Here is a 72,089-nt window from a genome sequence, read left to right as displayed (position 1 = left end):
CCTTAACTGTATGACTGCATGGTAGGGCCTGAGTAAAAGGATGAATGTAAGAGTAAGGTAGGATCATTGGATGAGTGCATATGCAGTGCCTAACAAAATGGATCACTAAATAGCTACTGCCTAAGTCAAAGGTTCAGTGCTAGAGTAGTGCCTGGATAATTCAATGAGTGCAGCAATACTGCCTGGCTGAGTGCATCAGTGCATGAAAAATACCTGAGAGAACCTATGAGTACAAGCCTAAAGCATGGTTTATTGCATTAGTGTATGAGTAGAGCTTTAGATAATGTATGAGTTCACGCATACTGTCTGTATGATTCTTTCATTGCAGAGGTACTACCCGGATAAATTTATGAATGTATGGGAAATACCTCTGAGATAGTATCAGGATTAAGGTAATGCTTGGACCATTGCATAAGTGTATCAGTAGTGTCTCAGTGAGTGCATAGATATTGGCTAAGTAAATGTTTGAATGGAATATTAGTTTCTAGGTGATTATATGAATATATTGTTAATGTCTAAGTGATTAAAACTGTGTATCAGTAGTGCCTCCTTGATTGCATAACTGAATAAGAATGCCTAAGTCAATGCATGAGTCAAAGAGAGATATGAGTATCTTTTCAACAGTGCACACCTAGTGCGTGAGTCTATAGATGTAATTCTCACTATATTCCTAAAACCTAGCATTAATATGTATATTCCTTTTCCTAGTGATATCATATATAAAATAAACATACAAATACATATATACCAGTGTTTTGTAGCTCAACCATCTCTTCTAGAAATAACACATGTAAGAAAATATGTGCAAGGTGACACATACTTGTGTCATAAGACTGCAAAGTCCCTTAACCTTGACGGACTCCACTTTCTATTTTAAAGAGACACCGAACATATGAGACCTATTTGAAGTATGCGTTTCCATAGACCAATAAGAACTAACCTAATCACTAATCCTTCTATCAACAACTCTTAAACCTCACTTTTGGGCTGCAGCTTCACTCTTCAGCAACTACTCAGAGTGTTGGGCCTAGCCAAATACAAAGCAGAAAGTTCTTCAATGTGTCTGTGAAAAGACTCACAATATTCCAGAAAGCACGCATGCATGTGTCTGTAACTTTTAAAAGTGGCATCATATATCAAAGAAACATACAAAAAGATGGGTAGTGGGTAGTGCCTGAGAGAATGCATGACTAGTTGAGTAGTGCTTCAGTGAAAAGTTCAGTACTGCCTGGATAGTTTCCGAAAGCCAACACTAATCCTTCTACCATTTTACAAACTATTTGAAAACTCTTTCATTACAATAATACAAAGTACATTAGAAGGCTGTACATTTCATAACATATTTCATACAACACATTTGTCTTACTAGTTCAACACTTTTTTTTTAAAGTAAAAACATCACTGGAAACAATAAAGCAGTACTGAATAATGTATAATACACCTTACAAATGGATTACTCATGATTGAGGTAGTATTGCAGAATACCAAATATCAGTAACTCTTAAAAGATTTTCTTTTCCACACAAGAAATATAATGCGGCCATCTCAGAAAGGTGAAACTAGAAATGGCAAACGTTCCCTCTCTTTTTGCACTCAAATAAATGTAAGTATCAAATCGCATTACTTCCATCATTATTTCAAATTGTAAAACACATTTCTATTGGTGAGACATACTAACCCTTTCTAACTGTCTTCAAATAGTGCCCAAACTGCTTCTGTAAATTTTTGGAGTCGTGACTCCACCGCGGTGGAGCCGCAAATCCACACAGGAGTTCAAGAACCTATTTTTAATAATAGTAGTATAGTTTTTCAGCAACACACTACTTTTACACATACTACTGTCTTAGAAAACCTTAATTTACTAACTTTTCACTTATATTTAAGTATCCATTTCACATTTTAAGTCCACAGTTAAGTTTCAACCCTTCCCCCATTCTACTTAATGCCAGTTTCCTTAGTAACAGTTCATGGAACTTTCAACTGTACTGGCAGGTCACAAGTTCATCGTAGTTTCAAGTTCACCAACCAAGCTTACTAATGCAAACACCAGGTGTGGTTAACTTTTACAAAAAAGTACCTTATGATATCTACTGTACTTTTAACACATTTTTAAATTCTTTTCTTTAGCCTTGAGGTTCTTGTAGGACCCCCTGACCAGGCCTAGGGGGTGAGGGTGTTTCCGCCCTGCCCCCTTTTATTGATTTTCACCTTTTTTTACTGTTTTCTTGTGACTTGGTTACCGAGTCACAAGATGGCTGCCAACACTTCCTGGTTTTGGAGTCGTAACTCCTCCTTGGTGCTCAGATATATGCATTTTTATTTTTTTAATTTCTCTGGAACTGCTGAACGGATTTACACCATTTAAAAAAAGATTTTGTGTAATTCTGTTCAGCAGTTGGGCTATAGCCGTGTCTAAAGTTCCTATGGAAATGAACATAGGGAAAACGCGTTTTGAAACCCCCCTTTTTTCTCGGCCCCTGCTTGACGAATCACCCCAAAACTTTTAAGATAGGAGGTGACCGGAGCCGGCCATTAGTTTTGAAAACATTACTGAGATTTATACACACAACATCAATAAAACACAATCTTCTTAGTCTGTTTCTTTTTGTTGTCATTTATTTTTCTTAAGCAGTCAGTGAAAATCTAACACGTGTTTTGCGCTCCAATGCGCCTCTTCAGGGCTTGTGTAATCTCTTGATTCTTGTTATTGTTGTTTCTTCCTGTATTAACAGGTCATACATTTCCATCAAATACAAGCTTTCTTATAACGGTCTCTTATCTCTAAGTTTTAACTTCATCACTGTCCATAGTACTTTGTATTGTTTTGACAGGTTTATTTTAGGTTCTTCTCCTTGATAAGATCTGTGAAAATAAATGAAACATTTTTGGAGTTCACCCTGCATGTTTATTTATATTCTTAAAAAGCGTCTTTATTCATGGCCCAGATGTTTTTTAAACTTAATCCACTAGCCACTCTGCACTCTCCATTATTACCCTTCATTATTTTATCAGGGAGCATACCCATTAGTCACAGCTTTCGTATCCCTTAAGGCCCAGTTTCCATCACCCCTGGGAATTAAGTTAAATGTATGTATGTGTATATATATAGGTAGTTTACTGGAACATCTTTCTGTGTATATCGATTACTTTTTATCTGATTTTGTATTGTCTCTTAAGTCATGCATTAACCCCTTCGAAACTCATGACGAATTGGACTCGTCATGGCACACAGTGGTCGTATGCTCATGACAAATCCAACTCGTCATGACACATCGCCCTGGGGATTCCCTTTATGCCAAAAAAGCCTCAGGAGCTGGGGAAGAGCTTCCCCATCTTTTCCTAGGCCCCCCCTGGTTTCCCTGAAATGACGATCGGCGCGCACGTCGCGCTGATGTCATTTCAGTGAAACCGAAACTGAAATGAGCCAAGAGGCTCATTTCAGTTTCCCTTTCTACGCGCTCAGGGGGCTTTCTCAGCCCCCGAGCATGTAGAGAGATGGGAGAGGTATCGTTGGCAAGCAGGGATCCACCCACTAGACACCAGGGAGGGGGGAGTGGCCCCTTGGGCAAGGGCCTTTGCTCCCCCTAATTTAATTTGGCACCATTTAGTCTTTTTGCCCCCCTGGAGGGCAGATGGGGGCAGTAGCCCCCAATCTGCCCCCCGCGGGGGCAAAAAGCCCACTAGACACCAGGGATTTTTTTAGAAAGTAAAAATGAGGGTTGAGACATTGGCGTGCCCATTTTGGGCAGCCCCCACCCTTACAGCCTTTCTGCCCCCCCCGGGATTTTTTATTGCACCATTTATATTAGGGAGGGGGCTGCCCAAAATGGGCACGCCAATGCCTCCACCCCCGCCACCCTTACAGCCTTTCTGCCCCCCGGGGGCAGATGAGGCAGTAGCCCCCAATCTGCCCCCCCCGGGGGGGCAGAAAACTCACTAAATGCCAGAGATTTTATTTTGCACAATTTGTTTTAGGGTGGGGGCTGCCCAAAGTGATTATGCCAATGCCCCCCACCCCGCCACCATTACAGCCTTTCCGCTCCCCCTGGGGGGCAGATGGGGACAGTAGCCACCCACACGAGTGAGGCACCATTTTTATTGGGAGACCCGGGGGAAAGCTGGGTGGTAGGAAATTTGTGTCAGCCCGGTGATGCATCAACTTTCCCACACATTTATGTGTGAAAAAAGTGATTTTTTCAGCTAAAATTGAGGTTTGCAGGGGATTCTTGGTAAGGAAGCTATACCTCCCTAAAAGCCCCCATGTGTCTAGTTTTCAGAAATGTGTGCATTTGGTAGGTTTCCCTAGATGGCCATCGAGCAAGGGGCCAAAAACCCAGATGACCCCCCTTGCAAAACAAGGTTGTTTTTGTGATAGGCAATTTTGATGTCGCCTCTCTACGTTTTGTGCCCTTGCCTGTCGCTGGTAGTTGGGCCTCCCACATGTGTGATACCAATTTTATTGGGAGATGCGTGGGAATGCTGGGTGGTAGGAAATTTCTGTCAGCCCGGTGATGCCACAAATTTCCCACACAAAAATGTGTGAAAAAAGTGATTTTTGCAGCTAAAATTGAGGTTTGCAGGGGATTCTGGGTAAGGAAACTTTGGGGGATCCACACAAGCCATACCTCCCTGGAATCCCCCGGGTGTGTAATTTTCAGAAATGTGTGGGTTTGGTAGGTTTCCCTAGATGGCCATCGAGCACGGGGCCAAAAACCCAGGTGACCCCCCCTTGCAAAATGAGGTTGTTTTGTGATAGGCAATTTTGATGTTGCCTCACTACGTTTTGTGCCTTTGCCTGTCGTGGGTAGTTGGACCTCAAACACGAGTGAGGCACCGTTTTTATAGGAAGACCCGGGGGAACGCTGGATGGTAGGAAATTTGTGTCAGCCCGGGGATGCCACAACTTTCCCACCCAAAAATGTGTGAAAAAAGTGAATTTTTTGTCAGCTAAAATTGAGGTTTGCAGGTTATTCTGGGTAAGGAAACATTGGGGGATCCATGCAAGCCATACCTCCCTAGAATCCCCTGGGTGTCTAGTTTTTAGAAAGGTGTGGGTTTGGTAGGTTTCCCTAGGTGCCGGCAGAGCTAGGGTTAAAAAACTACAGCTAGGCACTTTACTAAAAAAGGGTCATTTTTCACTGAGAAATTGAGGAGTGTCTACGTTGTGCTTTGCTACGTTTCCTGTCGCGGGCACTAGGCCGACCCACACAAGTTAGGTACCATTTTTCTCGGAAGACTTGGGGGAATGTGGGGTGAGTGGAAATTTGTGGATCCACACAGATTCCAGAACTTTCCACAACAGAAATGTGGGGGAAATGTTGTTTTGTTGTCAATTTATTTGGTGTGCAAGGTATTCTGGGTAACAGCACCTGGTGGGAGGCAGTCAAGTCACCCCATCCTGGATTTCCCTGGGTGTCTAGCTTTCAAAAATGCATAGGTTTGCTAGGTTCCCCTAGCAACCAGCAGAGCTATGGTTCATAAACTACAGCTAGGCACTTTGCCAAAAAAGGGTCATTTTTCACTGTGAAATTGAGGTGTGACCACTTTGCTTTTTGCTCCGTTTCCTGTTGCGGGAACTAGGCCGAACCACACAAGTGAGGTACCATTTTTATTGGGAGACTGAGGGTAATGCAGATTTGTAAAGCAACTGTTATTACCTATTGACTTTTGATGCATTTCTGCCTTCCAAATGAAAGACATTGTGTAAAAAAGAAGTCATTTCGAAAAATGACTGATAATTCTCATGCTAGTATGAGTATTCCCAATTTCGAAAATGTGCAAATATCTACTGTTTCTAAACTCTATAATTTGTTCCCTTTTCAGAAATACATAGGTGTCTTTCATATGGATTTTTCCATGTATACATTTATACCCGGTACATAATAAAAAGCCATTGCAAATTGCTGCTCAGTTTTTGACTCTGTGTTTGTTGGGCTCTAAGTGAACCTACAAGTCCTATATATCCCCACAACCAAAAAGTTCCAGTGGATGTAACAGTATATTTCAAAGAGCTGTCATAATTAGAAGAAGTTACAAGTGAAAACGTTGACGCAAAAGGCTGTTTTTTTCAACTAATTTTCAATTTTTCCTATTTTTAACTGTTAGTTTCTATAAAGAAACCTTGACGGATATAAACAAATGACCCCTTGCTGAATTTAGAATATTGTCTACTTTTCTAAAATGTATGGCCTTCCAGGATCCATTATTGCTTTCATACCCATTTCTCCCATTAACTGGAAGGAGGTTGAAAGCACAAAAAAATAGCAAAAATATGCTATGTTCCAGAAAAATGCCAAAACTGTGTAAAAAATGTTGGGTTTCTGACAAAAGTCTTTCATTCCCTAAAATCTGGGAAAATTGTGATTTCAGCCCCACAAATGCTTTTTTGATACCATTTGCAGGGAAAAACCCAGACGCTTTCATTTGCAGCCCCTTTTTACCATTTTTCCCACAAAAAACAAAATTTAGCTATATTTTCGCTAATTTCTGGGACACCTCTAGGGGAATCCACAAACCCTGGGTACCTTTACAATCCCCATGATGTTGGAAGAAAAGGGCGCAAATTTGGCATGGATACCCTATGTGGTCAAAAAGTTACAGGGGCCTAAGCGCGCACTACCCCAAATAGCCAAAAAACGGCTTAGCACGGGGAAAAGGCCTAGCAGCGAAGGGGTTAAGGACACAAAGGATTTCCTAACACATGTTGAACAAGTGAACTGGCAGGATGGAGACTGTATGATAGTCATGGATTTAGCTAGTTTGTACATGTGTATAGCACATAAAGATGGGGTTAATGCAGCCCAATTTGTTCTGAATAATCAGCAGTTGAAACTGGGGGAATATAGCAATATTCTGTTGGAACTTTGACAGTTCTGTCTCACAAAAAATATCTTTCTGTACCAGGACCAATACTACAAACAGATAATGGGTTCGGCAATGGGCACCTGCTTCGCCCCCAGCTATGCGAACCTGTTCATTGGCTGGTAGGAGGAGCAGGTGGCCTAGTCGCATACGAATGATATAGGTATGGAGAAAGTAATAGCCTGGTACAGGTATATATATGACCTCTTTCTGGTATGGAGGGGGTCTAAAGAGACAGCACTAGCATTTGTAGATGTTCTGAACCACAATGATAACAACTTGAGATTCAGTGTAGATATCAGTACTACTGCAGTAAGTTTTGGGGATTTGGAGGTGTTTGCATTGGATCAAAGATTGTGTACATGGCTATACCGCAAATCCACCGCAGGAAACTCAGTACTCCATGCCTCTAGCAGCCACCCCCCCAAATTGATCAGCAGCATTCCCTATGGGGAGCTGCTTAGGATCAAAAGGAACAACAATAGGGAGTTAGATTTTAAAATATTTGCAGAAGAATGCCTACTAAGAATGATTTCGGGCTTGTGGTTACAGAGAACAAACTTTAAGAGAAGCACTTGAGAGAGTGAATCTAGTGTCTAGACAGGAACTGTTGAAAGACAAAATAGGAAAACCACAGAAAGATCATACATTTAGAATGGTCACAACTTTTTCCAATGTGCTGATGAGTTAAGAACTATATTAAGGAGAAATTGGAATTTATTGAAAGCGATCCAATTATTGGAAATGATATTCCAGAGCGCCCGATGATAACTTAAAAAGCCAGGGATCTTAGAGAATCCTTTACCAGTAGCCACTTCAATAAACCAATACCCAAACCCTTTGGCACAGACTTACAAGGGTTCTCCCCGTGGGGAAGATGCAAGGCCTGTGCCAGTAGCAAAAGGGTTTTATCATATCTGGTACCGGGTTTCGATAAACCTAGATGGATCAGGAAATTCATCACGTGTAGCACACCATACACAGTATATTGTTTGACTTGTCCTTGTGGGCTTAGATATATTGGGGCACCATCAACCAAACTAAGAAGCATATCTTGGAACACACAAGGGCAATCAAAAACTGCGATGCAAAATATCCTGTGGCGAGGCACTTTTTGGCAGAACACAAGAGCAATAGCAACCTTATGACATACTTTGCTTTGGATCATGTGCCATTACATACAAATGGGGGAGAAAGAATAACAAGGCTGAGAAGACGAGAGTCTAGATACATCATTGACCTACGTACAAAGACCCCCAATGGCTTGAATACCAATGAAGAATTGACAGTACATTTAGGGGAATAAACTCTTAGAATGTTCTGATCTGAATGGTTCTTTAATTAGGGAAACTTAACAAACTGTTATAAAATTTTCTAAAAAATGGTTTGTTAGCTCTGGTTAATGATAAATCAAATGTTGGACATTATGTGACATTGAGATACTGATTTTCTTTTGAGGTTAGATGAATTGGAATATGTGGTGCTAATTACTATTACCTTTGTTTTATGACAACACGAGGATAACCTACACAGAGATTATCTTTAAGGGGTGAACGATTGTAAAGTATATTGGAGATAACATGTACACAGCCTTGAAAGTATGTGGGTAGTAGTCAAGTTAATAATGCCCATCCAGGGCTTGATATTGGAATTTAAAAATGTGATTGCTGCAATGTCATGCCATTATACAATTGTCAATACTGGTACAAAGTCGAAAATTGGGAATTGGTATACCGTTTCATTGTGAATAATTTGCGCAAAATATTGAATTTTACGAAACCAAAAAAGAAATGTAATGGTACATAGTACATTGATGACATTTTGTACTCCAAATGATGTGTAGTAACATGTTACAAAATGGCGATACCTTTATAGTAGGACATTAGTCCTCCCTCTGTGTCGGTACCCGGAACGGGATGTGATGCCTGTTGTAAATCAATAAAAATGACCGTTTCTGGCGCGCCCATTCACCATCGTGAAAGGTGACTGTCGAAACGCGTCTGGTGTTTTGAGTCAGAAAATAAACTGGAACTTGACTCATCCCCTGTGAGTGCTTGGTTTTGTATGAAAAGGTACGAGGCTTGCAGCGTTCATATATATCTGGGAAGAAGAAATGAGAGAAGACGCTAACCTTATTCCATATTTGGAGAATGTCGTAGTGTGGCTTCATTTCATAGACAACCTTTTCTTAATATGGAAAGGGAGTACAGAAGAAGCACTTGAGTTTATTGATGCTTTAAATAAAAATCCCTACAACATTGCACTTACACACATTATGAGCAAGAATCAGATAGATTATTAGATGTCAGGGTTTCAGTACAACAAAGTACCATTGAAACCAGTTTTTTCCACAAGGATACAGCAGGAAACAGTCTCCTTCATGCCCTCAGTGGCCACCCAGATGCTCTCAAGTAGAGCATTCCCTATGGGGAGCTACTGAGGGCAAGAAGAAACTGTAGTAGTGATGAATCACACCACAGAGAAGAAAAGGTTATGATAACAAGATTTAAAGAAAGAGGCTATCCGGATTGGGTTTTGGAACGGGCCCTGTCTAAAATCAGAATCACGAATAGAAAAGAACTTCTTAAACCTAAAGAACCAATTCAGGAGTCCCAAGAAACCAGAGTGATTCTCACATACAAAAGAGACTCCCATAAAATACAGAAAATCCTTGTAGACAATTGGGGCATTCTCAAAAGTGACAGAACGGTAGGTCAAAATATCAGTGACCGACCAAGAATAACATATAGAAAAAGCCTGAGACTGAAGGACATGCTCGTACATGGGGATATCACTGAAACACGCAATACCAATATACATAATCTGAAAGGCTTTTATCCCTGTGGACACTGTAAGGCATGCAGGTCTAGCCACATGGTCTAGGAATTCAGTAGACCTGAACCTGATCAAAACTTTGTTATCAATCAATTTCTTACATGCAGCTCATCCTATGTGATTTACATCATAGAGTGTCCTTGCTCCAAAAGATATGTAGGAAGCACCACACTGATGGCTAAAAAGCGTGTTCTAGAACATCTCAGAGCAATAAACAATAATGATCCACACTACCCTGTGGCGAGACATTTTCAAAATGACCATCTTTACAACAGTTCTCTACTGCTCTACTTCACTGAGGAAGAAGAAATCTAGATGGATCATCGATTTAGAGACAAGGTACCCCGGCGGGCATAACCTTGATGAAGAACTGGCAACACACCTAATTGAAGAATCAATTATTTAGTTAAGATTTAGGTGGTGTTCTATGTCCATTGTTTATGTTTATGTCCACATAATGCACTATGTAAAGTACCTATGTTTGTTACTCAGTGTGTGATCAAGACTTTGGTCGAAACGCGTAACTACTGAAGATTAAACGCTACACTGCTACATATCTCTGAGAGCGCGTTGTGATTTGAACTATTTGGAGAATGTTTCTGCCGGGCTTTGCTCTGCCGGCATTTGCATGCCACCGGGTTGCTTTTACTCATTTCAGGTTGGCTTGGTTGGTATTTTACCAATTCAAAGATGTAATACTGTGCCTGGAATGATAAATGGCTTTTGTCATTTTACAGCTTAGCATGGACAGCACTTGCTAGTCCTATGCTTAAAGACTTTGCTGTAGAAATGGCAAAGTACTTTGTCCTTTTCTATATCTGCATGGATGACACTGTGCTAATCATATGCTTAAAAACTTTGATAGAAAAGCAGACAGTTGAGGTGAGCAGATTTAGAGTGTCGCTGGTGTTGAGAGTGCTCTAACAGGAACTGCTTTCCACCTAAACTTCTCTGCTTCTTTTTTTGCATCATTTATTTGCCACTCTATGCCTGAAAGGGTATTGTTTTGACTCATACTGGGTGCTCCCTTGTTTCTGGACAAAGCTATCCCTCTCTGAAGAGCTCTAATTAGAGCAAAACACGGTGTCAGGGGTTGCTCTTACTCATTTCAGGTTGGCTTGGTTGGTATTTTAGCAATTCAAAGCTGTAATACTGTGCCTGGAGTGGTAAATGGCTTATGTCATATTACAGCTCAGCATGGATTGCACTTACTAGTCCTATGCTTAAAGATTTTGCTGTAGAAATGGCAAAATACTTTGGGGCATATTAACAAGGGCCTTATCTCCACTTTATTGGCTTTAAAAGCCAAAAAAGCGGAGATAATATTATCGCTCTATCTACAAGGGGGTGCTAACATGCATTAGTGCATGGCAACAGCCTTTTCCCCGATACCGCACTCTGCATCTCAAATGAGATGCAATGTGGGCGTCACTGGGCGTACCTCACACAGGGGGACTTATTGCTAAGTGCACCTCGCGATATTAACAAGGCGGCACACAGCATTTTAGCAGACGTTAGTTTTCGCCAAAAACTAACGTCTGCTAAAATACTGACTAATGTATGTGTAACATGGGAGGTGGATTATTGTGTCACGACCACAGGGTCGTATCATCAAGCATATCGCCGTTTTGCAGGGAACATTGCTGAAAAACCAGCGATCTTCCCTGCAAAACAGCGATTTCCCCACTATCGCTGGAATTTATATCGCCATTGCGTTATGCGTTGTTAATACAGCGCAAGCATGGCGATAAATTCCAGCGATAGCCGGCGTTGACAAAAACTGCACTTAGCGCAGTCAGCGGTAATTAACGCTGACTTTTGTTGATATGCCCCTTTGTCCTTTTCTATCTTGACATGGATGGCACTGTGCTAATCCTATGCTTAAATACTTTGATAGAAAAGCAGACATTTGAGGTGAGCAGATCTAGAGTATTGCTGGTGTTGAGAGAGCTCAAACAGCAGCTGCTTTCCACCTAAACTTGAGAAATACCCAGAGTTCTCTGCTTCTTTTTTTGCATAATTTATTTGTCACTCTATGCCTGAAAGGGTATTGTTTTGAGATATATATATATATTCACTGAAAAAACCATAGGTTTCAGGGAGGTTATAGTTAGAAATTAGCATTTAAAAAACCTTAGAAATTCACTGAAAAAAACATAGGTTTCAGAGACGTTATAGTTAGTTGGACATTTGACTCAAGAAATTCGCCTGTTATAGTTAGTTGAGCTGAAAGAAGAATTGTTATTCCTTGATGCTCGATTTTATCAATAGCTTCAATGTGAACTATTTCTTCATTTTCCAATTTCGTAAGCTCTCTATTAAATGCATAACACTCTCCCACTGTAGGCATTAAGCAAAATATAGACTTTTTTTCTTTCATTTCCTTGTACATTACTTCTGCTGGTGTGTTTTCATTTGTAAACAAGTTCTTTAGTAGATGACTTTGAAAAGCTTCTTTACCATGTTTGCTTAGAACACCAATTCTTACATCCTTTACAATATTTCCATAATCTTCATTTCTTGCTTTTCGCATATTCTGAGTGAGTTCTTCATATTCAAAATGTAACCACAGATTCACATTTCCAATACTTCCCAGAGATCTCTTTGTGTCTTCATGTAGGAGATCTCCAAATACAATTAAATGTTTTCCCCCAAAGAGAACATCATATTCTGTTTTTAATATCTGTTGCAATCTTAAGTGTACAAAAGCAAGCTCACCTCCTCAATAATTAATAGTTTCGTTTTCTTCAGCACTTTTGACACTTCATGGGAAGCTTCTCCAGACAACTTCTGATATTGTAATTTAATATCATGCTCAACTGGCAACATCAGTAATCTATGCAAAGTAACTCCCTTAACATTGTGTGCAGCTAATCCAGTTGGAGCTGTTACCACAGAACATAAATGTGAACCAGTAGTTTTTCGAAGATAACTGGTCAAAACTTTAATTAAAAAACTTTTAGCTGTCCCAGCTTGACCACTGATGTACATCAGAAGAGGTTTAAAAGATGAACACACACATTCTTTTTTTTAATGCAACAAACCATGTTCTATCTGTTCTCTTACTTGTACATATATTTCTTTCTGTTCAACATTTAGTTGTTCATCTAACTTTTCCAATGTAATATTCTCCTTGTGGGCTTGTTGCATTGCAATTTCGACTTCATGCATAGCAATCGCTGCTTCATTTTCCAGTATTGGTTGTCCAAGAGGATCTTGACTACATTTACCACTACTTTGACAATCTTGAGAACTCTCATTAGCTATTTCAGCTGTAATAGACTTTTCCTGTTCAACTTCATCTTTCAACATTTTTAAATATGTAGGGACAGTTGTACATGCAATGCTATCTTTACATGCATTAACCCCGTGGGTGCGGGTTTATTTCCCGCGCTGTGCGGGAGAAATAAATGGTAGGTGGGATTACGACGGCTCCTGGCCGTCATGCGCACACGCCCACCGTGATGCATGACGGCCGGGAGCCGTCATGCACATACAAGGGGTTAAAAGAATCTTCATAGCAGTCAAAGTCTCCAAGTAATTCACTTTCGCTACGCCATGGTTTAAAGAGTTGGAGAAGTGCTAAATAGCTAAATTCTCACTTATCTGGAGTTTCACAACTGAGTTTCTTGTTGTTTTAAAAGATTACCCTTTGCATGTTTTACTAAACAACCATGACATCCAAGTACTGCATATTTTCCTTCTTATAAATTCTGTTTAACATTTCTTTTGAAGCTGTAATGTTGAAGTACTTCATACAGACATAGCTGTTCCAAATATCGACTCCTTTTTGGATAGTATGTGTCCAACATATTAGTTTTAAGAATGTCTGTACTGTCTGGTTCATTTTCTGCTAAGTATTCAATTTCTTCTAATGATTTCAACACTCTATTCCGTGAGCAGACCTAAACTTACCCAAATGATTCCTCAAGACTTTGAATATAGACTTGAAGAGCACAAGCGGTCTGAACATTCATAGGATCCAATTTCTCGGTGGGAAAGCATTTTCAAAGTAAAGCTGTAAAAAATTTTACTAACGCTTTTCTCTTGCGCAATTTCTTACAACATTTGTTTCATCTCTGTTTTTTCTGATTTTGTTATGTACGATGTAACATAACGGGCAACAGCAATTGAGTTATCTGCAACATACTGGATGTCTATGTTCGCATTCCACATTTTTAAAATGACTGAATTGTAATCATTGATATACTTTGACTCTTCTGTTCTTTTTAAGTTGTAGGTATTCTTTGGAGATTTCCGAGTTATTGTGTGCCTTACAGAAGAAAAAAAAGATTTTACTCTTCCTTTATAAATGACTGGACGTGGAAAACCAAACCGACATTTGGTGTAAAATTTTCCTTTAGACTTGTATTTTCTTCTGCAGTACTTTCCACAACGGTGACTTTGGAAATGTAAAACTTGCTGTCTCTAGGCCTGGGCTAAAATTCCGTTCCGCTCGCGGACATTGTGATAATTTGACATATTTGCGTTCCGCAGAGAGAACGAAAATGTCAAAATTTCCGCAATCCGCATTTTACCGGAAATTTTTTGCTTGATCGCGCTGTAAAATAATACATTCTCGCGTGCGCGCGATTGCCTTACCTGAATCCCCGCATTCGCTGACAAGTTTTCCCCATCCGGTTGCGTTCTCCACGAGATGTTGGATTGTTGGTAGCCATTTGTGCTGTCTCGCGACAGTTCGCACCCGCAGTAACGTCATTCGTCGCGCGATCACGTCTTTCTTCTCGCTATCATGCACTGCGAGACAAGTGAAAACAAGATGGCCGTGCCCGCGAGCAACCGCATGGGTAAGTTGGCGAGCCGCGACCACGCAGAAAATACTGCGAACGGACGGGAAAAAAACTTCCGCAGCTTCGCAATATTTCCGCGTTTTTGCGTAGATTTTTAACATTTTCGCGATAATTTGCGATAGGGAATTTCGCAAATTCCGCCCACCCCTAGCTGTCTCAAGCTTCTATCTCCTTCTTCTCTTGGAATCGCACATGTCACATACTGTTCGATGAAGGATAACACTGTTTCATCAGAATCAGTTCCAAATTTAGGTGAATCCTTGACCCATAGTAGCATATATATAAGAGGTGCACCTCTTGCTTGGTACTCCTTTCTCCAAAAGAAATCGGTAACTTCTCCAAGAGGTGGATTCCTTTTATTGCAGATAAAAGACATCATAGCTTGAAACCTATGATTAAAATATCTGCACACATTTGCAGGATCCAATGAACACAGTTCACCAGGAGCCTTTATTTCAACATTTTCAATACTGGAATTGACTTCTCTTAGAAACTCAAGCAAATCTTCCCCTGCATACTCTGCACAGCTAAGTGTGACAAACCATGTTGGTGTACCTAAGTTCCGTAACATACACTTGAGTTCTCCATGACGACGATACCAATACTCATTTGTTCCACGTTGACATGCCATCAAATTGATTAACTGTGCTTCTAAATTTTCATCTGTTTTTTCAACTTTCTCCACAAATTCTTTCGCAGAAAGAAGTGATCGATGAACTCCAGTTTTACATATGTGGTTCACTGCATACGACAGAGAAGATAAATCCCTTTCAAACAAAAGGTGAAATATGTATGGAATGCACTGTTGAAATCTAGGATCTTCAGAATATAGTCTTGTTGACCGATATTCTGAAGGTGGAATACGTACAGGTCGGTCATCATATCGTCCACCTTCTCCAATGGGAAACAGCTGTGGTAAACAACGAGCTTCCAGGCTCTTCTCCCATACACTCATTGGAGTTCCCTGGGCTTTTTTCATTTGAAATAACTCAATGCTTCTTCCTATTACTTCTTTTGAATGCAAAGGACATATTGTGTAATGTTCATAAATCTCTTCAGTCCTTGACTTGTCCACTTTCTCTATTTGACCACTTGAAATTTCACATTCATCTTCTAAACTTATTACCTGTTCATCCACATTTACAGTTTTATAATAAATATTGTTCTCTATACGATATAAGGTAGACTTTTCAACTTTATTAACATCCACAAATTCTTGCCATATTTTCCAACTCTTTGTTGATACACCATTTACTAGAATCACTACTGCCTCATTTTCCTCTTTCTCTCCAGCAATAGTTTCAATATTTTTCTTAGAATCCAAAGGTAAGTGCACCACTCTTCCTTTCAGCCCTCTTTGCAAGTCTGTTGGTGGCAGTTTACCTGTTTTAGGCTTCATCCGAATTATAGTTTGAAAAGGATGAACAGATTGAATTAGAACCGACTCATATTTATTCAATTCTGCCAGTTCCTCTGGAATAGCTACTAATTCTAAGTTATTATGTACTGCTCTAGCAGGCATTTTGTTCTCTTCTAATTTGTTGTAACAATATTTACATATACGTTGATCACTACCTAACTCAAATCGACCTTCCACCAACAAGTAAGTTGAGCATTCTTCCCACTTACTATTGTTCTCCTTTTCACTTTTCAAATACAAATCAACATTCCTAGTTTGACTTTTATAATGAGTACGTCGACAACAAACACAAACATAGGTTGGTATTTCAGAGCACACTACATTAAACCTTCCAATTTCTTCATCAAACTGATCAGTGCTAATCACTTTCCCATCTCCTTCAACATCTGTAATTGTCAAACTTTCACTTTCTATTGACTGCTTTTCTGAACCAAAATGTCGCATTTCAATATCATCACACTTTTTTTGAACATCTAATAAAGAACCATGTACAAGAGCTGTATTCAGTTCACTTAAACATAATGCAAGTCTTTTTACATAGTACAGTTTCCTTACAACCTTCTGCATTTCTGAATGGTGTACTGCTAACATCCTCAAGTGATGAAAAACACTTTTACCCACTTTTCTTGAAAGCCAGAGAATGCCCATGTTTCTCAGTACATTTTCTTACATTACTTGGATCTTGTCCTTGCAACAACTTAATCTTCTGTTTAATACTTTTCTGAATATATTCTCCTAGCAAATTTCGCAATTATATCAATAGATTCCTGTTGAATACTACAAATACTGCTAAAACCCCACTTATACGCAGTAGCTTGTGTACGTTTCCCTTGCACTTCTTCAACTATTAACTCTTCTGCACTTTTACCAACCAATTCCTCTTTTGGAAGGGGACAACCATCCTGAACTTCGTAGCAACGACCTCCAGTATCAACTGCAAATGGTAAACTATTTTCCTGGAAGTAACTTTCCTCATTAAAAAAAGGCTCACTACTAGAAGTATGTTTCCAATGTCCACTAAAGATTTTGCAAAAGTTGGATCTGTTCACAAGTCTTTTTCTTCTACTTTTCTCTTTCAACACTTTGATTACTTTATCTAATACTTTGATCCTCGTCAAAATCACAATGAATAACTTCTGTTTTAAAGTAAAAGCAGTATCCACTATACTTTCGATATGTTGCTTCTGTTTGAATTGCAGCACTTTCTTTTTATATTTGCAGCATGTTCTCATTAAATTCTGACGAATTTCTTGAAATTGTTTTTGTCTCCGGGTAACAGATACTGTTTCTTTATCATGTTTTATTTTCCTTGTATTTGAAATTGAAGTCTCCTTCTCCTTACTTGAAAAATTCTTCTTTTTCCTTTGTGTGATGTTATTTTCATTAAATGTTCGTAATATTTTTTTCAGAAATTGTCTAGTGATTTTACCAGAAGAAACTGTTTGTGTAGTGCTCTCATTTTTTTGTAATTGAAAATCTTTTCGTTTCTGCAAATATAAATGCTTCTTTTCTTATCTTTTGTTTCAGTTCTTCTAGGCATTTTCTAATTTTTATCCAAACAAAATAATTTTCTGAAAAAAAAATAGATTCAATTATTTTTTACATCAGTTCAATATATTATAATAATAACATACAATTACATAAATTCTACTGATGGCTTCCAGAGGCAGTGCTGCAACATGATGGAGCACACCAGGGGAGCAGTAGGATGACTGGTAGTGCCATAGAACATACAACAAGTATTTAGTTAATTATTTATATACACCTTTACAATTTGCATGTAACTGCACTACCTCGCACTTTTCATCTCTCCACCGCACCCCACCACCCCACACACTCCCTCTGCAACCCACCGCAGACAACTTTATAGATAATATTTTTAAAAATTGTAATCTACATACTTAGGATGCTATTATCAACCAAACGGCACACAGAAAAATTACCATTTTAGCCTAACAATTTTATCTACAACTTTGCAAACATAACACTGCACCCAAAGCTTTAATTGGAGGGGAGGGAGTCTGAGCACCGGCAGATTATTTTTGGGGGCCTCGAAACGGATCTCTATGGGGCTCTATTTTTGGGCCTCGCAAAGGTAGTCCGTTGTTTTTTTTTTATTGGGCTGTAGTGAGACAGTGAGACCATGCACATTGCTCACTACTAAAAAGTGGAGACATCATGCCAGGTGAGTCGCGTTGTAGGAGATAAGAAATCCTTTAAAGAAAGTCATTTTCTCTCACGATTTCCCTTCTCTTTTTGCAGCACAGGAGCAACATCATCGTGGCGTGATTAGCAGAGACTACCAGGCGCACAATGCCCATTGCCCAAGACTCCCTGAGACAGCTCCCAATAGCACACACAGAGCCGCACCGAGTACTTCACAGGTCTTCAAAAGACCATTTGCTTGTAAATGATGCTCTCTTTTTTCCACCCCTTTTTAGAGCCCCTACATCCCTACTCTGCCTATTGCTGAAAGAACTAGCCTCCCCCGGAATTTTGCTCTGGTTGCACCTTTGTAGACAACTACACGCAGCAAACTCCAACACAACCCTGCTCTCACCTTTCACAGGGTGTTGTTGTAGTGCTACGAAAACACACGCTTTGCCTGGCTCACTTAGGGGCATATTATCAAGAACAGCGTTAAAAATATCGCCACTTTAGCGGCAATAATGAGCTTGATAATATGCCCTTGTGAATTCCCATAGAAGCCCAGCTTCACACCACAACCTGGCCGGTTATGGGAATTGACAAGGGCATATTATCAAACCCATTATCACCGTTTCAGCGGCAGTTTCCTGCTGCTAAAGCGGTAATAATTTCAACGATGTTCTTGATAACATGCCCCATTATCTTTCTAAATTAACGTCTTACACTGAAAAACTGCTTTACATTTCTTTCCCTACATCAACCTTTGTTTAAAACACCACCGGAGAAGGGTGGTGGTCCACAAAGAGCAGCTCAAAGCTTTCTTGTTCTTTATCAGAAACTTCACCTGCCTCTCAATGATTATCGCCAGCGTTTTCGGCCTCTTAAGAGGCTGGGTGGATGAGTATAATACGCAGTATGTAGGATCGGCGGCAGAGAGTGCACGAAAATAAGGATGGATAGTTGAATAAAGGGCGACTGGATGGATGGCCAGTTGGATGAATGGATAGCTAGATGGATGGATGGATGGATATTTGGATGAATGGAAGGATAAATGGATGCATGGACCAGTACTTAGGATACACGGGTGGGCTGATAGATGCATAGGATTGGTTCTGGGACAGATGTATGTATGAATATATGGGCGTATAACTAGATGGATGGCACAGTGCTTACCATAGGCGAGTGGGCTGATAGATACTTAGAATAACTGCAGGGACAGATGTATGTATGTATGTATGTAGGTAGGAATGTCTGAATGAATTGAAAGATGGTTGGATGGCGCAGTGCTTAGGATGAATGGATGCAGGGCTTTAAGTGTGCTGACTCTGAGCACCGGCAGTTATTTTCAGAAAAACTCAAAACGGGTCTCTATCGGGCTCTATTTTCAGCCCTCGCAAAGGTAGTCAAGTTTTCTTTTTTTTTTATTGGACTGCAGTCGGAGCATGCACATCGATGTGTGCATGCTCATTTTGCTCACTACTGAGAAGTGGAGACATCATGCTACGTGAGCCACGTTGTAGGAGGAAGGGTAATCCTTTAAAGAGCGTGTTTCCCGCATGTAAGGTAATTCGAGGGGATTTTCTTAAGCACACAATGCTAGTTATCTTCATGTAGACCACACCCCTATTTGGATAGCCCACACCCCTTTAACAAGTTTACCCTGTCCCTTTTAGAACACACCCAGTTTTTTCCCACTTAAAGCCCTCACTGCACCATAGTAACAAAGAAATGGTCCAAGCTTCCATTTAAATTTACAATGGCACCAAGTTTTGTAATTTGCCATCAATGCTGGCAGCCTTCTACCATAGTCCAAGAGTGTCTATCACCATGAAGATTTGTTATCCACATAAATGTTGTGTGATTTGCGCAGCTGTCTGCTGGAACACTCATCACCAAAAGGTATTAAAACATGCAAATTTGCGAGAAAAACGTATACCATACCATGAACTGCTTCATAAATGAGCCCAGTGCCACAAAAACACCCTCATCCTCATTCTTGCTTAATCTTACAAAATCAAAGAAAGGCCCCAGAAAACCTGGTAGAGCCACTATAGCAATACAGGGACTTAATTTGAACAAGTCTCTGCCGGAATGCCCAGCAACAAAAGGTATTAAAACATGCAAATTTCCAGATAAAACATATACCATGCCATAGAACGCTTTATAAATTGACCCAGTGGCACTACATCACCTTTACTAGCTACACATATGCATGTTACAAATGTCCATATTATATTCAGCAACATACCCACCTCTCCCACCCCCACCCCACCCCTTCCCTTGCTTAACCTTACGAAATTCAAACAACAAGCCCCAGCACTCCTGTTAGTGCCACTATAGCCATACATAGCCTTAATTTCAACAGGTGTCTGCCGGAACGCTCATCAGCAAAAGGTATTGAAACCTGCAATTTTCCAAGTAAAACATACACCATACCATAAGGAGGTTTATAAATAGTCCCAGTACAACTACACCACCTCCACACCCGCCCTTGCTTAACTTTACGCAATAAAACACAGAGCCCCATCAAACCTGGAAGTGCCACTATAGCCATACAGAGGCTTAATTTCAACAGATATCTCCCGAAACACTCATCAGCAAAACGTACTAAAATATGCAAATTTGCGTGTAAAACATACACCATGCCATAGGGCACTTCATAAATGGTCCCAGTGGTACTACATCACCTTTAGTAGGTAGACATCTGCACGTTACTAAAGTCTGTGTTTTATTCACCAACATACCCACCTCCCCCATACCCACCCCCGCTAATGCTTAACCGTACAAAATCAAAGAGAGACTGCCACCATTCCTAGTAGCGCCACTATACCCATACTCTGGCTTAATTTTTAAAGGTGTCTTCCATAACGCTTATCATCCAAAAGTATTCAAACATGCAAATTGGTGGGTAAAACATAAATCATCCCATAGCACAGTTTATAAATGGGCCCAGTGGCACTACACCACCTTTACTAGCTATACATCTGTATGTCAATAAAGTCATTTAAACACTCTGTAGAGTGTATAGCAGAGGATGGGGAGAGTAAACAAAGTTGTAATTCCCAAACTTTTGATATACCGTCCCTTTACTGTATGTATATTAAGGACATTAAATTGAATGAAAATAATGACGAGTGTCTCAAAAGAGATAGTGAAACTGAGCACCGGTAAAACCCGGACCACTTAAACACCTACATATATTCAGCACAGGAACACAGCCTGACAATTACTATCACTTGTAATGACATGTACTTTGCTAATGTCAAGAAAGTCATACAGAAAATATACCGAACATCTTCATTTCTTTTTTATCTCTCACACATTTATAAAACATCTCTTCTAAAGAAACATTCCCCAACCACTTCCATTTTATAAGAACGGACAATAATTAGCACATTTACTAACATAAATTTTAGTATATCTACCTTTTTATTATTCACTAGTCACAAACTACAAAAACTATTAACTATACCCAAATGTAAACCAGAAACCATGTTCATATTATATCTCAACCTATATTCAAATGATTCAAACTATGCGTACATATAAAAGGAACGTATCACTTTTACTATCTACATCTCCTCTCCATGTAATCTCCAAACACTGTAGACGGCCTCACAGTACAACAACCTACCTAGACTTATATTCAAATCTACCTCTCACTGTCAAAAACGAGACCACAACCTGTCCACATAACATTTCTGGGTTTGGTTTTATTGCTTTTAACTTAATAACATATACATCTCCTACCCCTCCCCCTTCCCCACTACTTCCACAAAAAGTATAATTTGCAAACGTGGGACAATTTATTTATCTCGCCTGAATACAGTAACAAACCCAAATTAACGCTGTACCTCATTTTCAAAACCATACAGTCCTTTAAAGATGACAAACTACATTTCTTCTTTGTGAAACATTCCTAAACATATATAAAGTACTTATAAAACAACAGGTCAAAGTTTATGCATATTTTATAACCAATATGAAACACCACACTTTACTAACAGGATATTATTTTGAAATAAAAAATACTTTCAAACTTAAAAATATCACCTCAAATACTTAATCACTACTAAAGAACACATAACAGACCTTGTTCATTTCTACCTCACCTTTGTAGTTGGTATGAAGATTTCAAATGTCACACACACTTGCAATTCTTTCTTTCTCACACAGTACTTGTAATGCACCACTTTCATCAAGAATGAAACCAGTAATGGCACAATTTCTCTGTCGCACCACATATAAATACATGTAAACAACAAATCAGAATACTTCATTCCTTCATTGACATTCCAAAACTTATCTCCATTGGTTATTTTTAAATTTTGCATCTGAAAAGCTCCTTAATATTCCATGCCACACACAGGTTAGAAGTTCAACCTATTTTATCACCACACTTTCTGGAACATTCTACGACACCTGCAGGTTAAAAGTTCATGATTTTTTTAAATGTAACCTTTTCTTTTTCAGCATATTCTCAAAAATTTAACACCACCTGCGGGTTAAATGTTCACCATTGTTTTAAGTTACAAATGTACCTTCCAAACGCAAGTAGTACGTCTAGTTGAGCTTTGCACATTTCATACTATCGTACGTACTCCACGTTTAGACTGCTCTTTAATAACCAATTAACAACATGCTTTTTCATGCAACTAATATGCACCCTAGTTTTTAGTACCCAATGATTCTTATCTTCCAATCAATTATAGTTTTCTGTGTAGTTTTCACTTTACAAATACCGTATTGATTTACCTTTGCACTTCCTGTATAACACCACCTAAGCACCATATACAAATTACCGTGTTCCAAACAAAACTTCCTCCTACTACATATAAAATATTACTGACACTACTTAGACAGGTGTGGCACAGCGGCCAGGGCACATGACTTCACACCATAAGACACACAGTTTAGGCTCACGCTTTCATCCCCGACTCCCACACCAGCTCACCTTAGCAGCATCAAACTCTACGCAATACCTCACTTAATTTCCGTACCCAGCACTTTCAGACCAGTAGCTATGAGTAATTCGCTTCGCACCCCCTCTATAGCTCACCCTAAACACCCCCACAAAGGTTACAGTGCTCCTACCATCCTCTTTCCTACTTTTTTCGCCCTTTCTTCCCCTTACTCGCTTTGATGGAATCACAAAATGGCAGCCAACACTTCCAAGTTGCAACTGCTCGCAGTGCTCCCAACCAATAAGCAGCAAGCTCGTAACACCTCAGCCAATCAGATGGCAGAATTCCCAAATATCGATATCTGTAAATTTCGATATTTCTCAAAAACTACTGAACGGATTTACACCAAATAAACAAAAGCGTGCTTTCTAGACCAAGATCCTTCTCCCTACCTAATTTGGGGTAATTCCATTCACCCGTTCGACCTGTAGTCTTGTCTAAAGTTTCCTATGGAAATTAACATGGAGAAAACACGTTTTGGGACCCCCCTTTTTTCTCAGCCCCCCCCTTGATGAATCACCCCCAAACTTCGCACATAGGAGCTGTTATAAACAAAGAATTAGTTTGGAAACTTTCATGAAGATTCATCAAATTACACCAAAGTTATAAGCAAAAAAAAAATGCTCTTCCTATGAAAACTTGGTCCTAGCTATAACTATCTACTGGCAACCACCAGTAGGTAATATATATATATATATATATATATATATATATATATATATATATATATATATATATATATATATATATATATATATATATATATATATATTCACTAAAAAAAAACATAGGTTTCACACACGTTATAGTTACGAATTAGCATTTAAAAAAACCTTGCAAATTCACTTAAAAAACCATAGGTTTCACACATGTTATAGTTAGCTGGACATTTCACTCGTAAAAAACCAATGAAATTCCCCCATTATAGTTAGTGCAGACAACTATAACTCACGCGACCGCAATCCTCTGCTGATGACGTCAGATATTACATCACTGTATTTAGACACTTATTTACCCATGTCTTCTTCCATTAATCTTTAGCTATACATATATTACAAATATTTATTTTTCATAAAGACACATATGTCATCAGTGATGTAATATCTGACGTCATCAGCAGAGGATGGCGGTCGCGTGAGTTATAGTTATAGTTAGGACCGTGTTTCCATAGGAAATCTGAAAATTCTATTTTGAATAACTTTGGCACCGGTTGACGAATCCTTGCGAATTGTTCAAAATAGGTGGGGCACTCCGCTCAGCTCCTACCCTGAAAGTCTCGGGGTGATTAGTCAAGCGGGGGCCGAGAAAAAAGGGGGGTCCCAAAACGCGTTTTCCCTATGCATTTTTCCATAGGGACCTTTAGTCCAAGGTACAGCCCGAACGGCTGAACAGAATTACTTTAAATTTGGCAGAGAGGTAGTCCCCAGGACAGGGATGTGCCTTTTGAATATCTGGAGTCAATCTGTACAGTAGTTCCTGAGAAAATTTCAGTTAAAAGTACATATATATCTATATGCGCGCACCGTGCGCGTACGGTAAGCATACCGTACGCGCACGCTGCCGTGCGCGAGCGTAATTCTGATTGGTGGTTACATGACAGTAAACATTCCAGTCGGTCGAAATCTGGAAGTGTCGGCTGCCATTTTGTGTGTCTCACACTAAAAAACAAAGGTGGAGAACGTGAAAAGGGGGCAAGATAGAGAGTTGCAGACCCAATAGCCTTTGTCAGGGGGTCCAAAAAGGACCAATAAGTGTGAAAAATCCATTTTTTTTTTTTTTTTAAATGGCGGAGTATGCGTACTCTGCACGTACGGTACGCGTACGGCAGGAAAAAAATTTTGAAAAAAAAGGATTAAAATCAAAAATAAATGTTTAGATGTTGGTTGGCTCTAAAAAGAGCCGTTGTGTTCATTGAGTGTTTTTTTGTACCTAAAAGTAAGTACCGATGCAGAGTCTAAAGTTCAAGAGGAAGACTCTGTTCCCTTCATCATTGAAATGTAGACCGTCTCCTCTATAAATGTCTTGCATGTTGTAACGCAAGTTGTTGTGGTATATAGAACCCATACCATATTCTCGGAGGAAAGCAGAAACAGACTTATTGACGTGCTTGCTTGCTTTGTCAATCTGCGGAGAAAATTGGTTGGAGCAGTTCCACTTTTGCCTTTGGCATATATTAGAATATACAAAGGCAGTTTGTGGAAAAAGTGACATCAATTGCACAAAGGTGCCCTTAATAAGCATTTCCAGACCTACCCCAGTTAAAGTGCCTAGGTCATTTCCACCACAGTGCACAATAATAAGGTTAGGCTGTGGGAGATGTAGAAAGGTTTTCACCAAAGGCATTAATTGGTGCCACTTTAACCCTCTCTGACCAATCCATTTAATGTCTACATTTGGCAAAGCAAGGTCTTTCACAATACCTCTTTTTTCTGCAAACTTTTCACTCCAGAAGACATAGCTGTGACCTATAGTCCACACTGTGAACATCTTCCAAGGAGATCTGGATGCACTCAGAAGGTGTCTTTCAGTAGAATGGCAATATGAAAAGAAAGATAGTTGTAAAATGGAGGCTAACATACTTTTTTTTTTTTTTTAAAAGAACTGATTGGCTGATTCAAACCATTTTACAGATAAAACTAGGCTGTGTGTTTAGATTTTTACAAGCATGTTTTGTATTGGCTCAGAAAAATGTGTACCCACAGAACATTACTTTGGATTTGCTGTTAGGTTTGAAAAGTCAAGCAGATTAGAAACATTGTGTGCTGAACTTATGACCTCTCTGCTCACAGCAGTGTTCCATGACCTGTTGCTATCGTAGCAGGCAGAAGTCATGTTGGGGGAAGGGATCATTTGGAAAGGGTTGAAATTTGCAACCAATAGAAATGTGTGTTTCCATTTGAAAAAATTGTGGGAAGCACTGTGATTTGGAGTTAACATGTATATGTGTGGAAAAAGAGAGGGAAACATTGCCATTAACTGGTTCTGGTGAGAGGAGAGAGGTGTACAGCTCAGAGATTCTGGCACTGATAATCTGCTGTTTGAGTGCCACATTTCTTTCTGAACTAACTACTTTTAAAGGTGAGTTATGCATTCGAGAGAGAATGTATGTGGTGCATTTTGATATAAATAATAGAAATGTGATTCTTTTTTTAAAGTTGTTTTTCACATTTTTTGTTTTGGGAGATATTTAACTGTCTTTAACTTGTAAGATATTATTGAGTATGTCTTCACCATAAGTTAAGGTGTACTGGTATCACCCAGGAATAATGTTTTCTGCCTAGAATCACACCATGAGTCTGTGTGCACACAGGGATTGTTGTCAGAGAATTAATTTGTGTTGGTCTGGTTCTGTAAGAATGGCATTCGTATGAAAGGCGCAGCTTGTTTTTTAAAACTGTGATGGTTTGTATTCAGTATAAAAAAGCTGTTTGGATATCTGTTATTTTTTGCTTTCTGAAAAATATAATGAAAATGTGTCAGACTGTTAGAGTAATTATCACTTGCTTTACCACAGTAGTAAGTGTGCTTTCAAATTGCAAATTAAATTTCGTTTTATGTCTAGAATCACACCATGAGTCTGTGCGCACACAGGAATTGTTCTCAGAGATTCAATTCATGTTGCTCTGGTTCTTTCAGAATTGCATTCATAGGAAAGGGGCAGCTTGTTTTATTGAACTGTGATGGCTACCATTGAGCCCAAATTAATATGTCACAAATGAAAGGGCAATGCTAACACATTTGAAAACAACAGGGTAGATTTTCCTTACACTTCTGCAATAGGTGAGGTAGTTCCTACATGTTCAAAAGCCCAATTAACCCTTACCACATGTAGGGGTGGGCGGAATTTGCAGAATTGCGTTACGCAAATCTCCGCGAAACGGTAAAAAATCTCCGCGAACACGCAGAAATTCCGCGAACACGCGGAATTGCTTGTTCGCGATGCTTTTTTCCTGTTCGCAATTGCTGTTTGCGTGCTGGAGGAGAAATATCTCGCGAACATGCATTTTGAGAACGCGAACAAGCAAACATTTCACGAAATCGCGGAAAGCAGACTTTTGAGCAATTTCGCGTTCTCCGCGGAACGCGAAATTACGCAAATTCCGCAAATTCCGCGAGCGGAACGGAATTTGCTGCCCAGGTCTAACCACATGTGCTCTTACATACATCTATGCAGTCTTTATGCAGTTGTGCAAGTGTCCATGCAGATCTCTCTTGCACCTGACAATACACAGTCTCCAGAAACACACTCTTAGCACACAGGCAGCTGTTTCTCCTGCACTCCCATGCTTACTATTCAGCACTGTGTGGTATTTCAGATAGCAGTGTGTAATGGTAACACATTCAACATCACCAAGGCTCATTTCCTTTGCTCTAGTCTAATCACTCACCCAGGTTCCACATGCTCATGGTCTCAAGTAGCTGTTAGGACATGTGCTCTTTTCTGCCTCTCTAAACTATAAGGTTTAGAGAGGCAGTAAGACCACATTTGACATCTCCAATGGCTTTTATAGCCATAACCTGTCCTCTATTAGCAGTCAATGGACAGCCTTTACTTCAGGCAGCAAACAAAAACAGTTTAAAAGATTAGCCATGGGCTTTAAAAACAGTCCGGGAGTCTTTGCGGCACGTGTAATCTCTCTGTTGGAGAGCATTGACCCTGATGCGTACTTGTAGGTTGATGATATCTATCTCTCAGATGACGAATCTGTGTCGCGTTGACCGCATCATTGTAATGTTTGCGGACTTCGGCTACAAATTTAACTTTGCTAGATCACACATTGCAGAGTATACAGTGTTGTTTTTCGACTATGAACTCAACAACGAAGGTCGAGGTTTAGCACCTCACTTCCTGGAGAAATGCGCATGTTTGCGCGCTCCAACAACTCTGAAAAAACTACAATCTATGCTGGGTTTTTTGAATTTCGGGAGTACTTACATTCCCGATTATGCCCAGCGTATCAAGCCGCTATATGCCTTGGTACAACCTACTTTTTCCAAATCAAGCTGGCTGCCAGATCATACAGCTATCCTGCAATCTTTGCAGGCTGATCTTCTTGCCTCTAAATACTTACTGATGCGTGATAACCACACAAACCTGGTAATAAGAATTGTGCCGGGCGCAGTGGGTTTTGCGTACTTAACGTTCAATGAAGGAGACACAGTCCCTATTGCTTACAAGTCACACCTGTACACATCGGCTAAAATGCGCTTTTCCACTGTTGAAAAAGTCTTGACTGCAGTGCAGATGGCGATTCTGAAAGAGAGAGCGCTGTCACATGGGAAACGCATGTTGGTTGTCACACCGTATCCTGCCCTAGAGGCAGTGACGAAAGCCAGTGTACCGAATTCAAAAGCTTTGCATCCACGTAGGATACAATGGGCCACTTCTTTGACGTCTCCGTATGTCACCTTCCTCTTTGATGCCTCATTGCAGACCCAGGAGTATTTGCAGTATGAATTTGTTCATCCAGCTCCTCTGTCTTTGCGCCTGTTTGAGGATTACCATTGTATCATTTACACTGATGGTTCGGCGCAACCGGCGACTGGATCTAAACACGCATATTCAGCGGCCTGAACAATAGTGGCTGGTACTTTCGTGAATGGTAAATTCAAGTCTGATGTCGTGCACACGCAGACATTGGGTGATTGTACCGCCCAGTTGGCAGAGCTTTGTGCTCTGTTGCTTGCACTGGAGTTTGCTGATCCTCGAGTGACTACTCTTATAGTGAGTGACTCTTTTTACTGTGTTCAGTCTTACAATGACAATTTATTCTTTTGGTCTCAAAATGAATATCGTGATTCCAAAGGTAGCACAATCAAGCATAAAATGCTTTGGGTTCGAGTCGCAGAACTTAAACAATGTCTGCCGCTCATGAATGTAATTCATACTCTTGGGCACCAAAGCATAGGCGTCCACGCTGTTGGCAACAGTTTAGCTGACGAAGCAGCAAAAACAGTATTGGCAACATATCTAGTAGCAGCAGTTACAAGATCAAAAAAAAAGATTGATGATGACATCTTGGCAGCAATTGCTACCACAGAGAAGAAAGATAATTACCCTCGGGGTTTCCCTTCTAAATATTCTTATCATTTAAGTCCTGATAAAGTTCCATATGTGAGAATTAACAACGTTGGTGACAGATTGATTCCCAACGTGGACTGCAGACTTTTCTTGATAACAGCTGCTCACAAAGGTATGACTTCTGCCCATGCCGGCGTTTCAGCGACTGTTAGTATCTTCCAACAACGTTATTGGTGGCACGGATTGCATAAACAGACTTTTGCTTATGTCCTTAATTGTGACATTTGCCAGCAGATTAAACCTTCCACTGCTGCGCTTCCATCTCAAACACAGTTGTACATATCTAATAAACCACTTGGGTGTGTTTATTTAGATCACTGCGGTCCTTTCTCCTCTGATACTGCTTATAAGTACATCTTAGTTGCAGTGGATTCGTGCACACATTTTCTTTGGGTCTGGCCACAACGGAGTGCTGATGATCGAACTGTCATCAGGGATTTGCGTGTATTTGGGGGAATTTTTGCGTGTCGTACCCCTCATTCAGACCAGGGTCCAGCGTTTGCCTCTAAGGCGTACAAGGATGCCATGAGGTCTTTGGGGGTCCAAGTCAAATTTTCGTTTCCATACTGGCCTGAGGGCAATAGCGTTGTGGAATGAATGAACCATGACTTAAAGCAATCCCTGACAGCTAGGGTGTTAGGTACTGGCAGGAACTGGTTGGCCCATTTGTATAGCGTTCAACGTGCACTTAATAATCTCCCTAGAAGGTCTCTGGTTGGGCGGACCCCATTCGAAATGCTCTTTGGCATGAAGATGTTTGTCCCGGACCTTGATGGTCTAGACATGGCGGCGTCAGCCGCACCCTTTGATGTAGATGATCATTCTGCTGTTTTACAGAATCTACAAGAGACCCGAGACAGTCTTGCAAAGGAACACTTGCCCTCCACAACTGATGCTGCACTTCAGATTCTGGTAGTTGGCTGGCTACATCGAGTTGGTGACCTGGTCCGTGAGAAGGTGGAGAACGAGAAGGAGTTTGGCCTCTCTTATTGTGCTCCAGTTCCAGTGCTTGTCGTGCAGGGTACAAGAACAGTCATTTTACCTCCACTTCCTGGTCGCAAGGATAACAGGTACATCTCCATTAACAATGGCAAACTACAACGAGTGGCCAATTCTTCTTAATATGACTCCAGCGGTCTCTTTTCCAGCAATGCTGAGAAATTCTGTTTTGGCCCTGGCAAATACCAACAGGCCTGACATTGCCATTCAGATGCCTACAGTTACTAATCCTTTATTGACTCCACCAGCTGGTGGTCCCATTGAAGATACTGAGTATACCTATCCCACAGATGTGTCGTTACCTGGTGTGCAGTCAAGTGCAGTTGACCAGTCACATTTTTCATTTGACACTAACTCTACAACATCGAATGCCCCATCGAAAGTTTCTATTTTTGCTGTTTGGTTTAAAAGACATTTTTTAATTGCCCCCTTGGACTTACATTTGGCTGGTGCTTATATCTATTTTTTTGTTTATGTCGATTGGATTTGTGGTTGTATTTTTTCGTCTAGTAAATGGACACTATCTAACCGAAAGATCTGCAATTAGATTAATTGATTTGAGCTTTGGCACCCCACTCCTCATCACACATCATGAAGAGAGACCAGACTTTTGTTAATATTACTGCCTGGCCTGTGTTAGATGGGATTGTATGGGATGCTGTGAAATTTCAAATTTATGGTCCCACAGAGGTGATTAATGTCCTCAATGTACTTCGTGCTTCTATGGGGGATGTTGTGAAACAAAACATACGCTCTGATGATTGGGAGGTCCTCTTATGGCTTATGATGTCATACGGTGTCGCGAGCGGAGCCGTGCTATTATGGCATCGTCGTCAACGTGGGAGAGCTAGGAAAGAATTTCCGTGGAATGCTGGTGCAGAGGATATTCACCTAAGTGTTCAGGCTAGTCCTTTGGGAGCAGCTGTTTATGTTGCCACTCCAGAAACCAAAACCAGTGATCCGAGTGCAGAGGCCCTGCAGATGGCACATGAGGTGGGGTGCACAGTCGTGTGCACCAGCGGGGCTGCTAAGTGATAAGCACCACAACCCACAAAAAAGGTAAAGAGGGCACGGAATAACACAGGATCTTCTCTTTGTATCTGGCAGGAACAACAAAGTTAAAATGCCCTAGTAACACAATGTAGAATTAGTGCTACAACGGTCTTCAAGAGGACCTGCGATGCCGCTTCTGCCTCCCGTACCCTGGAGGCGGCACAGGGGTCACGCGGTACGGTCATACTGTGGTGGGACGCACACTCGTTGACCTCTCATGGCACTGCACCACACATCAGGGAGGATGCTTTCTATTAGCTATGTTTTCTGATGACGTGTCGCGCCGGCCCCATCCAACAACAGAACTCCTTTAGATCCAAACAGACTCTTCCACTTTCTCACCGGAAGTGAAACCAGGCCACGTGGACACTTTCACAATACAACAACTGGGAATGCACTTTTCGGTAAAAAAAAACACATTCCTTCCTCCTAATTAATCAAATAAAAGTCTCACTGAAGAACAGGGGCCAGCTTCGATCGGTAAACAGCCGTTACAACGATCTTTTTTACTTTGCGATACCATTACAACGAATGCATTACCACACACGCGTTGTATATCGTGATGTCATTACTACACATTTATTTAAAACGTATGGTCATTTACCACGCATGCCTTTACAACAAATTTTGTTGTAAAGGTATGTATGGTAAATGACCATGCATTCTAAAAAACATGTAGACGATCCATGTTGTTGTAAGGAAACAGAGGCTGTTCCGTTTCCTCACAACGACGTGCACCGCCCCTCAGAGATGACGTGAAGCAGGAACCACGAGGAGAGAGGAACCACGAGGAGTGAGAGGTAAGGGGGATTGGGCATGGGGTGTTTTTTTTCTAGGGTTTAGGGTAGTGCAGTGGTGTTTGGGTAGTGTAGGGGTTCATGCTGGGGTAGTGTTTTAGGGTTTAGGGTAGTGCAGTGGTGTTTGGGTAGTGTAAGGGGTTGTGCTGGGTTAGTGTTTTACGGTTTAGGGCAGTGGAGTAGTGTAGGGGGTCGTGCTGGGGGTAGTGCTTTAGGGCTTAGGGTAGTGCAGTGGTGTATGGGTAGTGCAGGGGGTCGTGCTGGGGTAGTGTTTTAGGGTTTAGGGTAGTGCAGTGGTATTTGAGTAGTGTAGGGGGTCATGCTGGTGGTAGTGTTTTAGGGTTTAGGGTAGTACAGTGGTGTTTGGGTAGTGCAGGGGGTCGTGCTGAGGGTAGATTTAGGGTTTAGGGAAGTGCAATGGTGTTTGGGTAGTGTAGGGAGTCGTGCTGGGGGTAGTGTTTTAGGGTTTAGGGTAGTACAGTTGTGTTTGTGTAGTGTAGGGGGTTGTACTGGGGGTAGTGTTTTTAAGGTTTATGGTAGTGCAGTGGTGTTTGGGTTGTGTAGGGGGTAGAGCTGGGATAGTGTTTTAGGGTTTAGGGTAGTGCAGTGGTATTTGTGTAGTAAAGGGGGTAGTGCTGGGGGTAGTGTTTTAGGGTTTCGGGTAGTGCAGTGGTGTTTGTGTAGTGTAGGGGTAGTGTTTTAGGGTTTAGGGTAGTGCAGTGGTGTTTATGTACTGTAGGGGGTCGGGCTGGGTTCTAGTGTTTTGGGGTTTAGGGTAGTGCAGTGGTGTTTGTGTAGTGTAGGGGGCCTTGTTTTAGGGTTTAGGGTCATGCAGTGGTGTTTGGTTAGTGAAGGGGGTCATGCTGGAGTAGTGTTTTAGGGTTTAGGGTAGTGCAGTTGTGTTAAGGTAGTGAAGGGGGTCGTGCTGGGGGTAGTGATTTAGGGTTTAGGGTAGTGCAGTGGTGTTTGTGTAGTGTAGGGGTCATGCTGGGCGTAGATTTAGTGTTTAGGGTAGTGCAGTGGTGTTTTTGTAGTGTAGGGGGTCGTGCTGGGGGTAGTTTTAGGGTTTAGGTTAGTGCAGTGGTGTTTGTGTAGTGTAGGGGGTTGTGCTGGTGGTAGATTTTGGGTTTAGGGTAGTGCAGTGGTGTTTGGTTAGTGTAGGGAGTCATGCTGGTGGTAGTGTTTTAGGGTTTAGGGTAGTGCAGTTATGTTTGGGTAGTGTAGGGTGTTGTGCTGGGGTTAGTGTTTTAGGGTTTAGGGTAGTGCAGTGGTGTTTGGGTAGTGGAGGGGGTAGTGTTTTAGTGTTTAGGGTAGTGTGCCCAACCAGCCACAATATCCGTGGACAAAGGGGATCCTGACTATTTTGAACGCTCCGCCAATTGAATAATTTGGGCTAAGGGCCCTACCACGTCCTAGACCTATCAATTCCTTTCTTGGGATCCCTCATATACTTGGAGAAAAAGGTACATAGTTTCTCATCAATTTCAGGCGTGTGTGCCACCTTCCCCTTCAATGAGATTGATGAAGTGGGTAGTACAAAATTTGTATACCTCCCCCATTCTGCATGAAAATACTAATTGAATAATCTATTAATTATAATATTATTAAATGAATTTGCATGAATATTAAATCAACATTACTAATATCTAAATTACACGAGAGATTGCATATTGCATGGCTAAATAACCTTTATGACTAAAATCTGTATGCATACTAACAATAGTATATGTAATAAATTGAATACTGCATGATATATGTTGCTTTTGAGATGTCTTTGCAATGTTGCTCGAGAGGAGGACCAAAAGGGTGAATATAAATGCTTTAAATGTTGCTATACGCTAGATAAATGCAAGCACATAGAGGGATTAGTAAGGGGTTAACATTAGATTTATTATTTCTATGCATTAATTACTCTTTTGTGTTTGCTTCGCTTAAGTTGGCGTTTGGGCCTAAATTCCAAAATGGCCGCCGACGCGACATGATGAAGTGGCCACTGTCCCACGAGGCATGGGGTGAAGTGCGCAGAAGCGACAAAGTCTTCCAAGACCTCGCCATGAACCCTGATCTTTGTGTTTCAAAGCAAGGACACTGTGGGATGACGGCCAAGATGAAAGACAATAGACTTTCACAGTAAACCAGAACGGACCGACATTAAATGAACTTGTGACATCGCCCCTTGAACTGTACCAAAGTCACAAAAAGATTCTATTGGACGATCCCAGCCAACCAATGATGACCGTATTAAAATAACTAAATGTATCTTCTTGCTTTGATTTTATTATAAAAATGCTTGGTAGAATAGAGAGGCACGCTTTTCGCAATTGTTCTTTCCGATGACAACGACGACGACGATGACGCTACGCAAACTCTACTACTTAGGGTGACTGCTGTGTTTCCTGAAACCTAGATGGTCCGGATGCTGCCCAATTATCTGACGACCGCAAACTTTTCCTAATTCTATGGGCACTGACAGATGCTTGCACGTCTGTGGTCTTTACCTATTCTTTGAGACTGTAGCGTGCTAAGCAAAGAACTTTGAACTTTTAGACGAATGACGACAGATCCGAGTATGCAGACCTAATGATTCAGAGGACTTCAGATAGCCAGATTAGGTAAATATGATGTTCTGTGATTTACTTGAAATATGATATAAACTTTCAAAATGCAAACCTAACCTTTCAAGAAATTTTAGATAAACAGATATTGATTAACAAGAATTGAGTTTGTGGTTTATTAAGAAGGATTAGATCTAAATCTTGAAATGTGTTTTAGCTGGTTCTAGATCACCATCAACCAATCCAACTATTTGGTCCATTGACCACGTGGGAGGAGTGCCTTGATGATCAGGATTGAGATCTGTAGGTGGAAGGGGTATTAATGTATAATTTGTAGATTGATTTTTCTTTCCCTATAGGTTATAAGGTGTTCCCCCACATGTTGAGCGCTTGAACCGCTCATCCCTCCAACTGCGTGCAGACCGGTGACTGGTTAGTGTGAGTGTTGGTGTTATGGGCCCCACCAATGACTGCATGTGTGAATGAGTTAGTGTGACGTTGGGTCTGTGACGCAGGGGAGGATACCGGTACAGGTTTTGTTTTCCCCGTTACCAGGGTTTCGGCACTGGATCAGTTTTTCTGGTAGCAGTATGATGGTTTTATTGTTTTGGTTTGGTGATTATTGCTTGTAAACTGCTTATTGATTATTGATTGTGGATTAGAATTGGTCTATGTATTAACACTCTATGTTGAGTCACGTCGAGTTCTATGTTGTTTGACGGCTTCTGGGATGTAGGAAGTCGGAAGTTTGTAACGGTTCCGTAGTAGAGCAGAGGTAAGCGCTGTTCTCGCGAAAGACGTAATTATTGTTGCCCTGTAGGTACATGGGGAAAACATGTAACGATTGAAGTTGCACGACGCATTGTCTGGTTTCGATTCGGTAACATCGTCGTGTGTTGCCATTAGGGACATTTTCTGTATGAGAGAAATGTATGGTAGCGAAGGGCACCTGTGAAATTTTGGTCTTAGGTACCAGGAGTCCAAAAGGAGCTCTGATAACGCTTATCACTGGAAAGGTGATAGATGTTCCCTGAGCTTGATAGAAGGATAAAGTAGAGGGAAGTGCTACTTTATTAACGAATGTCATAATTCTGTAGTAGGACAGACTGTTCGCTGTTCTCGGGAAAGACAGAATTCTGTGTGAAATGTACTACATTTTCTGTGTGAAAGTGCGTGAACGAAAAGGCATTCAGGTTAATTGTGAAACTCTGATTTTATTTCTCAGGAGCATTACGTCTCCAACTAAGTGTCTTAATTCTGGAGAAACGGTTAGCTAATGCTTGTTAGAAGGGTAAGGTAGAGGGATGTGCTACTTTATAAACAGAAGTAACGATTCCGTAGTAGGGCAGAGGTCAATGCTGCTCTCGGGAAAGACGGAATTCTTGTGAAAAAGGTCATTAATTATACTTTGGTCAGTGAAACAGGTAATGGAGGCGATTTTATGTTGTTACTAACAGATTTTGTGTAGAAGAGAACGTAAAGAAAAGTTACCGATACATTTTGTAAAGGAGGGGTCAGCAGAAGCAGGATCAGGAGCTGTGACAGCAAGAAAAGCTGATGTCAGAAAGACCGCGCTGAGATTGGCTAGTCAGTAAGAAACATAGACACCCCTGATTGGTGCGTTAGTGTATGCCACGCTAGGAGTGGAGAATTACAGGGTGACGTAGATGCTGCTGATTGGTGCGTAGGTGTGATACGCGCTGGGATTGGAGAATTGCAAAAGTGATGTAGACACTCAGGATTGGTGCATAAGCGTGAGTCGTGCCACGATTGACTAAAACAACAGCATAGTCGTAGGGAGAATCTAGCGATACATGGAAGACAAAATGAAAAAGTCCTGGTTTGGGAAAATTAAGAGTTTATTTAAAAAGGACAAACCGATTAAGACTAGAGAGGGACAGTCACTTCCTCCACCGCAATCGCCTGCATCCTTTATGGGTGCGAAATATGGATATCATACTTGTATTTGGTTGGACAATTGGGCGAAGTACACGAAAGAGGATGGAGTTTTAGCATTTCCAGAGCATGGTTTATTTAATTTTGCGGTTTTGAGAAACTTGAGAGAGAGAATGATGAATCTTGAACCCAGACCCAGACCGACACAGTTTGAAGCATTGATGGAATGGGAAGATGAGATGCATGACAGAGAAAGACAGAGGAGTGACAGAAGGTATAGGTACATGTTTGGTAGATCACATGGACAGGAGAATCATGATGACAGAATGAGGAGATGGCGAAGTGCAAATATGGCTGATGGTTTGTTTCCTGTGAGACATATTGAAGATGTTAGAGGCAGAAAATGTACGGAAAAGAGACATAATATAGAATCTGGAGGGTATGGAGTGAATGAATCGGAGGATGATGTTCTTGACGACATGTTTTATAAAAATCCACCCCTGTATCAACCAGATTCTGACACGTTAGCACCAAGTGCCGTGCCCCAATGAGAGAGACTTTGCGAAGCATTAAGACTGAACCAGTACCCCAAGAGTTAAGGAGAAATATTTATTTCAGAGAAGTAGAGAGAAACCAGGAAAGTAAGGTAAGTAGTGAACATTCAGCAGAATTAGCAAAACAACTTTAGAGTTAACCGAAAAGATTAGGGAATTGACTAAAAACTTAGAAGCCGTAACTGTTCCCGTAACCATAGGTCAGTAATGCCTATTTTTGATAAACAAAAAGATAATGAACATTGTTTAACGGTTCCATATAACAGTAATAAACAGACAGAGAGGCCAATGATAAATTCAGAAGAGAACCCATGGAGACAGACAGTAAGTGCATCAGAACAGAGTATGCCTAAAAATTTGACAGCAAATCCAGGTTTAGTTGATAGACTGATAACGACTACAGATTCCATATCAGAAATCCCCAGAGACTCAGAACGAAGCAATGAGGAAAAACCAGTAGGTCCTACTTCAGAAGAATTAAGTGAATGGTTAAGGAGTTTACAGAGAAAAGACCGAGAATCTCAATCTATAGATGTGGCCAAATTAAGGATGGTTTTGGAAGAATTAATAGTAGGGACTATCCCTACAGAAAAATTTAAATCCTATCAGGATGAAGAATTACTCTTTTTGTGCAACAGTATAACTTGGAGAGCAAAGAATCTACACGAGAGACTAGAGGAAGTAGCAAATGAAATGGGCATAGACATTGAAAAGGTAAAGGCTTTGCCAAAACCATATCGAGTAGATTTTACTGAGAAAGATATTGAAAATTTGAACACCACAGGGCGGATAATCCAGATTAAAGACTAAGGTGCCGATTACGATCCGGTAAAAAAAATCCCCGTATGACTCGTATCCGGTCATTTTACCGTACGAATCGTACAAGTGCCGTACAAGCTGCCAATTACGAATCGCATGGGAAAAAGTCCATACGAATCGCATTGGGAATTATTCCCCACACGTCCTCGGGTCGGAAAAGGTGTCCGACACGTCCCCGGACGATTTACCGTACAAATGTGAAAAGTGAAGTCCGACCGCGGAATTACGATCCATCCCGTGCGTCTGATGTTACAACCGTATGGTAAAAACACCGTCCGCACCGAACTCCCATAGCAACCATGGAGACATGTGCCCGCATACGCGCCGACCCCCCCCCAGCCCCCGTACGTACGTGTCGAACCCCACCCGTGTATGTATACCCGTGTACGTTCAAGTCGTAACCCCACCTGTGTATGTACACCCGTGTACGTGTCGAACCCCCCCGTGTATGTACACCCGTGTATGTGTCGTACTCCCCGTGTATGTACACCCGTGTACGTGTCGAACCCCCCCGTGTATGTACACCCGTGTACGTGTCGTACCCCCCGTGTATGTACACCCGTGTACGTGTCAAACCCCCCGTGTATGTACACCCGTGTACGTTCGAGTCGTACCCCCACCCGTGTATGTACGGTGCGTACCCCCAGCGCTACACGGGTGGGGTTTGACACGTACACGGGTGTACATACACAGGGGGAATGACTCGAACGTACATGGGTGTACATACACGGGGGGTTCGACACGTACATGGGTGTACATACACGGGGGGTTCAACACGTACATACGGGGCTGGGGGGGGTCAGCGCGTACATACGGGGGCTGGGGGGGTACGGCACGTACCGGGCCACCTACTCTGGTCGTTTCACGCCGTACTTCGCTTTTCCGGCACTTTTTGGGTGCCGTGAAAATATCGCCGTCCGGACTGCTCTCGGTTCGAATCGTACTTCCTGGTTCGTGAAACGCTGCCTGAAAGCGTCCCGACGTCACGTCGCAGCATTCCCGGATCACATTCGTATGTATATTTTCGTCGGTCGGTGTTTTTTACGATTCGTACGGAAATGGTGTTTCCGTGCGAATCGGAATTCCATGTTTGTAAAGTTTTCCGACCGGGTACGAGTCGGACGGAGAAAACGCTCCGACCGACGGTTCGTACCCGGTTTTTCCAGGATCGTAATCGGCACCATAATCATTTTGTTGAGGAAATGGGGAGATGTGGATAAATGGAGAAGTAGGTGGTTTAGAAAATGAGATGATGCCTCAGAGAAGACGTTTGCAGCTTTCCCCATAAGAGAAAAAGACAATATAGTGACAGAATGCCCTATAAGAGAAATTCCAGGAGGAGGATATGTACATGTTCCTTGGACTAGGAAAGATATTTTGTCATTTACAAATGATTTCCCTCGACTACGTGAGAAGCCAGTCGAGTGGTATAGACAAGTGGACAGATTTGTAAAATTATCAAAAGTTTTGTGGATTGATTTGAATAGCCTATTTGACATAATAGTACCAGCAGATTTATGGACAGAGTGTAAAATTGTAATAGACTGGCCTACAAAAGCATACCCTAGAAATCCAAAGACAGGTGCCCCTGATCCAGAGGTGATGAAAAAGTATGAACCAGTAATTGCCTTTTTGAAAAACAAAGTACCTCCCAAAGAGACCATTGGGTAAAAATAGACCGAACTCATCAAGAAACTAAGGAGTCAGTGCATGCATATTACAAAAGGTTAATCCTTGCCTTTAAGCAATTTAGTGGTGACGAAAATTTGAGTGAAAAGGATTTAAGTCAATTTGTATACAGATTTGTATATGGACTACGTCCTGAAATTAGTGAAATGATTAAGAAGCATACAGTGGATTGGCAGAACACGAAAATAGATGAAGTACTGAGAAATGCAAAGTATTTTAGTGATGAAATTGAGGCCAAGCAGCGTAAATTAAAAGAAAAGGCTATGTGGGCACAAGTAAAAGTGGCAGAAAGACAGGAAGCACAATTGATTGAACAAGCAAATAATGCAGGACCAAAACCTAGATTTAATACTGGAAAAGGAAAGGGACAATTCAATATTGAAGAAGCCAAAAAGAAATGGCCATGCCATAATTGCGGAAGAGTAGGGCACTGGAAATCCGAGTGTAAATTTTCCCCGAATACTAATGGTGATAATGCATCATTGAATCCGCAGGTGCAGAAAGAGGTGAGTGGTCAACCGCAGTAGCAGCAGCAGGTTGTTACCCAACAGGATCAGGTGCCAAAACCGCCTATTCCACAGAGCATAATTTAACTGAAATACAGTAATGAGACAGGATTCTACAATGAAGAACAGGTAACTAAGCTGCCGCGCGCTAGCGCTGTTTCGCAGTATTGGCTACATCACGATGAGAGTGAGTCAGAAGAAGGTTATTGACGGTGCCGAAGGGAGGTAGAAGAGTGCGTACTTGGCACAACTCTAGAAGTAGACCAGACAGGCCCTTTTGTGGACGGAAAGGTAAATGATGAAAATATTACTGTCCTAGTAGATACTGGTGCTACTCGATCAACTGTTAGGTCAGCTGATGTTAAGAATCTTCCTCTCTTGGATGAAACAATCCAAGTGGTTGAAGTATTTAACAGACAAATCAAAACGTATCTCACAGAACCAGTAAAAGTCATTATAGGGAAATCTTCCGAAATGCACCACTTTGTTGTGTGCGATCCAAGTCCCGTAAACCTATTAGGACGAGACCTGTTGTTCAAAATGAATTGCACCATATTTTGTACCTCTGATGGTATAGCATTTGAGACCCCTGATGAAGACGTACTGTATAAAATGACTATGGCTAATATGGAAACTGAGATTACTGAAGCCTATGCTGTATACAACCCTGACGAATTACCAAAAGAATTGAAATAAACAGTAAAAGCAGAGGTTTGGGATTTTACAGGAGAAGATGTAGGATTGATGAAAAATGTGGATCCCATGAAAGTAACAGTGAAGGAAGGAATAAGTTACCCAAATGTTCCTCAATATAAATTGACACCTGAATTAAATGAAGGAATTACCCCTATAATTGAGAAGATGATTAAACAAGGAATTTTGAGAGAAATAATGAGTAGTCCATGTAATTCACCAATTATGGGACTGAAAAAGCCTAATGGAAAATTCAGGATAGTGCAGGATTTGAGAAAGATAAACCAAATTGTTGTGTCGTGCTGTCCTATAGTACCAAATCCATCAGTGATTTTGTATCAGATCCTATATGCACAAAAAAATACTCTAACAGATCTGAGAGGAGATTTAGTAAGATAAAGGAATGGGGGGAGAAATGAGAACTCCTAAGATGAGGTTGTGCCTAATACAACCGTGGTCGTGGGGAAACTAAGTGTTTCTTTAAGTTACCCTCACACACCCTAGTGGTGTCATGCTTCATCATCGGGTCACCCAGACCCCTAGAAGTCCGGGTGGGCTCGACCACAGTGTTGGGAGTGCTTTTAATATGTTTTACGGCAGAGGGAGTTAACTAGATAAAATACCCCAGGCAGATCCCCAGTATCCCTTTATTCTTGGGTCTGTCCGGGTAGTTAAAATAATTAAAAATGGGTCTTTTAGGAGTGTTATGGTCCTAGGACTAAAGGGATACTGGGGATCTGCCTGGGGTATTTTATCTAGTTAACTCCCTCTGCCGTAAAACATATTAAAAGCACTCCCAACACTGTGGTCGAGCCCACCCGGACTTCTAGGGGTCTGGGTGACCCGATGATGAAGCATGACACCACTAGGGTGTGTGAGGGTAACTTAAAGAAACACTTAGTTTCCCCACGACCACGGTTGTATTAGGCACAACCTCATCTTAGGAGTTCTCATTTCTCCCCCCATTCCTTTATCTTACTAAATCTCCTCTCAGATCTGTTAGAGTATTTTTTTGTGTATATAGTTTGTATGGGAGGATATACTCTACACAATCCTGCCTCTCTTACCCCTTAAGTCATTGGGACTTCCCAATACTTTGATGTGTTATAAATTTGTATCAGATCCCTCATGATGCAGAATGGTATACAGTAATTGACTTATGTCACGCTTTCTTTTCCATCCTGTTGCATCATGATAGCCAGCAAATTTTTGCATTCCGTTTTGGCGAACGTATTTTGGCTTGGTGCCAAATCCCACAGGGGTATACAGAAAGCCCCTCGATATTTAATCAGATAGTAAAAAAGTCTTTGGAAGATTTAGAAATGCCCGAGAATTCAGTGCTAGTTCAATATATCGATGACCTACTTGTGGCGTCGAAAACTCGAGAAGCCTGTGTAATGGACACCATAGCATTGTTAAATCATTTGGCAGATGGAGGACTTAAGGTATCCCCATCAAAATTGCAATTTTGTCAGAAAGAAGTTCAATATTTAGGACATAAAATTGAAAAAGGACTAAGGAAAATCACTACAGACAGGATCAAAATAATAAAAGGAATGAGAGCTCCAATGACGCAAAGAGAAGTGAGAATGTTTCTTGGAAAGATTGGATATTGTCGTCAGTGGATAAGTAACTTTTCCCTGATCACAAAACCGTTGGTACGCCTGACGAGAAGTGATGTGAGAGATCCCATTGACTTAGATAGGGAAGAACTAGCAGCATTTAAGAAATTGAGAGACAGCTTGTGTGAAGCACCAGCGTTAGGAATGCCTGACTACGATAAGGAGTTCGAGCTGTACTGCAGTGAGAGGAATGGATGTGCACTCTCTGTATTAATACAGAAACATGGAAAATTGTGAAGACCAATTGAATATTTTTCAGCTATGCTAGATCCTGTAGCTGTAGCCTTGCCAGGTTCTTTGAAAGCAGTAGCTGCTACTTGTAAGAGTCTGGAACAGAGTGAGGGAATTGTGATGGGATATCCTGTGCGAGTGTATGTACCTCATGATGTGGCAATCCTTTTAACAAGGAGTCACACTCAATTCATGACGCATAGTCGGCTGACTAAGTATGAGAAAGTCATATTAGGTGCAACAAATGTGAGCCTTGCAAGAGGCTTAAATGTGAATCCTTCAAGACTATTGCCTGATGCTGAGAATGTCGAAGTCAGGGACGAAGTGGGTCATGATTGTTTGGATGTATTGGATTTCTGTACCAAACCACATCCTGATATAAAGGATGTACCCTTGTCTGAGAGTGACTTTGTGATGTTTGTAGATGGGTCATGTTTGAGAACAGACAAAGGAAATCTCAGTGCAGCATATGCAGTGTGCACAGTTGCAGCAGTAATGGAGGCATCCTACCTGAAGGGAGTAAAATCAGCTCAGGTTGCTGAACTGATAGCCTTAACTAGAGCGTGCAAGATTGGAAAGAATGTAAGAGTGACTGTGATAACTGATAGATATGGCTGCAGAGAAGATTTCTGACTTCAAGTGGAACTCCTATAAAGAATGCTGAAGTGGTTGGAAAGTTGCTTGAGGCGATACAGCTGCCAAAGCAATTGGCTGTTGTGAAGTGTGCTGCCCACTGCCAGACAGGTGATTATATCGCAGTTGGGAATAAATACGCCAATGACATGGCTCAATATTGTGCTTGAAATCAGAACTCAGTCAACAGGGCTAAAGAGAAGGAAATTAATTCTTACCCCCTACTGTTTGCTAACATTATGGGTACCTGGGAAGAAGTGAGGCAATTGCAGGAAGAGGCAGGAGATGAGGAAATGAGACAGTGGGTAAAAGCAGGATGTGCACCAAGAGAAACAGATCATGTGTGGGTTTATCGAGATGAAAGACCAGTCATGCCTGATAGCATGGTGTCTGCCATGGTACGGATGTATCATGGACAGGGACACATAGGGAGGGACACAATGATTCGGTTCTTCAACCAAATGTGGTACAATGCGCAATTTAGACTGGTAACTGAGAGCCTTTGTCAAAGATGCCTTATATGTCAACAGTTCAATCCTGGAAGAAAAACAGTGGTAAGTCTAGGAACGATAGGTCGAGAAGGAGGACCTTTCACCAGAATGCAGATTGATTTCATTGAGATGCCTCCCTGTAATAGGTTGAGGTATGTTCTAGTAATGGTCTGCTTGTTTTCTAGGTGGGTAGAAGCATATCCCACAAGGAGTGATGGAATTACTGTAGCAAAACTGCTTTTGAGGGAATTCATCCCTAGATTTGGGTTCCCAGTTACAATTGAATCAGATAGAGGAAAGCATTTCCATAATGAGGTCATGAAATTGATTTGTGAAGCATTGAATGTACAACAGAAACTACATTGTGCCTATCACCCAGAGGCTTCTAGTGTAGTGGAACAAATGAATGGCACCATTAAAAACCGATTGGGAAAAATGTATTTAGCCACAGGTTTAAAATGGCCTGATGTCTTGCCTCTGGTACTCATGACTATTAGATAAATTCCAGATAGAACCACAGGTTTGAGTCCACATGAAATTATCATGGGAAGAGCAATGCGTCATGTATTCATACCAATCAACAAGCTGTTGCCTATAACTGATGACTTGGTGTTGGATTACTGTAAGGGGCTGGCTGACGCAGTTCATTCTGTGTTTCATCAGGTTGAAGCGGATGCCACCACCCTTGAAAAGAAGCAAGCTCATGATCTGAGCCCAGGAGACTGGGTGAGAATTAAAGTACACAGAAGAAGGAACTGTCTGGTACCACGTTGGGGAAAACCACGACAAGTGATTTTGACCACAACAACAGCTGTGAAGTGTGCTGGAATAAAGAACTGCATACATCCTAGTCACACACTAAGAATCCCAAATCCAGTGGATAACAAAGAAGGAGAATATTTTGAAGAGTCAGAGACTAGTTCTGAATTGGATGCTGGAGAATCAAGAACAAGAGAAAATCCTGAAAGGGGGGAAACAGAACCAAGCTTGATCGTTGCCCCAGAAAATATTCCCTTGAGACGATCACAGATTTCTGATACCGGCTCAGACTCAGAGACAGAACAAATACCGGACTGCTCGGGAAAAGAGAAAAGCAGTGAAGAAACAATCAAGGAAGTTATAGATAAGGAGATTCCTGATGGAAAACCGAGAGAAATTCCACCTGAAATAACAAAAGTAGATGAACAGGTGCAAGATACAGAGAGAGAGAGGGAAAGATTCTTGCGGAAGACCCCCGAGGAGTTGTAGGGAATTCCAACATCCAGTTAGAGGAAGGGATAATTAGTCAGCAGGAAGATTGTGTGCAAGAATCACGAGGAGGGACAGAAGTAGGGAAAATAAAAGAAGTGGTGGAAAGAACAGCTGAAAGCAAAAAGCAAGTTGAAACAGAATCAGAAGAAAGTGATGAGGAAGTACCAGAAGGACGTGTCCTGAGAAAAAGAGCATGGAGAGCTGAAAAGAATAACAAAGGAAATAAATCGAAACGACCAGCAAGAGATGAAATCTGGCCTAATAAGATAAAGAGATTAAGATATCGACTGACACGAGTGAATTCACCAAGAGCAGAGCAGGTGAATGAAGTATCAAGTCAAGAAAAGTCGAAAGATGAGAAAATAGTTACAGCAGAGGAAAACAAAAGAACGAGAACACCCACCCAGAAGTATAAGTCGCCAGAATGGTCATATGTGGCCCTGCCTGAAATAAAAGAGGAGGCGGATAGCCAAGACATTCTAGAGGTGACTGTACCGGAAGTGGTTGAGGAAGACAAAGAATCGGAAATCCTGAGAGTTATCTTGTCCGATATTGGGGAAGAGACGGATGTTCAGGAAGTTCGGTATCAAGATTACGAGAGAAAAGTAAAAGACGATCAAATGCCAAACTGAAGATGACAAAAAAATGCTGCTAATGGAAAGAAAATAGAATACTGGAAAAGTCATAACCAATAGAACCAAGTAGGTGCTTAGAGCTTTGGGTTAGACAAAACTAGTTGTGAAGTAGAAGAGGCCAAGTCAAAAGACACTGATCATTTTGCAAAAATGGGAAACACAGAAAGTAGAAAAGCTAAATGTGTGTTCCTAAAACAATGGTTTAAAATGTGTTGTTGTTGTACATGATTACTAATGCTTCTATGGAGTATGTTAGCATTACTGATTTCATTTAAGGTTACAATAGACACAATAGAAGGACATAGTGAAAATAAGACTAATATAGAAAAGATTCAGAAAGTATATCCGACTAAAATAGAAAGAAATTACTTACATAAAGACAGGTCTATAAATGATTTCTCTAACAATGTGTTTTCAAAACTTTTGTATGAATATGTAAAGACAATGGATGTGAGGGCTTGCTACGTTTGTATGCAGTTACCTGGATCTGTATCGGAGGGAGTGACCTACCATCACCTCCCAGTAACATATGGAATAACCTGTAGTGTAATAGTTAGTTTGTTCTATCAAATAGGGAAATTAGAATACTATTTTTCAGATGTAGATAACATATTTTCACAAGCGCACAGTGCGCGCGCTGTGGGCGCTCGGTGCGCTTTGCGCACCGAGCACCCACGGTTCGCAGTGCGTGCCATGCGCGCGCGGGGCGCGCACCTTGCGATTTAAAAAAAAAATAATAATTGTTTTTTTCTCCCTTGGGGGTCCTGCTGTGACCTCCTGACAAAGGCTAGAGGGTCAGGAACTGTCCACTCTGCCCCCTTTTCACGTTCTCCACCTTTTTTTTCACCCCCTCAGACTGCGAGAGACAAAATGGCAGCCGACACTTCCTGGTTTCGACGATTCGAATGTTTACCGACATCTAACAACCAATCAGAATTGCGCTCGCGCACGGCAGGGGCGCGCACAGTGCGCACACGGTGCGCGCGTATAGATATTGATATGCTTTTAAATGCTATTTTCTCAGGAAATACTGAACAGATTTACACCAGACCTGCAAAAGGCACTTCCTTTACCTTATGGCTACCTCTCTGCCAAATTTCACGTAACTCTGTTCAGCCGTTCGGGCTGTAGCTGCGACTAAAGGTCCTATAGAAAAATGCATGGGGAAAACGCGTTTTGGGACCCCCCCTTTTTCTCAGCCCCCGCTTGACGAATCACCCCGATACTTTCAGGGTAGGAGCTGAGCGGAGCGCCCCATTAGTTTTGAAAATTTTGCGAGGATTCGTCAACCAGCGCCAAAGTTATTCAAAATAGAATTTTGAGATTTCCTATGGAAACTAGGTTGTAACTATAACTATCTACTGGCGACCGAGAGATATATATATATATATATTATCTACTGGCGGTCGCCAGTAGATAGTTATAGTTAGGACCGAGTTCCCATAGGAAATCTGAAAATTCTATTTTGAATAACTTTGGCGCCGGTTGATGTATCTTCGTGAAATTTTCAAAACTAATGGGGCGCTCCGCTCAGCTCCTACCCTGAAAGTCTCGGGGTGATTCGTCAGGCGGGGGCTGAGAAAAAAGGGGGGTCCCAAAACACGTTTTCCCCATGCATTTTCTCATAGGACCTTTAGTCGAAGGTACAGCCTGAACGGCTGAACAGAATTAGTTGAAATTTGGCAAAGAGGTAGTCCTCAGGTCAGGCATGTGCCTTTTGCATATATGGTGTCAATCTGTTCAGTAGTTCCTGAGAAAATTGCAGTTAAAAGTACATAAATATCTATATGCGCGCACCGTGCTCGCACGGGGCGCGCACCAAATGTCCGCGAGCGTAATTCTGATTGGTGGTTAGATGTCAGTCAACATTCCAATCGGTCAAAATCAGGAAGTGTCGGACGCCATTTTGTGTGTGACAGTGAAAAAGAAAGGTGGAGAACGTGAAAAGGGGGCAGGGTAGAGAGTTCCTGACCCCCTAGCCTTTGTCAGGGTGTCCCTGAAGGACCCCGAAGGGTGAAAAAAACATTTTAATTTTTTTTCAAAAAATCGCGGGGTGCACGCACGGTGCGCGCAGCCCCAGCCACCATTTTGAGTTTTAGAGGCAGAAGAGAGCTAAAAACACAAGTGGAGAACGTGAAAAGGGGGCAGGGTAGAGAGTTCCTGACCCCCTAGCCTTTGTCAGGGTGTCCCTGAAGGACCCCGAAGGGTGAAAAAAACATTTTATTTTTTTTCAAAAAATCGCGGGTTGCGCGCACGGTGCGCGCACCCCCGGCCGCCATTTTGAGTTTTAGTGGCAGAAGAGAGCTAAAAACACAAGTGGAGAACGTGAAAAGGGGGCAGGGTAGAGAGTCCCAGACCCCCTAGGCCTTCTCAGGGGGACCATGAAAGACCCCTAAGGTCCTAAAAAAAATTATTAATATTGCGCGGTGCGCGCACGGTGCGCGCACGGCTTCAAAAAATTCATTAAAAAAATAGAATCAAAAATCAAGTTTAAGTGTTTAGATGTTGTTTGGCTCTAAAAAGAGCCGTTGTGTTCATTGAGTGTTTTTTTGTACCTACAAGTAAGTACCGATGCAGAGTCTAAAGTTCAAGAGGAAGACTCTGTTCCCTTCATCTGTGAAATGTACACCGTCTCCTCTTTAAATGCCTTGCATGTTGTAACGCAAGTTGTTGTGGTATATAGAACCCATACCATAGTCTCTGAGGAAAGCAGAAACAGACTTATTGACGTGCTTTTTTGCTTTCTCAATCTGCGGACAATATTGGTTGGACCAGTTCCACTTTTGCCTTTGGCATATATTAGAATATACAAAGGTAGTTTGTGGAAAAAGTGACATCAATTGCACAAAGGTGTCCTTAACAAGCATTTCCAGACCTACCCCAGTTAAAGTGCCTAGGTCATTTCCACCACAGTGCACAATTATAAGGTCAGGCTGTGGGAGATGTAGAAAGGATTTCACCAAAGGCATTAATTGGTGCCACTTTAACCCTCTCTGACCAATCCATTTAATGTCTACATTTGGCAAAGCAAGGTCTTTCACAATACCTCTTTTTTCCGCATACTTTTCACTCCAGTAGACATAGCTATGACCTACAATCCACACTGTGAACATCTTTCAAGGAGATCTGGATGCACTCAGAAGGTGTCTTTCAGTAGAATGGCAATATGAAAAGAAAGATAGTTGTAAAATGGAGGCTTAGATACTTTTTTTTAATAAAAAGAACTCATTGGCTGTTTCAGACCATTCAACACTAACAACTAGGCTGTATGTTTAAATTTTTAAAAGCATGTTTTGTATTGGTTCAGAAAAATGTGTTCCCACAGAAGATTACTTTGGATATGCTGTTAGGTTTGAAAAGTCAAGCACTCTTGCTCTTTGGATTAGAAACATTGTGTGCTGAACTTCTGACCTCTCTGCTCACACCAGTGTTCCATGGTCTGTTGCTATGGTAGCAGGCAGAAGTCATGTTGGGGGTAGGAATCATTTGGAAAGGGTTGGAATTTCCAACCAATAGAAATGTGTGTTTCCATTTAAAAAAATGTGGGAAGCAATGTGATTTGAAGTTAACATGTATATGTGTGAAAAAAGAGAGGGAAATTTTGCCATTTAGTGGTTCTTGTGAGAGGAGTACAGCTCAGAGATTCTGGCTCTGATAATCTGCTGTGTGAGTGGCACATTTCTTTCTCAACTAACTACTTTTAAAGGTGAGTTATGAATTTGAGAGGGGATGTATGTGGTGTATTTTGATATAAATAATAGAAATTTGTTTCTTCTTTTAAAGTTGTGTTTTACATTTTATGTTTTGTAAGATATTTAACTGCCTTGAACTAGTAAGATATTATGGAGTATGTCTTCACCATAAGTTAAGGTGTACTGGTATCACCCAGGAATACTGTTTTGTGCCTAGGATCACATCATGAGTCTGTGTGCACACAGGAATTGTTGTCAGAGATGTAATTTGTGTTGCTCTTGTTCTGTAAGACTTGCACTCATAGGAAAGGGGCAGCTTGTTTTCTTGAAATGTGATGGTTAGCATTCAGCAGAAATCACTATCTCACAGATGAGAGGCAAATGCGAACACATTTGAAAACAACAGGGTAGATTTTCCTTCCACTCCTGCAATGGGTGAGGTAGTTCCTACATGTTCAAAACTCCAATTAACCCTTACCACAGGTGATCTTACATACATCTCTGCAGTCTTCATGCAGTTGTGCAAGCGTCCATGCAGATCTCTCTTGCACCTGACAATACACAGTATCCAGAAACACACTCTTAGCACACAGCCAGCTGCTTCTCCAGCACTCCCATGCTTACTATTCAGCACTGTGTGGTATTTCAGATAGCAGTGTGTAACGCTAACACATTCAACATCACCAAGGCTCATTTCCTTTGCTCTAGTCTAATCACTCACCCAGGTTCCACATGCTCATGGTCTCAAGTAGCTGTTAGGACATGTGCTCTTTTCTGCCTCTCTAAACTATAAGGAAATGTGTCAGGCTGTTACAGTAATTATCTCTTTCTCTACCGCAGTAGTAAATGTGCTTTGAAATTGCCAATCAAATATCGTTTTCTGCCTAGAATCGCACCATGAGTCTGTGTGCACACAGGAATTGTTGTCAGAGAAAATTAATTTGTGTTGCTCTTGTTCTGTAAGACTTGCACTCATAGGAAAGGGGCAGCTTGTTTTCTTGAACTGTGATGGTTAGCATTCAGCACAAATCACTATCTCACTGATGAGAGGCAAATGGTAACACATTTGAAAACAACAGAGTAGATTTTCCTTCCATTCCTGCAATGGGTGAGGTAGTTCCTACATGTTCAAAACTCCAATTAACCCTTACCACAGGTGATCTTACATACATCTCTGCAGTCTTCATGCAGTTGTGCAAGCATCCATGCAGATCTCTCTTGCACCTGACAATACACAGTCTCCAGAAACACACTCTTAGTACACAGGCAGCTGCTTCTCCTGCATTCCCATGCTTACTATTCAGCACTGTGTGGTATTTCAGATAGCAGTGTGTAACGCTAACACATTTAACATCACCAAGGCTCATTTCCTTTGCTCTAGGTTCCACATGCTCATGGTCTCAAGTAGCTGTTAGGACATGTGCTCTTTTCTGCCTCTCTAAACTATAAGGAAAATGTGTCAGGCTGTTACAGTAATTATGACTTGCTCTACCACAGTAGTAAATGTGCTTTGAAATTGCCAATCAAATATCGTTTTCTGTCAGAGATTTAATTCGTGTTGCTCTTGTTCTGTAAGACTTGCACTCGTAGGAAAGGGGCAGCTCATATGATAGTATTTGAAAAGCTCAAAAAATATAGTAATATATTTAAATTACATAAAGGTATTTTATTTTTAGTTTCCTTTAGGTATTGCTGAACAACACTGAAATAAATTAAACATGCCTATAAAATCAAGAAAGAGAAAAGAACAGCAAAAAAACATCTATATTTGAAGACAACTGGACAACAGAAATTAGTTGAAGAACCTCATGTTGGAAAAAAGAAAAAGTCTTCTGGTAAGCAGACTAAGGATTTTTTTAAAAATATCCTCAAACATAGAAAAAATGTACAAAGTATATCCACTGCAAATAGTGTTTCAAGAAGAAAACAACAAGACAATAGAAAGAAATTACTAAATGCTAATGTACAATCAGAAGCAAGAAAGAATGACTTAAAAAGAAAAACAGAATTTCAAAACATTCGTAAAAAAATGTTTCAGAGAAGAGTGGTGTTCAATTCGCTAAAGGATGTGAATAAATATAGGAAGAAAGCAATATTTTATAAGAAAAAGAAACATATTGAATCAATTGTTGCAAAGGCTTTGGAATTAAAAAGAAAACTATTCATTTTAATTTTGAACAGGATCCGTACATTAGACAAAATAGTCAATGTAATGAAGTCAAAAAGCAAAAGGAAAAGAGTAGTGAAAAAAAATCACTTTTGTAATGTGTTCTTAGGAGAATGGAAGCATAGTTCAAGTACTGAACCATTTTTTAATGAAGAGAGTTATCTTCAAAGTAATAGTTTGCTGCATGCAGTTGACACCAGTGGTCGAAGTTATGAAGTTAAAGATGGTTGTGTAATGGAAAAGGAGAAAATGGGCCCAAGAAATGAGGAAGATTTGTTAGCTGATGACGTTATGGGGAAACGTCCTAAAGCCCCAGTGTACACTTGGAATTGTAGTAGTATTTGTACTGTACGACAAGAATCTATTGATAAATTACGTGACTTTCTAAGAGAATATAGTAAAAAAAAAGTGTTAAACAGAAGATTAAGGTGCTTCAAAGACTAGATCCATGCAGAGTGAGAAAGAATACTGGTTTGCAAGGACATTCTCTGGCTTGTCTTTCTAGGAAAGTTTGTCAAAGTGTTTTTCACCATTTTAGGATGCTGGCAGTACATCATACTGAAATGAGAAAGTGTGTGAGAAGATTGTATTTTGCTAAAAGTCCAGCACTAAAGTTAAATGAGTTGAATAGTGCTCTGTTGCGTGGATCTGTATCAGATGTAGAGAAGGTTACTGATGATATTCAGTTTTGTTACTTTGGTCCAGAACAAGGAAGTGCAGGAAATGACACAGTTATTGAAGAAAATGTGGAAGAGAATGTAGAACCCACTGTTAGTAAAAATTTTGAAGATCAAATGACAAAATTTACTATCATCTCTAATGAAAGACCAAATATTACTTATATTTGTTGCCGGAGAAGCCATTATAAAACTCAAACAAGGAATGTTGATCTCTATAAAATAAGTGAAAAAGAAAATAATTATGAGTGGAAGGATTTTTCTGCATATTTGTTTCTAGAAAATTGTTTTGATTTGGGTGAAGATCAGCGTATTTGTAAATACTGTTCTAACAAGTTAGAAGAAAATAAAATGCCAGCTAGAGCTGTACATAATAATTTAGAATTGGTTGATATTCCTGCAGAACTTAGTGATTTAAATACGTATGAGTCTATACTCATTCAATGTGTCCATCCATTTCAGACTATAGTTCGTATGGAGCCCAAAACAGGTAAATTACCTCCTTCAGATTTACAAAGGGGTTTAAAAGGAAGAGTTGCCTATTTGCCATTAGATTTAAAAAAAAATATTGAAACAATTGATGCAGATAGTTTGGAAACTGAACCATTAGTTATTCTGGTTAATTGTGTACCTACAAAGAATAAGAAAATTTGGCAGGAGCTAGTAGATGTACGAAAAGTACAAAGAGCAAATTTATATTTGAAAAGAAATAATAAGTACTATGAATCATTTTATATGGATGAAGATGAAGATGTTTTACTAGCAGACACAGGAGTACCAACTGGGCAAATTGAAAAAGTGGATAAGTCAAAAGAAGAAGAAATTTATCAACATTTCAGCATACATTCTCTTCATTCTAAAGAAGTTATGGGAAACACTATTGATCTATTTCAGATGAAAAAAGCAAAAGGAACTCCGTGAGTGTATGAGAGGAGAGCTTGGAAGCTCGTTGTTTTCCCCAGCTGTTTCCTCCAGGAAAAGGTGGACGATATGATGAACGTCCAGTACAGATTCCTGCTTCTGAGTATCGGACTACAAGATTATATGCAGAAGATCCAAGATTTCGTCAAAGTATTCCTTATTTGTTCCATCTTTTATTTGAAAGTGACTTGTCTGCACTATCTTATGCAGTAAATCACATTTTAAAAACTGGAGTACATCTACATAATGTGTCTGCAAAGGATTTTATGAACAAAGTGCAACAGCGAGATGATCATTTGGAATCTCAATTGATTAATCTGATGGCTTGTCAGCGTGGAACTAATGAATATTGGTACCAACGCCATGGAGAATTGAAATGTATGTTACGGAATTTAGGAACTCCTACATGGTTCCTTACCCTAAGCTCTGCTGAGTACGCTTGGGATGATTTACTGGATTTTCTTCGAGAGGCAAATTCAAATATTGAAAACATCCAATACAAGACAGCAGGAGAATTGTGCTCATTGGATCCTGTTAATGTTTGCAGATATTTCAATCATAGATTTGAGGCTATGATGTCCTTCATCTGCAATAAAAAAAATCCACCTCTTGGAGAAGTTGTGGATTTCTTTTGGAGAAAAGAGTACCAAGCAAGAGGTGCTCCTCATATTCATATGCTGTTGTGGATCAAGGATGCCCCAAAATTTGGAACAGATTCTGATGATGCAGTTTTATCTTTAATTGAAGAATATGCAACATGTGCTATACCTAAAAGCACAGAAGAAAAAAACTTAAAAGAGCAAGTTTTACGTTTCCAAAGTCATCGGTGTGGAAAATACTGTCGACGAAAGTACAAGAGTAAAGATAAATTCTACACAAAATGTCGATTTGGATTTCCACGACCTGTTCTTTCAAAAGGAAGAGTAAACAGTTTTATGTCAGCTGTGCAACATACCATTACAAGAAAATCTCCGAAAAATACCTACAACCTAAGAAGAAAAGAAGAGTCAAAATATATAAATGACTACAACCCAGTCATTTTATCCATGTGGAATGCTAACATGAATATTCAGTATGTAGCTGACAATTCTATTGCTGTTGCTCGGTATGTCACATCTTACATCACTAAATCTGAGAAAACGGAATTGAAAGAAATGTGGGAAGAGATTTCTCACGAGAAGACTGTCAGTAAAAAGCTATACAGTTTCAGTTTAAAGATGTTATCGCATCGATAAATTGGGTCATACGAATGCTCAAATAGGTTATCATCTGCAAGTCTGTACTCCAAATCCAGAAGAATAATTTGGGTAAGTTTAGGCCTTGCAGGAATGCGAAATCGGGTACTGAAATCTATTCGAGAAATTGAATATTTAGCAGAGAACAAACCAGAAAGTACAGACATTTTGAAAACAAATATGTTGGACACATATTACCCAAACAGAAGTCATCATCTTGAGAACATGTGTCTCTATGAAGTGCTGCAGAACTACATTTTTACACGGAATGCCACAGAAGACATCAACAATGGAAAATATAAAGTCATTGGTGAGGAAGGATATTTGGTGAAACAAACAAAAGGAAGTTTGATTAATCACAGGAAGCTGAGTTGCGACACTACTGACAAAAATGAATTTTACTACTTAGCACTTTTACAGCTGTTTAAACCATGGCGTTCAGAGGATGAATTACTTGGATTTTTTCAGAGCTATGAAGATTCCTTTAATGCATGTAAAGATAGCATAGAATGCAGTACTTTCACAAATTATGTACAAATGTTAAATGAAGAAATTGAACCAGAAGCTACAATTGCAGCTGAAGTAGCTAGAGACAGTTCACAAGACAGTCAAAGTTCTGGTACGCTCAGTCAAGATCCCCTAGGACAACCAATCGTAGAAAATGAAGCTGCAATAGCCATGACTGAAGTGGAAACAGCTATGAATCAAGCTCAGGAAGATTTAATAGACTTACAAAATTGGAACAACAACTGAATGATGAACAACAACAAATTTATGAAGAAGTCACAAAACAAATTGATCATGGATTACTACATGAAAATAAAGAGTGCTCATGCACATCATTTGAACCAATCAGAATGTATGTGAGTGGACAAGCTGGAACTGGAAAAAGTTTCTTAATTAATGTAATTAGAAGCTACCTACAGAAAAAAACTGATTCAACTTTGCCTTGTGTTGTTACTGCTCCAACTTGGTTAGCAGCATATAACATAAAAGGAATTACCTTACATCGTTTGCTAATGTTACCAGTCAAAATAGAATACCACAAGCTAACAGGAGAAGCATGTTTTGAAGTTTCAAGAGTGTTGAAGAAAATGAAAGTTCTCATCATTGATGAGGTAAGCATGGTATCAAACTTAATGCTTGCCTTTGACGTGTTATTTGGAGGAAAACATGTTATAGTTTTTGGGGATCTACTGCAGCTCACTCCAGTTAAAGGACAACCAGTATTTAATACTCTTGCACATGAAGACACGAAAAAGTCATTAGGAAGTATAGGTAATGTGAATATTTGGTCATACTTTGAGTACAAAGAACTAATTACCAATATGCGGCAAACAAATGATGATGATTATGCAGGTATTCTCAAAGATATCAGAATTGGACTACTCACAGAAAATGGCGGAAAAGCTTTACAGAGTCGATTGCTATGTAATTTGTTTCCAACAGAACAAATAGTTCCAGAGAAAATATACAAGAAAATTGCAGAAAAAAATACTGTAATCTGCTTAATGCCAACACTACATGAATGCTGTATATTCAATGAAGAACTTTTGAAATTGGAAAATGAAGAGATTATGAAAATGGAAGCCGTGGATAAAATACAGCATGAAGGAATAACTATTACATTGACAGGCAAATTGAAAACTAAATTGAATTCTCTAGAGAAAAACATATCGAAAACAGCTGGTTTTGAAAAGAATCTTTATGTATGTATGAACTGTCGAGTAATTTTAAGACGTAATTTGAATGTAGAAAAAGGTTTAGTGAATGGAGCTATGGGTAAAGTTGTGGGTTTTGTTAATTACCAGAAAAAAGATGGAATTGAATTTTTAAAAATAAAATTTGATCAGATTGAAGAGGTTAAAGACATTAGTCGTTGTACAGTTCGTTTTTTGCTTGTGAAAGACTTATATGTATGTAGGAAGCAGTTCCCGTTTTCTCTAGCATATGCTGTAACTATTCACAAATCTCAAGGATTAACTGTAGATAGTGCTTTTGTAAACATTGGATCTAGTGTGTTTAAAGAAGGTATGGCATATGTTGCTTTGTCACGAGTGAAAAAATTATCTGGTTTATTTATGATAGACTTTGATGACTCAAAAGTTAGTGCTGATGCAAATTGTGTAAAGGAGTATAATAGATTAAGAATAAGCTATGCTCCTCATTTAGGTCAGTATCCTGTGTTTGAAAAACGTGTTGTTTGTCGGAAAAGGAGAATTTAGAATATCTGTAATGAGGATGTACAGAAGAGAAAACAAAAGGAGAGTGATGTGATTGCAAGCAAAAAGAAAAAGGACAATGTTGAAGAGGTTGTTGGTTGTCATTTTGAAAATTGCTCTGGTGTCAACTGCTACGCTAATGTAGTGCTGAATGTTGTATTTTATCTTGAAAGTTTGCAAGAGCAGATAATACTAAATCATGAAAAAAGATTTTGTTCTCTGCTGAGTTTCCTTTATGAGAAGTTGAGTAATGATAAAACTAAAATAGAAAGTGCTTCTGATGTTAGAAATCTTTTAGATGTATGTTCTGGATGTACACAGTTTACACAAAATGTCCAGCAAGATGCACAGGAATTCTTAATGTATATGCTTATGGTACTGGAAGATGAAGGGGTAGAAATAGAAAATATGTTTGGTCTCTCTTATAAATGGGAACATTGTTGTGAAAACTGTATGAACACATGCAGCACTAATGTTGATTCTCAAAGGTTCATACATTTAACATTACCAGAGAGTAAATCAGTGACTTTTAGTAAATTAGTTAAAGATGCAAATCACAACATGGAATGTTCTCAATGTAAATCAGAAATGTTATCAACGTTATTTTTAAAGAAATATGGACAGTATATCATTCTAATGATGCAACGTTGTAGATCTGATGGAACAAAATTGGATACATTAATAAAGAAGTTTGTAGGAAATCAATTATCAATATCAGGAAAGACTTTTGTTGCAGTTGCAATAATTTTCCATGATGGACCTTCTATAACTTCTGGTCATTACACAGTTTATCTAAAATGTGAAAAAGGCTGGACACTGTGTAATGATTCTCAATTGATTTTCAAGCAACGTTTGCCTGCAGCATTACCAAATTCCTACTTAATTTTTCTAAAACCAAAATTTTAGATACAAATTGCAGCATCTGAAGAAACCATTATTTCGATTTTATAGGATTATCATTGGATATTTCACCAAAAAAGGATTTAAAAATTACCATTTGGCCTCATGGAAAGGTAAATGTTTCTATGGTGGACTTTGGCAGATATTATTTTGGTGTATGTGCTTAATCAACAAGATTTGCAGACGTTTTTTATTGCAAATAGTTATTGTTCTTAGAAGATATTTTTAATACATATGTTACATTTCTATCAAGGTATGTTTTACTGAGGATAGATTCAGGGCTTTTATAAACAATCTTTCAGATTGTTTATTTTTTTGCCCGCTGTTAGTGATGAATACAATTGATATCACTATTTTCAGTGAAATTCAATATATTCTGAAAACAGCAAAAAAAGGGCAAAAAATGACTTTGTTAAATATGAAAATATGTGTACTGTATTCTAAAATGTATTGTTAAATATTACTACTTTTTTTCTTTTTTTTCAGATCTAGAAAGAAAATGTAGGAAATTGAATCCATGTTTCTTGTAATTAAAAAAACCCATTTATTTCTAATTAAGTTATTTTGTTGGTCAGGTAAGTTTAAAATATCTGTATTTCTCACCCCTTCACTTTCATGCTCCCTTTTCTTCACTTCTCCTCACTCTGCTTTTCTCATTCCCCTTCCCTCTCTCTTCTTCCTTTACTGCTCTTTCGTAACTCCCTCACTCCTTCTCTACTACTCCCCTAGGTTTACTGCCTCCATCACTATTTTTTCAACCATGTTTCTCTCCCTGTCTCCATATGTCTTAGTCATTCTAACTGCCTTACTCCTTCTTAGTTCCTAGCTCTCTGTCTCTGTTTCTGTCTCTCTCCCTTTGTCTGTCTTACCCTTAATTTCCTTAACATCTCTGTTTCTACCACTCCTCCTCTCTCCATCACTCATTTTCCATCTATGTTAATTTTTTAACCTTCTCCGTCATTCTCCTTCCCTCACCTTCCCTAACTGTCACTATCCTTTACTCAGAGTCACTCCTATTCTCCTACTTCACTTCCTCCTGTCTGTATCTCACACCCCTTCATCTTTTCGCATTCTTTCCTTCACTCTCCTTTGCTCATTGAAATCCTGACTGCTTTCTCTCACTCCAGTTTCCTAATCCCTCCATCCCCTCACTCCCCATATCTCACTTTCCCTTATCCCCTTTTCTAATCCTCATACCCCTTATCTCACCATCACTCCATTTCTCTTACTTTCTATCCCTTTACCCTGCTGTACTTCATTCGCTTCATCTGTTACTCCCTTTTCCTATCTCCGTCCCTTACTCCCCTTTTCTGACTCCCCCTCCATCACTCTCCATTACTCACTGCCATTCCCTATCTCATTCACTCTTCTTACCTGTATCCTCTACCCTTAGTCCTTTTGTTGCCGTCAGTCTTTCACTTCCCTTTCATGACTGATCATACTTTCCTTTTCTCACTCATTCTGGCTGTCCTTTCCTCCTCTTCACTCAGTCATTTCAATCATTTCAATCATTCATGTATACACTACACATTCATTCAATAAAATTACAACACAGTATATTAGGAATATAGCTCTTCTTGGAGAAGTGAAGTGAGTTCAGAAAATAACTGGTTTTTTTGTCTTTTTTGTTTTGTATTTTTTTTTAGTTTTTTAACAATTTTGTATTTTTTTTTGGATTTTTTTAGAGCACCAAAAAAAAACTGGTAATGAAAACTGTTCAACAGGAACAAAAACAATAAATGAAAAAAATTATGGGCTGGAGCATGTGTGCTGCTGTATTTTGTTTTCGATCAAGTTAATACTGCTCTCACCGTAGCAAAGAACAGCATTGCACACATTAAAATGTATGTGCACCTTCTGGAAAAGTGGTCGGATGTCCAGTGACCTGGTACACGGAGAATCTGCGGCCGCAGATGATGTGCTCGGCTGAGCAGGTGGAGGGTTGTCCCTTAGGGCTCTAGTTGACTCTCGAGCATAAGGTACAGGATGCACTGTCTTGAAGTGTCTCAGCATTGAATAAATACTAAACGAGTATTTCTTGCTGGGATCTCCACTGGATAAGACAGTTCCACAAATAGTGCATTTCACCTTCGGGGCATTGACCTTCTTTTGGCCCTCTGGAAAGGTGAAGAATTTTCAGATGAAAGAGTCTTTTTGTTTGGTCTTCCTTGGTGGTACCACAAAGGTCTCCTCCTCACTCCCTGAAGTAGACTGTTGTTCTGCCATTTTCAAGTAAGATTTTACTAGAGTAGCTGTTCAGCTCCTTGTCCCAGGAAATAAGAAAAAATAGTGAGGGGAGTGGGTGTGGTGTTTGAAGATTCTGGAACAGAAACTACTATGAACCAATGAAAAGTGTTGTTTCGTAATCACATGACTTGCCGTGCGCGCACGGTGCTCGCACGCATGCGCGCACGGTGCACGCACGGATCAGAAATGAATTATTTTTAACCCGATTTCTAAAACATGAAAAGCAGGCAGGGAAGACACTCCCTGACCCCCTAGACCTTCTCAGGGGGTCCCTAAAGGACCTCGTAAAAAAACAAAAAACATTTTGTTTAATAAAAAAAATTGCCGGTGCGCGCACGGTGCTCGCACGCATGCGCGCATGGTGCACGCATGCATCAAAAATGAATTACTTTTAACCCGATTTCTAAAACATGAAAAGGAGGCAGGGAAGACACTCCCTGACCCCCTAGACCTTCTCAGGGGGTCCCTAAAGGACCTCGTAAATAAAAAAAAACATTTCCTTTAATAAAAAAAATTGCCGGTGCACTTTTAAACTGTTTATAAGTTTAAAGAAGATATTAACTATGCTGTTCAACTTTATCCAAATTTAAAAAAAAAGAGCTGAGCCATTCCATATTACAGGACACAGTCAATCTATAACTATATACATAGGTAGTTTATTGTAAAATAAATATATAAAAAATATAATAATACATACATAAATTAGCATTTAAAAAACCTTACAAATTCACTAAAAAAACCATAGGTTTCACACACGTTATAGTTAGAAATTAGCATTTAAAAAACCTTGCAAATTCACTTAAAAAACCATAGGTTTCACACACGTTATAGTTAGAAATTAGCATTTAAAAAACCTTGCAAATTCACTGAAAAAACCATAGGTTTCACACACATTATAGTTAGGAATTAGCATTTAAAAAACCTTGCAAATTCACTGAAAAAACCATAGGTATCACACATGTGATAGTTAGCTGGACATTTCACTCGTACAAAACTTTATTTTATATATATTTTTTCAATGTTTTTGGATTTGCGCACCCTAAGCGCACTGTTCTCGATTCGATGTTCAGAAAACTCAAAAACAATTCTAAAAGAAGAAAGAAGAAAATAAAAAGTTCTTGTGAGAACTAACTTTCCTGGTTTAAAAAAAGAGCTACGTTTCTTTGTTAGTGTTAGTTTAGATGAATGTATGTGTAGTACGTAATTGACTGAATGAATGCATTAGTAGCGTATGGTGAATGTATAAGTGCAGAACTATGAGGAAGTGCTGCAGCATCACACAGTAACCTCTTTAACTGCAGTGTGCTGTAGTACTTCAGAAGCACAGGGATGCAACATATATACATAAATATGTTGCAAATCTATGCTTCAGTCTGCACGGCTGCTTAATCTGCAGCCATGTGGTGACAAAGGCACCCTTGCACCATAGTGCAAGGATATCTGTGTCATGTGCTGTTTGTTTTTCTACAGGAAGACACACCTTCCTGCACAAAAACAATGAGAAAATGCATTTTTCTCCTTCAATGTATGCTGAACATTCCAGCATGCATTGAAGATATAAAAATGTGGAGAAATTAAAACAATTCTCCTTGTTGTTCTTTCCTACACCAATTTTAGAATGGTGCACCATTCACACACAAATTGAGATTAATGATTTCGGATAAATCTAGACATGTGTCTTGTTCTATGAGTATTAAGTGCAATCATGCACAACAACACTTATAGAACACCCTTTCAACACAAAGTGGTCTGCATGATGAGGTTGTATTTACATGGGGTATAAAAAGTGCACAGAGTGCCTTTTCCTCTTTTTGTAAATATGAAAGAGTATCTTACACAATAACTATGTGACAAAAAGTGACATATTTCCATTTTTAAAAATCCTTGCGAATGATAAAAGGTAAGCACAGAGTTTTGTCTGCAAAGATGTTCAAAGAAGAATGATTGAAATAATTGCGGTCCTTCAATAGCTAACATAGGAAATATTATGAACCCCTCAAATCTCTTTTTTTGCAGGTCACATGATATCTGATTATGGTCAGATTTCAAAACTACAGAGGTATAAACAGATTTTAGAAACATGTTTCAACTTTGTAGCTTCTTGCAGACCTCCTCATTCTGCATATTGAGACTTAGTTAAACTTACCTTCACAGTAATAGGAATAAAAAATGGTACACATTTTTTTCACATTTTCATTCCAATCTAAATTCATAAAAATTGCTTATTTTAAAATTTGGATCTGTGAAAGAAAAGGAAAAAAAAGTTATAACATGTAATAATCCATTTTTTACAACACAGCATAATTTCCACAAAGTAATTTTTTTGCCTTTTTTGCTGTTCTCAGAATATATTAAATTTCACTAAAAATAGTGATTTCAATCGTACTCATCACTTAACAGCGGGCAAAAAAAAACAATCTCAAAGATTGTTAAAAAAACCAACATGGTATTCTCAAGAAAAGATACAAATCACAGATATATAAAATGCATACAGCTAACAAAATGTTATAAGTTTAAATTACAAAAACTGTAAATGTTGTCACTTTAAAATATTCACCGAATCTAAGGATGAATTTTAGGAGGATGCACCACGCCCACAACGTTTTCCTTCAGTGATGTCGACATTTTCTACTTTACACTTTAAACTTTACAGAAACACCCATTCACTGGATGATGTCATCAGTGATGTCATTTGAGATGTCATCAGTGATGTCATGAGTGATGTCACTGATCAGGTCATGAGTGATATAATATGTGACGGCATCAGCAGTGCATTGCGGGCCTGCGAGTTATAGTTAGCTCAACTAACTATACCATGCAAATTTCTCTGGTTTTATATGAGTCAAATGTCCAACTAACTATAACGTCCCTGAAACCAATGTTTTTTTAGTGAATTTCAAAGGTTTTTTAAATGTTAATTTCATATTTTAATGTTTTTGTAATATTTTGGAACTCTATTTTACTTCTTTTCTTTTAACTTTAAAAATTAAGTAATGTTTTATATCTTCCCAAAAAAAGATGTATATCTTTGGGTTTTTTGTTGTTGAGAAAACTGCACTCTCATACCGGTATTGTACCAAGCTCCATCACCACGCGAATCCTATACGCCATATTGCTAAACTTGTAAAGGATGCGCATTTCGTATTCGACAGATTTGTGGCACCACGTCCCGCGAAACTTCATATACATATGAGTTCGCGCCAGCTGCTACATAGGTATCCGACATGTATGCAGTACCAAGCCACGCGTTACATCATGTACGTATGGGGCCAAGCCCGTTGCGCATTGCGTATGCAACGAGTGCACGCAGCCAGGCCCTGTGTTACATCATAGACGTATGGTGTCGCACCGGGTACGCCATTCCCTCATTTTTTTTATGTCTCAAAACTATATCTAAATAACTTTGAACTGTATATGAGAGCAAGCGATAATCTAAAATATTTTAAACATTTATATATTTCTAACTGTAATGAACCTATATTATGATAAATATATTTTCTCAAAATCTTGTCGGGTGCGGCCTCCTTGCGACCTCGAAGCGCAATTGCCATGTGACCTTAAAAAAAGCATTTAATTAGTTCATAACATTTCCCATTGTAACAGTTAAAGGATCTCACCCATTTTAGTCATTCTCTCTACAGTGTTTGATGAGTCACACCCCTTCTGCTTTGAGAGTTTTTTGATGTGTACACATATCTTCTACTACACACAACATGCAACGATCATCTTGATCAATATTCATGGTCTGTACATTAGCCATCCACGTGTGATGGCCATGCATCTCAAACGTTACATCAAAAATCAAATGTGTGTTACACAATGCCCCTGGTGTGTGTGTGTGCACATTATTGTGCTGCCTTTCTGCCTGGGTATTGCTGGCCCGAAGGGGTATCATCAGCCACGGCCAGAGTGCACATCCTAGATGACATGTGACAAACAGTAAACAGTAATGTGTACATTTGTATTGCTGTATTCTCTGTTGTCAGGCTTTACCAGTATAGGAGTGTGTCATATGTAAGACTTTCAGATTCACGTTTGACATGCATTGCTTGACTATAATGAACGTTATCACTATTTATGACGTAGCCTCACTTCTGATCCTCCCTCCATCCGAGCACATTCACATGTGTGCGCTTCGAGATAGCAACACTTTCTATAATACCGCACACCATTGAAATGACTGTCTGCGCATATCCACAACCTTGACAACGACATGTGATGTTGGCCATTCAATGTTTTCTAACAGCATCTCATTAGTGATGGTTGCCGCCCTACTGGTACATGCTACATTAATGTAAATTGCGCATTCTGCGAAGTCAAAATTGCAACAGAAACACAGATAAGTACACTTCCTGGCCAGGTAGGAACTGAACTGCACCTAGGTCCCCGGAACTATTATTCACACCCCTACGCTCGCCTGGCGTACGCAAGCCCAGCCCACTTTGCGTACATATAAATAGGATAACAACGACGCCACATGTCCCAGTTCTTCTACACTGCCTCAGTTGATATGGCCACATCCACCTCGCATATCACAATGCGCAATAAAAAAAGGGATCCATAAGACGTACACCATCGTCGCAATCAACACTGCACCTGAATTGTGAACCCTGCTGCCCGTCGTGTTTGGACACACAACAATGACCGCAGGTGAGCAGTGGGGCCTGGGTGCACAGGGGCTGCAAATGAGCGTGATGCTGCAGGAGGGGTGGGGTGCATCAGCCTGGGTGTGCAGGTACAAACAATTGATATTGCCCTGCTTAATAATGTGTTCTCTGACCTCATTCAGTCACATGTATGTCTCATTTTAAGGAAAAGACACACAATTGATGGACGGAATGCAGAACAAATCAAAACATTCACCCCAGTCAAGAGATCTGGGTTAAATCCATCATTCTTTTGCTCACCATGCCACCCCAGTTTAGACCTGGCCCTATGCAAATCAGTCTTGACCCTGTGCCTCATGGGAACAGTCCAGCCCGAAATGCCAAGCCAGGTCCTCCCTGGACTGGAAACAGGCATCCTAGGACCGGTTTCGGGTTCCCCCCGAAACCGGTCCTAGGATGCTTGTTCCCATAAGGCACAGGGTCAAGACTGATTTGCATATGGCTGGGTTCAAACTGGAATGGCATGGTGAGCAAAAAAACAATGGATTTAGGCCCAGATCTCTGTACTGGGGTGAATGTATGACATTGTTCTGCACTCTGTCCATCAATTGTTGTTTTTGCATTTATCACCCCGAGTGGGATGGGTATGCCTAGACGTGGGTCACGTGCTCTCCATGCCGCTGGAATAAACCTATCCTGGCTGAAGTGGGGTGAAACCCCGAAACCGGTCCTAGGATGCTTGTTTCCAGTCCAGGGAGTACCTGGCTTGGCAGTTCGGGCTGGACTGACCCCATGAGGCACAGGCGAGGAGAGCAAAAAAAGATGGATTTAGGCCCAGATCTCTGTACTGGGGTGAATGTATGACATTAGTCTGCATTCTGTACATCAATTGTTGTTTTTGCATTTGTCTCATTTTAAGGACCTGCTGGACCATACTATAGGCCTGAGCCAGCTGGCAGCACTGCCCTAGAGACACATGCTGAGCGCAGTGCTGCAGGAGGGGTGGGGTGCATCAGCCTGTGTGCAAAGGTGCAAACAACCGATGTTACCCTGTGTACCGATGTGATCTCTGACCTCATTCAGTCACATCTCTGTCCCATTTTAAGGACCTGCTGGACTGTACTGTAGGCCTGAGCCAGCGGGCAGCGCTGCCCTACAGACATGTGGCATTGGCTTTTGGGGCACTGTACTGAGCTGATTACTAAGTGTACATGCACACAGGCTTGCACCACTGCATTACACGCCCACATTATGTGTCTACCATGCACTCTGTTCCTTTGTATGTGAACATTGGCATAACATATTATTATTTAACCTTGTGTATTCTCGTGAACTCCAAATCCAATTTGAACCACGATTACCACTAACAGTTCGAAGATCGTACTTCAAGAAGGAAGGATGCACTCAACTGGTGTTCTCTATTAACGTTGAAAGAAACCTTCATTTACCTCAAGACGTTTCCATCATTATATTGTTTCTCCCTTTTCAGACACTGGGTTAGTGGAGCCAAAATGGGCGGAGCGGGTGCTTACCCCGTGATGTTGCCCTGGGCATTCTGACACCTGCTGGGCCACCCTGAAAGCGGCACCCCGGAGTTGGAGCTCACACCAGCTTGTCCTTGGACACACCGGTTGTGGCAGGTGAGCAGTCAAGCCTCGGCGCGCAGGAGCCGCAATTGAGCACAGTGCGGAGAAAGGGGCTGGGTGCACAGGTGCAGGCAAGTGATGTTGCCATAGATAATAATGTAATCTCTGGCCTCATTCACATCTCTGTTTCATTTTAAGGACTTGCTGGACCGTACTCTTTCTCGCGGACCCCAGCGTCCCTGACACACGGGTTACGGGAGGTGAACAGTGAGGGCTGGGTGCAGTAGGCCGGCACTCTGTCTCCTCCTCCCTCTGTTCTTTTCACTCTCCCTCCCCTTCTCCCTTCCACCCACACACTCTCTGTCCCATTCTCACTTTCCTCCGTTCATTCTTACTACCTTTCTTTTTCTCTTAGACATGGCACACATACTTATGTTTCTTTTTTGTCTTGCAGGTTTTGTACGCTGCCTCCGGAGGAGTCCCACCCTCTTCTTTCATGTTTTACTGTTGTTCGAATAAACTTACATTTCCATTTATTTGTGTTCTGTTAATAAAAGTTATTTTTTTTTTACCAATATGTGTATGGGTCTTCTTTTTCTGACAACACTTGTCTGTAGTTTATTCTGAAAATCGGCAGTAGATGGTAGGTTATAAGGGAAATGTTGTTTAATTTTCCGGTGCACCTACCAAATATAAACCAACAGACCATTACATAAATGAAGCCTGGGTAATTGTACAACGGCAAGAGTTCTATGAGTGTATCACTTTATAACACCATGAGTACTGCTCGTGTGATTTCAGAACCAATAAGGCACAGCCTAGGGCCACCGAGGCATCAAGGACCGGCGAGGCCCACCCTGCATATTTAAATAAAGCCCCGGAGGTTGCCGATCCCTGGTCTTGAGTTGGCCTCGAAGCCACCCGAACAATTCAAAAACAATACCAGGGGAGGTATCGATCCCCTAGTCTGTGAAACATCTCTGTGCCCTCCTGCGCCTAATTTACATGTGTGATTAGGATCCCCAGTGCTGCAGAGACCCCGCAATATAATAATAGGATTGACCCCGGAACATTACCCACCAGTGGGCTCATTTAAATGAACGGGTGAGACCCCGCTTCATTTTTTTTTCTCAATTTTTAACATCTGGTTCCGCTTTATTGAAACGATACGAGGTTTTCCTCCTCTCGCTTCAACGAGGCAAACAAGAATTTACTATCTCAGGGTGCAAGCAATGCTACTGTCCTGTAATAGCATACATAAATGTCCCGCGCTTGCACACCCCAGGACATTGGGAGGTGGCGCTCCATGAGACCATGATGCTTTGTTTAATGCTTAACTACAGAATTAGTATAAACGCATACAAACACTACTTGCACACGTGTGGTACAGCAACCAGAGTGTAGTGAAGAAGCAGAGGAAGCCCAAACTCCAAAAATATAAATCCTACCAGAGGTAGGATCACATAGTTTGATCAGCCGATGACCCTGGTATGAGAAGAAACAGATTCACCAACAAAACGGGTCTTCAGCACACGACCCTTGAATGAGTAGAAACAGATTCACCAAGAAAACGGGTCTTCAGCACACCGCAAGCAAGCGCAAAATCTTGGTGAGTGCTGCCTTCTTTTCACCTTCTCCCGCTCGTCACCAAAATTTATGTAGACAGCAATGCATCCGATAAGTAGATTTATTGCAGGAAAAGAAGACAGCTTAAACAGCCACCAACAGGACCACACACCAAGGCATCCGTCTTCTCCAGCACTGTGTACAAACTCCCCAAGATTCCCCTCATGATAGCCCTACATTCTAACATTACATACTTACATTACAGTATCATTACATACTAACATTGTATGATGACTTACATTGAAATAGTACATAGAGCACATCACTTTACAGCAATGAGCTCATGGTTTAATCCCCGAGTCTTCAGACCAGTAGGGGTGAGTAGTTCGCTTCCCACTCCCTGTATAGTATAAACGCATACTAACACTACTTACAGTTATACTACAGCGGCCAGTATGCTACAGCACCCACAGCCCATCACTGAACAACAATCAGCTCGGTTTGATCACCGAGTCTTCACACCATTAGGCGTAGTACTTCGCTTCCCACTTCCGGTATAGTATAAACGCACGATAGAGCTCAGTAGTTTGCTTCCCACTCCCTGTATGGTATAAATGCCAACTAACACTACTTCCAAAGGTATCCTACAAACACCAGAGCACATCACTTTACAGCAATGACCTCCCGGTTTAAGCTCTAGGTTTCATACCCAACTGTAGCAGCATCTCATCTCACCACCATGTCACTATACTATATAGAAATATACCAGCAAGTAAAACAACAGATCGACCATGGTTTTCTTCATGAAAAGAAAGAATGCACATGAACATCATTTCAACCAATCCGAATGTATGTCAGTGGTCAAGCTGGTACAGGAAAAAGTTTCTTAATTAAAGTTTTGACTGGTTATCTACAGAAACCAACAGACTCAGATTTGTCTTGTGTTGTAACTGCTTCAAATGGGTTGGCAGCACACAACATTAAAGAAATTACATTGCATCGTTTACTAATGCTACCTGTAGAGCATTTCTAAAAAAATATACAAGAAAATTGCAGAAAAAAAATCTGTAATCTGCCTCATGCCAACACTGCGAGAGTGTTCTACAATCAATGAAGAACTTTTAAAACTTGAAAATGAACCAATAATAAAAATGGAAGCGATTGATAAAATAGATCATGAAGGAGTTACTATTATTTTAACAGAAAAATTACAAAGAAAATTGGATAATTTGGAAAAATCGATATCTTAAAGCTGCTGGTTTAGAATTGTTTTTATATGTATGTGTAAACTGTCGGGTCATTTTACGGCGCAATTTGAATGTGGAAAAAGGTTTAGTAAATGGAGCAATGGGAAAAGTGTTTGAATCTGTCAATTATCAAAAAAGAGATGGGATTGAATCTTTGAAAATCAAATTTGATCAGATTGAAGAAGTAAAGCAAGTTGGTTGTTGTTCTGCTCGTTTTTTGCTAGTTAAAGATTTGTATGTTCGTAGGAAACAGTTTCCTCGTTCTTTGGCATATGCGGTGACTATTCATAAATCTCAAGGTTTAAGTATAGACAGTGCTTTGGTAAACATTGGGAGTACCGTATTTAAAGAGGGTATGGCATATGTTGCTTTGTCCCGAGTCAGAACTTTATCTGGATTGTATTTGATTGATTTTGATGAGAGAAAGATTAGTGCAGATTCAAATTGGGTAAGAGAGTATAATCGGTTAAGCAGACTATATGCTCCCAATTTGGGAAAATATCCTGTATATGAAAAGTGTGTAGTTGGTCGAAAATGGAGATATGAGAATATCTGTATTAAAGTTAAAGAGAAGAAAAAAAATCAAGATAATGTTGAGATTCCAAGCAAAAAGCACAAGGAGACTATTGAAGAGATTGCTGGATATCAACTAGAAAATAGTTCAGGTATCAACTGCTATGCAAATGTAGTGTTAAATGTTGTATTTCTTTAGAATATCTGCAACAGCAAATTATGGAGCATCGAGAAAAACGGTTTTGTTCTTTGTTGCATTCTATATTTGAAAAATTGAAAACTGATAAAAGTAAAATCCAAAGTGTTTCTGATATTCGTAATCTTCTGGATATATGTAGTGGTTCTACACAATTCACACAGAATGTCCAACAAGATGCTCAGAAATTTCTAATGTATCTGCTTGCAGTATTGGAAGATGAAGGAATATCTATTTGGACTTCATTATAAATGGCAACATGAATGTGAAAATTGTAGATTTACTTCTACCACTAACATAGACACTGAGGGCCCGATTCACAGAACTAACTTAAGACAAAATCCTAAACTTACTACTTTTGGTATTCACAGAAGGCATTTAGTAGTAGTAAAGTTAGGATTTTGTCTTAAGTCTGTCTAAAGTCTGTCTTAAGTCCATCTTAAGTCTGTCTTAAGTCTGTCCTAAGTCTGTCTTAAGTCTGTCTTAAGTCTGTCCTAAGTTTGTCTTAAGAATGTCTTATCTCTGTCTTAAGTTTGTCTTAAGTCAAACTTAAGACAAAATCCTAACTTTACTACTACTAAATGCCTTCTGTGAATACCAAAAGTAGTAAGTTTAGGATTTTGTCTTAAGTTAGTTCTGTGAATCGGGCCCTGAGAGATTCATATATTTGACAATGCCAGACTGTAAAACAGTGTCTTTCAACAAATTAGTTAAAGCAGCAAATCAAAACATGGAGTGTAGCCAATGCAAATCCGAAATGTTATCAACATTATTTATAGAAAGATTTGGAGTATATATAATTTTAATGATAAAACTTTGTACAGCTGATGGTAGAAAATTAGAAACTTTAATAAAAACTTTTGTAGCAAGTCAACTATCAATATCAGGAAGAACTTTTTTAGCAGTAGCAATTATTTTCCACGATGGACCTTCTACAACATCTGGACATTACACAGTCTATTTAAAATGTAATAAAGGATGGACATATTGTAATGATGCTCATTTGGTTTTTAAATATCGTTTGCCTAAAGAATTACCAAATTCATACCTAATATTTGTTAAGCCAAAGTTCTAAGAACATAATTCGGCCTATTGGGAATATGTTAATATGTATTAATACCAATACTTTGGACAATTTCAGTATGAAGGATTTCAGGAATATCATGTGGCCTACAGGAAAGATATTAAAATAAATTAAGTGATTTTTCAGAGATATTCTGTCAGCAAATATTTTAAATGACATCATTTAGAGTATATGGAAATTATAAAGAATTGTTGATTGAATTATTGTTTATCTTCTTTGATATTATATTGACAAAATTCTCTTAGAAAGAAGCATTTTATATATACGAGAGTTGCATTATATACTATGTTATTGAGGATGTCATTTATATGCAATGTGCAGAGATAGTTGACTATGTTTAAAATATTTTTGACACAGATTTGTTTTTTTTAAACAATCTTATTGATTGTTGTTTTTTTTGCCCGCTGTTATGTAATGAGTAACATTGAAATCACTATTAATAGTGAAATTCAATATATTCTGACAACAGAAAAAAGGCAAACTAAATAATTTATATAATGGTAAAATTATATTGTGTTGTAAAAATTATAAGATTATATTTTATAACTGTTTTTTTTTTCTCTTTTACAGATCCTAATTCTAAATTTCCATAATGACTCAGTTATTAAGACACAAAGTGCTTCAGTCAAATGTGCGCAATGTTTGCAGATCCCTAACATACAGCGCAGTAGTCATTCACCCTTGTTATAAGGCAGGTAGTATTCATTTGGTGCCCCAATCAGACTGTCACTCTCTGTTCACTACTGCAATCATCCTGACAGAAGCATATCCATATTGAATCTCTGTATCAACTACCATCAGCGTAAGTATTCAGTCACTATCCATGCACTTGTACAGCGACTCAGACATTAAGACAAGCAGTGCTATAGTCAAATGTGCGCAATCTATGCAGGCTCGTAACCTCCAGCAGACTACTGAATCACTCTTTCAATAAGCCAGAGGGTATTCATGTAGTGCCCCAATCAACCTGTCATTCTCTGTCCACTCCTCCAATTTTCCTGATACAAGCATGTTCTTATCTAATTTCTGTGGCAACACACAAGCACTTATAAAGTCTTTCTGCTGTCAACTACCACCACTCTAACTATTTCCTCAGTATTCATACACTTGTAGAATGACTCAGGCATTAAGACAAGTGGTACTACAATCAAATGTGCACAATCTATGTAGGCCCATAACTCCCAGCAGACGACTGATTCACCCTTGCAATAAGCCAAGTAGTATTCATGTAGTACCCCAATCAGCCTATCAGTCTCTTTAAAATCCTGAAATTATCCTGACAGAAGCATGTCCTTATCTAATCGTTTTTCCAACACACAACCACTTAAAAACTCACCCTCCTGCCAACTGCCAGCTCTCTCACTATCTAGTCACTGCCCATACACCTGTAGAATTCCTCAGGCATTAAGACACATAGTGTACAGTGAAATGTGCGCAATGTATGCAGGCTCCTAACCCCCTGCAGACTACTGATTCACGCTTACAATAAGCCAGGTAGTATTCATGTAGTGCCCCAATCAGCCTGCCAGTCTCTCTCCACTCCTATATTTATCCTGACAGAAGCATGTCCTCATCTAATCGCTGTGCCAACACACAAGCACTTAAAAACTCACCCTCCTGCCAACTACCAGAACTCTCACTATCTAGTCAGTGTCCATACACCTGTAGAATGCGTCAGACATTA

This window comes from Triturus cristatus, chromosome 6 (genome assembly GCF_964204655.1).
Source record: "Triturus cristatus chromosome 6, aTriCri1.1, whole genome shotgun sequence".
NCBI classification, from domain to species: domain Eukaryota; kingdom Metazoa; phylum Chordata; class Amphibia; order Caudata; family Salamandridae; genus Triturus; species Triturus cristatus.
The sequence above is the reverse complement of the archived record's forward strand: the minus strand, read 5'-3'. Positions refer to the sequence as shown.